Here is a 72,089-nt window from a genome sequence, read left to right as displayed (position 1 = left end):
TGGAACTTTAACATCATTTATATGAAATAAAATATCCATACAATGAGCCTACACAGTAGAACATCCAATTACAGTAGCTTTGAAAGGCTGAACTCAGAAAGCAGAATGTTGAAAACCAAAGTCATCTGTCCAGTGTCGCAGAAAAAGCCGGCTGCATCATAAGGACCACAATGTCTGTGTGTCTTACAGCGTCGGGAAGAAGCGGGTAAGCACAGAGGAAATCCATGCAGCCACAGTTGTTTCTCAGTACCTCCATCTGCCCACCTTATCTATTGTGCTAAACTTTGTACATTTTCGGAGACTTTTTGAAAATCCCACCTGGACACATTCCTCACATCTCAGTAATGACTACACTGGACACAGAAATGGCTTTAATATGTAATTGGTCTTTCGTCTGCATTTACCTAAAACTCTAGGCTGAGGCCTTCTAAATGTTCCTAAGACATGTATTTGTAAATACAGCTGGGCCTCTCAAGCTGAAAAAAAAATCTATGATTCCACAGTTTTTCCGTGTTGTAAACTGAAGATAAGAAAAGCTAAGAATCATCCAGGGAGAAAGTTCTGTGTGAATGGAAAGGGGGTAGGACTAAGGAGATCCCAGGCTGGGGAGGAGCCTCTGCTCACCCAGCAAGCTGCAGGCCTCCCCTCCTGGCCACCTGTGAGGTGGGGAGCATTTCCCAGGAAGCCCAGAGCCTGCGGGATCCGCCAGACAGGGCACTAAGTAAAACTAATGAAAGCAGGTGGGACCTGCTGAGAATGAGCAACACCCTTCAGGAAGTTTAAGTCATAGAGGAACTTCCTAGGTTTGCAGTGCCAACTTACCATCTTTCAACTTGTTTACTTTAGAAAATGGACCCTGTTTCTTACTCATTGTTAAAAATAAGACTTCATAAAAAATACTTTTCCAGTTGTATAACCTATATAATATACTGCTCCCTTCACTGCTGTAAAGGAACAGGAAGAAAGGGAATACATGTGCGGAGCTTCCACAGCCTTCAGCAGGTAAGATTTAGACAATGTCCTCGGATTCTGCTGTGGGACACCTGTGTTTTGGGGTTCTGTGTGTAGGAGGAATACCAGAGTAAGTGGTGACCTGCACCACATGACCTGCGGGGGCAGGGGCAGCGGAGGCTTGAATCGGGGACCGAGTTAAATGAATCTTCAGTTTGACTGGAATCCTACCGAGTTGAACTGGAAAAATGAGGACTTGCCAAAGACAGGGAGGCAGATCCAAAGCCTAGAAAATTATGCTCAGTTATAAAAATAAAGACTGATTTTTGTATCCCTATGTTTTATGGACTGCCGTAACTATAAAACAGCACAGCAGTCATACATACTTTGGTGTGAATTAATGTAAGCAGGGCATTTTTGTATTTTTTTTTCTATCTGGGAGATAGAAAAATATAAGAAGCTCTTGTAAGGAAGGAGGCAAAGAATGAAGGAAAATAATTAATATTTATTGTGTTCTATATGTGTAATGATGTCCATTTTACAGATTAATTTACCTGTAGTCACACAGACGTTACTCAACTACAACTCAAAAATAGTGTATGCCCTTTCCCTACAAAAAACACAGAAATGTCAAAGACAAATGCTGCTCAGTTAAGAATTTTGCTTAAGGCTAACTTCCTGCTTCTTAAGGGCCCAGATTTCTCACAAAGTTAAAGCCATTTCTTGCTTGCCCCAGTGCTTCTTTTTACAACTCCCACAAGGTGGCAGCATTTCTCCAAAAATACAGTTGTCAGCAACTAAAGTTAGAGGAATCGGACAATGGCACTAGAAACAGAAACCAGGGAACTGATACCAAACAGGTAAAAATGAAAAGTTCCAAAATGGTGATGGCGCCCAAACAAAATAAAGGGTTTCAAACCCAATCGTTACTTTCCAATGTAATAGCCTCCAGCCTCTCTGCTGCTTAGAAAAGTTCATTCCTATTGGGTGATTTTAGAGCTGTGCTTGTTTCCACCACATGGTGGCAATGTGACCCCTCAACTACCTAATACCCATTTTCTGTTCTGAAAGTTGGCCGTTCTGTCCCAGAAGTCCGGGGGCCCATGCCTTTATCCAGGGTTCCAGTTCCTCCTGCTTACGTTTCTGTGGGAAGGCTGCTCTGATCCTGCGTTAGACCCATGGCCTCTCTCTGAACTGTCGCTGGGAGCTAGTGTGGGGAACTCACAAACACGCTTTCTCTTTGGTTGGTCTAGTAACTTTCCATCTCTAATCCCCTCCACAATTAACCAAGCCTTCTCTGGTCCCTCCTGCAAATAGCTTGTGAATGACCATCTGCTTCCTGTTTGGCCTATCGCATCTATACCTGCAACACCCAATATCCTCAGTTGCCCAGCATTCCACTCCGAGCCTTGGACACTGACACTGTGAAATGCGGTTCCTCACTCACTGTATCTAGTGGTGCAAGCAGCCACCAGACAGCTCCTGGAAGCTGAGGCCATGTCCTGGGCGTTCTTTCTGAGGCCAGATTTAAGTTTTCAGCAAAGAACCTAGCACAGTGCACTCCATGTGGAGTTATTGAAAGAATAGGTAACTGTGAAATTGTGAGTTCCTTTGCTTCAGTGACACTGATGATAAATTTCTTGAGAAAGGGACACTTTCGGTACCTCTGCTTTGACATAAGCCTACTGCTGGCCTGGTGATCCACAAAAATGATGATAGCAAGGGGGATAGGAAAAGGGGAGAATTAGGGAGTGAGGGAGAATCCTGTGAGCACAGTGTGCTGACTCGATTCCACGACACAGCTCTTGGTGGCTTTTACAGCAGAGGTGATGGCCCACACTGAACCTTGCTCTCTCTAGGCTGCTGTGCCTCCAGGATCAGCAGTTGGCTTGAATGCCTGCTGTGGAAATTGTTTTCCTGAAATGAGTTCAATTATACATCACTTTGGCCTCCTTAGCGATAATTTCTTGGCTGAACATTGTTGGAAAGAAACAATGGAGAGGATTTAGGAAGGCCACTCAGGAAATGAAAAGGCAATAGGCTGGAATGTCTGAGGTGTTGATGGGGGAAGCTGAGGAGAAGGCTTCTGTCTGGCTCCTCAAGTTCTTAAAGTTTGCTGAAGAAAGAAATGAATGAATGAATGAATGAATGGACAGGAGTCATCCTCAGAAAAAGAAAGTGACCTTCATAAGATCATTTCAGTCTCTACACTTTCTTTCCCTCTAATCCAGGATGTACTGTTCCTTTCGCCTCTCGTGTGACTGCTCAGATTGTATCTCTGTGCCAAATGAAGCAACGGCGTCTTGGCACTCAGACCATCCACTCGGGGTGTCTGTAGACAGTTATCATATCATTAGTCATTGTTAGTTAGTTCGGCTTTCATGTTTCCACACAGATGGATCCCTCCCACTCCTCTGTCACGTCTGCCCTTACTCTCTGATCTCCTTCCAGCATTTTCATCTCCTTCTAGGCCCCAGAGCACCTCGCTGACAATTCACTGTCTCGGATACAATACCAGAGGTACCCAGATGAAAAATAGGGTGTGGGGACGTAGGGGAGAGTTAACCATTTTCATACAACTCCAAAATTGGAACCAAGGACAAAGAAACCTCATTATTGAACACCTTATTTGTATAAAATGTCCAAACTGTTTGGAAGGTCTCTTGAGAGTGAGCATCCCTTAAATTTGGTGTCCCTGATGCCTGACTAGCCTTGTCCTCACCCTGGCCCTGTGTGGTTGGTTACACAGCCATGGATGACTGGCACAAGTCTCTTCTTGATTTGGCTCCTGGAGAGATTATGCTGGACAATCACAGTACCTATACTGTGACCCGCCCCCCACACACACTCCTTGATCTCCTTGCTGCGTCTGATCACAGGTGTCCAGGTAGCTGTGTCCTATGTATGACCTATTGGCCTCTACTTCTATGCCACCCATGGGCACCAGGGTAAGTCACCTGCCCGAAGCTTTACAGCAAATTAAGAAGTGTCCTGACACAAAAAGTTCTGTTCAGACAAGGCTAGTGGTGTTAGCTAGACCAAGAGACTCTTAACCTTGGATTTTGAATCAGGAAATGTAGAGAAAATCTATCAGCGAACAAAAGTACTGACCCATCAGCTCCCACCTCCACACTCCCCAGAGCACCCTTGAATCCTGACTTGCCTTCCAGATTCAGCATCTGTGAAGCAGTTACATGAAGCACTGATGGAACATGGTTCTTAGATTTCCTCACGATTCCTGCCTCTGCTGAGCTAGCCTGGTAGAATTTGTCCCATTGGTACAACAAAAATCTACCACCCTAGTGGTGTTTTTTTTTTAGCCTTTTCCTCCTTATGTTCTACTCACCTTTTATGTATAGTGATACTGCATCTCTTCTTCTAAACATCATTTTTTATGCCTTTGCTCAGATAGTCCTTCTGTTAGAAGGCCCTCCTTTCCATGTCTGGAGAGGACCAGATCACCTTAACCATACATGATCCTTTCACCGCATCTCGCTTTCCTCCAGATTCTCCAGGCTCTGCTACTAAAGGCTCACACAAGCACCTCGGACCCTCAGAGAACTGCTCTGTAGGAATCCTGCCTATACCAGCTCTCCTGGCTGTTCCATCAGAGTAGCCCATAGCCAGTGACAGACTGGTGTGGAAGTACCAAAGTCCAGTTCTTTGCCTCAAGGGGGGCAAACTCTGAAGTGTGATTCATGCTCCCCAGCTCCCCATGGGATCAGAGATCTGCCTGAACCAGGGAGTTCACCTGAAATTATATTCTTATTTGGCTCTGTATCCTCCCACATAACTCATACCTGTGCTCCTGAGTTATGCTCCACCCTCCTTCTGTGAAGTGCCCCTGACCACCCAGGAGAGAGACGCAATCACTCCTTTCTCTGTGCCACTGCTGACTTTTAGAGCAACTTCAAGGGTTGCAGTTAAAAAGGTCAACATTTATAAGTCAGCCAACTGTCCATCTTAATGTCCGTGTGCACTTTGAAGGTAGGGGTATGCTAGGATACATTGGGCTATCTGTAACATTAGGGACACTGCATATGTGGATTAGGAAATTCTTTACATTGACTTGAAAACTACCCTCTTATAATTTTTACTTTTTGGCCCTAATTCTTCCCTTTTATACAATAGAGACAGCCCCCTAATGGTGGTTACATTCCACCACGTCTTCCCTTTAAGCTTAACAACTCTGGTGCAGTCAGAGTCTCACATGGCTTTGGTTCCCAAAGCTTCGCTACCCTCTTCTTGGTGCTCCTGAGTTTGTCAATATCCATCTTAATGCTAGTGCTCAGAACTAAAAAAACAAGATAGAAAAACAATGGAATAAAATAAAAATGTGGTTTAGCAGCCCAATTGACTATAGACTTCTAGTCCCTCTAAACACAGAAATTTTCTTAATGAGTTGAGATGGCTGCTAAAAACACCTACATGATGTCATGCTTGTGGTCCGATGGAGAGAAGAGGCAGTTAAAATCACTAGGGTCCTTTACATGAATTTCTGTAAGACCCATTTTCTTCCACCAAGAGTGAGTTTTGAACCTAACTTCAATCTGTCAAGTTTCATCTGCTTTGATTTAATTTATTATTTCAGCTAAAAAAAAATTTTGAATACTGATGTCACATTTGTTTTGTGAACTTCTCAGGCTTCATGCTGGACCATAATAAAGATAAGAGCAAGACAAGGACAGAATGAGAATGCTGTCACTCCATGATAAACCTGTATCCAGGCAGACACTGACTAACCCTCAGTCTGTGGGAACCAGTGCAAGCTCTGAGCTCTAAATTTCCTGTACTGTGATCCAGATGAATTTGTTTGCCAATAGGATGACATAAACACTTATTTTTAAGATGGCCAAAAATCAAGTTTTACATGTCTTTGGAATCTTCCTAATCCACAAAGTAAAATTACTTTTCGTCTGACACAGATAATCTGAGTTGTATTACCTACTAGTTCAAATCTCTATTCCATGGTTTCTCTGCCCCTTAAATAAAAATAATGGTTTTGTTTCATAGGATAGTTGTATGAGTGAATCTATTTCTATTAAGAGTTTAACAGCATATAGTAGTAACAAGTTCAATACATGTTATTACAAAATAATGGACATGTTGGGGAGGGGTGCTGATTTAAGGGGGATCAATCAGAGGCCTCACTGAGATCCAAGATGGCTGCCAACAGTACAGCAAGCTGCAAGATAGTGTGTGAGTGAAAGAACAAAAGGAGAGTGCGTGGATGTGCGGGGAGTGTCTATATTTGTGAGTGAGGGACAGTTATATTCCGAGGAATTGTTGGGGACGGCCGGACTGGGCTCCTCTAGCCGGGTAGCCTCTACTGCTGCTGAAATCTCTCCTGGAGTGGCTGGCTCTGCCGCAGAGAACGCGCCATCTTGAAGGGGAGAGTGGCGGTGATCTGAAGCCCAGCCTTACCTTCAACCTGGGACCTTGGATACCTCCCAGGACCCTACAACCACAACCCCCAGGGACAAGCTGCCTCAGGTGCGAACCCAGGAATACTAAGACTCCAGCCTCTCCGACCCGACCACAGGCGCCTAGAAATTCTGTCCAGAAGGAGACAAAGCAGCACGAATACACGGACGAGCCCTGCACCTTCTCACAGAGCAGAGAGAAGGAACAGCTGAATCGATTAATATCCACCCAGAATTGGCGAATTAAACACAGGTCAGATATCACCTAGGGAAAGGTGAGATCTGGGATCCAGGCTAGAGGGAGAAACACATGCAAAATGCGTGCAGTGGGAACTAAAGTCTCAGAGGAAGACTGCACCCCACAAAATCAGCTGCTGCTGGGGTCAGTGTAGCCCTCGAATGTGGAAGGGGGTCCACAGGGATGCTGGCAGAAAGGGACTATAGAAATTAACCCACAGCAGGGCTGGGCCCAGAAGTTCTACCAGTATACCGGCTGCGCAGTGCCAAGGAAAAAAGACACGAGTCTGTGCGCATCCTGTGGCTTTTTTTTTTCCTTCTTTTTCTTTTTAAATCCTTGCTTTTGATTGCTAAGTCCAGTACATAGGATCTTCCAATTAAAAAACACTCACCAAGACTGCAGGGGAAGGCTGTTTTTGTGGAACCTGGGGTTCAGAGTGGGGAGAGACTAGCAGAAAACCAGCTCTAGGGCAGTCTATCCCCCCAACCCAGTATTGCGTGCTGCAGGGAAAGCAATCTAAGCACTGGGTAGGAAAGGGGCCTTTTAGCACTGGATATCAATACAGAAACACTGCCACCCAGGGGTTGTATCAGAAATTAACTCTTACGTAAATATAACTAAAGGCAGGCTCAGAAACAAAGAGCTCCTGACTGCTTGAAAACAGGGTTGTGGCTTATGACACAGAGGAGTGGTGGAGTGCAGGGAACTTCAATACTGTGCTGTCTACTTGACAAGAAACAGACCTGCCAAGCAGAACAGTAGAGGAAGTGAATGACTTTCACTACTTCATATTATTATTTTTTATCTTTTACTTGAGAAACTAATTTTTTTCTCACTTAATTTTACCTTTTTTATTATATTTTTATTTTTAATTATCATTATTACTACTATTATTTTACCTTTTTTAAAGTTTTATTTTATTTTTTCTTTATTTTATTTTATTTTTGGATTGGTGTTCTACATTCTATTTTTATTTTTCCTTTAGCATTATTTTACTCAATCTCAATTTTTCCTTTATGCCAACTCTCTCTTCCTCACTTTCCCGTTTTCTCCTGTTTCTCTTACCCTGTTCCTGCTTTAGTTTTTCTCTATCCTTTCTTTTACTTCCTGTTAAAAATTGATCTTGCTCATATATCTAATTTCCACTCCTCTGCCCCAAATCCATACACACTTCTCGTATTTCTTCACTATCCAAATTTTCTTTTGCTTCCTTTGGTTGTGTTTTTTTTGTGTGTGTGTGTGTTTTGCCTTTTTCTTCCTATCTGTCTTGTTGTTGTTTGTTTGTTTGTTGATTAGTTTGGTTTTTATTCCTTATTTGTTTTTGTTCTTTTTGTTTTTTTGTTTTAACTTCTATTTTACCTCTCCTCGCTTGTTCTCTTCTCCTACTAATAGCTTAACAAATTCCAATCACAAACTCAGGCCTATCTACTCTCTATTCTTCTTTCCCAATAGTAAACGAATACATAGATAGATAGATTAAAGAAGGGGAAAAATTTTATATATATACTAGAGGCCCAGTGCATAAAATTCGTGCATGGGGGGTGTCCCTCAGCCCAGCCTGCACCCTCTCAAATCTGAGATCCCTCTCACAATCTAGGACTGCTGGCTCCCAACCACTCGCCTACCTGCCTGCCTGATTGCCCCTAACCGCTTCTACCTGCCAACCTGATCACCCCTAACCTCTCCCATGCCAGCATGATCGATGCCTAACTGCTCCCCTGCCAGCCTGATTGCCCTTAACTGCCCTCCCCTGCATGCCTGGTCACCCCTCACTGCCCTCACCTGCCAGCCTGGTCACCCCAAACTGTCCTCCCCTGCAGGCCTGTTGCCCCCAACAGCCCTCCCCTGCAGGCCTGGTCTCCCCCAACTGCCCTCCCTTGCAGGCCTGGTTCCCCCAACTGCCCTCCCCTGCAGGCCTGGTCCCCCCCAACTGCCCTCCCCTGCAGGCTTAGGTTGCCCCCATCTGCCCCCCACTATAGGGCCGGTCACCCCTAACTGCCCTCTCCTGCAGGCCTGATAGGCCCTAACCTTAACCTTACCTTTTGGAAATAAGCTCTGCCTCCTCAGATTCATTTGGGTGTTTATTGTTTGGGGGTTTGTAGTTTACATATTTTGGATTAGTTGTTGTTTGTAGTTTGCATTCATCTCTGGGTGTTTGTTGTTTGCATTTTTTGGATTAGTTGTTGTTTTATTGGAGTTTTTGCCCCATATTTCCCCCCTTCTTTTTTTCTTCTCTTTCTTTCCTCTCTTACATTTTTTACATTTTTTCAATATAATTCTTGAATTCTTTTCTACCCCTTAACTCTATTTTCTCAGGTTGTCACCTTTGTTTGGGGTTATTAGTATCATGAATACATTTGTGTTTGGTACCCTGTGCGTTATGTCTTATTGTGTTGTATTTTGTGCCTTTAAGTCAATGCAGGAGAGAGAGAGAGCTACATAACCAGACATCCAGAGAGGAGCGATCACGGGGAGACAAAGAAAGAGCCCACATACAAAAGAAAAGGAGGAATCACCAGAAAAGGAAGTAAACAAAATGGGGGCAAGCAATATGTCAGAGAAAGTATTCAGAGCAATGGTCATAAGGTCACTGAAAAAGATGGAAGACAAATTCAACAGCATCTGTAAGAACAAAGAGGAAATGAATAAGAACCAAGAAGAAATGAAAAATGACATCGCTGCTATAAAGAACTCAATAGAAAGCTTCAACAGTAGACTAGAAGAAGCAGAGGACCGCACCAGTGAGCTAAAAGACAAGGTAGAAAAAAAAAATACCCAAACAGAGCAGCATCTAGAAAAAAAAACTTAAAAAACAGGAGGAGAGCCTAAGGGAACTTTGGCACTCCATGAAACAAAACAACATCCACATATAGGGATGCCAGAAGGAGAGGAAACTGAGCAAGGAATAGAAAACTTGTTTGAAGAAACAATGACAGAAAACTTCCCTGATATAGGGAAGAAAAAACTCACACAAATCCAAGAAGCTCACAGAGTGCCAGACAAGATAAACCCCAAAAGACCGACACCAAGACACATTATAATTAAATTGGGAAACACCAACAACAAAGTAAGAATCTTAAAGGCTGCCAGAGAGAGACAGAAAGTTACCTACAAAGGATCCCCCATCAGACTAGCAACTGATTTCTCAACAGAAACACATCAAGCCAGAAGGGAATGGAATGAAATATACAAAGTCATGCAAAGGAAGGATCTGAATCCAAGAATACTATACCCAGCAAAGCTATCAATCAAAATTGAGGGTGAAATCAGGAGCTTCACAGACAAAAAAGGACTAAGGGAGTATATTACCACCAAATCAACAATGCAAAAAATGCTAAAGGGTCTGCTGTAAAAAGAAAAAATAGGAAGGAAAGAAGAAACACAGGCATAAAGAATAAAAATGGTGACAAACAAGTACCTATCAATAATAACTTTGTATGTAAATTGGTTAAATGCCCCAATCAAAAGACATAGGGTAGCTGAGTGAATAAGAAAACAAGACCCATATATCTGCTGTCTACAGGAAACCACCTCAGAAAAAAAGGACTCACACAGACTGATGGTGAAGAGATGGGAAAAGGTTTTTCAGGCAAATAGAAATGAAAAAAGAACTGGGGTAGCAATACTTATATCTAACAAATTAGACCTCAAAGTGAAGGCCATAATAAGAGATAAGAAAGGCCACTTCATAATACTAAAGGGAGCAATTCAACAAGATATAACTCTGGTAAACAAATATGCACCCAATACAGGAGCACCCAAATACATAAAAAAAAACTTCTGGAGGATATCAAGGGAGAGATTGGCAGCAAATACAATCATAGTAGGGAACTTTAATACTCCACTGGACAAATCCTCTAAACAAAAAATCAGCAAAGAAACATCAATCCTAAATGACTCACTAGATCAGATGGAATTAATTGACATCTACAGAACATTTCACCCCAAAGCTACAGAATATACATTCTTCGCATGTGCACCTGGGTCTTTTTCAAAAATAGACCACATATTGGGACACAGGCAAAGTGTCTTCAAATTCAAGAAGATAGAAATCATATCAAGCATCTTCTCAGATCACAATGGCATAAAACTAGAAATCAACTACAATAAAAACAATTAAGAAATCAAATACCTGGAGGCTAAATAGCATGCTACTAAACAACGATTGGGTTACCAAAGAGATCAAAGAAGAAATAGAAAGCATCATGGCAACAAATGACAATGAAAACACAACAATCCAAAATCTATGGGACATAGTGAAAGCAGTCTTGACAGGGAAGTTCATAGTTCTACAGGCCTATCTCAAAAAAAAAAAAAAAGAAACAATGGTAATAATTATCTAACCCTACAGCTCACAGAGTTAGAAAGAGAGCAACAAGAAAAGCCCAGCGTAAGCAGAAGGAAGGAAATAATAAAGATCAGAGTGGAGATAAACAACATAGAGACCAAAAAAACAATACAAAAGATCAACAAAACTAAGAGCTGGTTCTTTGAAAGGATAAACAAGATTGATGAACCTCTAGCCAGGCTCACCAAGAAGCAAAGAGGACCCAAATAAACAAAATCAGAAATGAAACCGATCCCACAGAAATACAAACGATTATGAAAAAATACTATGAACAACTATATTCAAACAAAATGGACAACCTAGATGAAATGGACAGATTCTTAGAAAAATATAAGCTCCCAAAACTCAATCAAGAAGAATCAAAAAACCTGAATAGGCCAATAACTACCAAAAAATTGAAGTAGAGTTCAAAAATCTTCCAGCAAACAAAAGCCCTGGTCTGGACAGCTTTACAGGGGTGTTCTACCAAGCATTCAAAGAAAAGCTAAAACCTATCCTCCTCAGACTATTCCAAAAAATTCAAGAGGAAGACACACTTCCAAGCTCTTTCTATGAAACCAGCATTACTCTATTCCCAAAACCAGATAAAGACACCTCAAAAAAAAGAGAACTACAGGCCAATATCCTTGATGAACATAGATGCTAAAACCCTCAACAAAATTCTAGCAAATCGGATTCAGCATTACATTAGAAAGATCATACGCCATGACCAAGTGGGATTTATTCCAGGGTACAATATCAGCAAATCAATAAATGTGATACATCACATAAACAAACTGAGAGACAAAAATCACATAATAATATCAATCTATGCAAAAAAAAGCATTTGACAAAATCCAACACCCTTTCTTGATAAAAACTCTCAGCAAAGTGGGAATAGAGGGATCATACCTCAACATAATAAAAGCCTTATATGAGAAACATACAGCCAACATCACACTCAATGGGCAAAAACTAAACTCGTTTCCCCTAAGAACAGGAACAAGACAGGGATGCCCACTATCACCACTCCTGATTGATATAGTACTGGAAGTGCTAGCCATAGCAATCAGACAAGAAGAAGAAATAAAAGGCATCCAAATTGGAAAAGAAGAAGTAAAACTCTTCTTGTTCACAGATGACATGATACTATACATAGAAAACCCTAAAGACTCCATCAAAATACTACTAGACCTAATAAAAAAATTTGGCAATGTAGCAGGATACAAAATTATTAGCCAGAAATCTATAGCCTTTTTATACAACAATAATGAACTCACAGAAAGAGAAATGAAAAAAAACAAATCCCATTTACCATTGCACCAAAAAAATTAAGATACTTAGAAATAAACTTAACTAAGGACGTAAAAGACCTGTACTCAGAAAACTTCAGGACATTGAAAAAAGAGAGATAGAGGAAGATATAAACAAATGGAAGAACATACCATGTTCATGGATATTGTAGACTCAACATCATTAAAATTTCTATACTACCCAAAGCAATCTACAGATTCAATGCAATCCCTTTAAAATACCAACAGTATGGGAGAACCCAAGATGGCAATGTAGATAAACAACTAAACTGCGGCCGTGCACAACAATTTCAAAACTACAACTTAAAGACAAAACGTCTATCACCCAAAGCCACAGGAGGGCTGGCTGAGTGGAAGTTCTACAATTAGACAGAAAGAGAAAAGAACATTCAGTGCAAAAATGCTGAAAAACTGAGGTACAGGGGTGCACGTGAGACAGGCTGGCGGCAGATCCCGGCTGGCAGCAGGTGTTGCTTTCTTCAACCCGAAGAGTAGATGCGCAGGACCCAAACTCCTACAGGGAGAAGCTGGACTGTCTGCCATCAGGTCGGAAAGTGAGGGTGGCTTGCTTGCAGAGCTGCGCGGAGGAATAATTGTTTGCTATGCTGGGGCGCGAGACAAGAGAGAATCTTACAAGCAGCAAGAGAAAAACAGTTAGTTACCTACAAGGGAGTACCCATACAACTGTCAGCTGATTTCTCAACAGAAACTATGCAGGCCAGACGGGAGTGGCAAGAAATATTCAAAGTGATGAACAGCAAGAACCTACAACCAAGATTACTCTACCCAGCAAAGCTATCATTCAGAATTGAAGGTCAGACGAAGAGCTTCACAGACAAGAAAAAGCTAAAGGAGTTCATCACCACCAAACCAGGATTACATGAAATGCTGAAGGGTATTCTTTAAGAAGAGGAAGAAAAAGAAAAAGGTAAAGATAAAAATTATGAACAACAAAAAGACATCAAATACATACCTACCAACAAGTGAATCTAAAAATCAAGTGAATAAAAAGTCTGAAGAACAGATTGGACTGGTGAATATAATGGAATCAGGGACATAGAAAGGGAGTGGACTGACAATTCTCAGGGGGAAGGGGGTCTGAGGGGTGTGGGAAGAGATTGGACAAAAGTCTTACACCTATGGATGAAGACAGTGGTGGGGGGTAAGGGCATGGGGTGGGGTGGGGAATCAGGTGGAGGGAAGCTATGGGGGGAAAATAAAAAGAGGAACACCTGTAATAATCTGAACAATAAAGATTTATTTTTAAAAATAAATAAATAAAATACCAATAGCATATTTCAAAGATCTAGAACAAACTCTCCAAAAATTCATCTGGAATAAGAAAAGACCCCAAATAGCCACAGCAATCCTGATAAAGAAGAACAAAGTTGGAGGTATCACAATACCAGATCTCAAGCTTTACCAAGCCATGGTTCTCAAAACTGCCTAGTACTGGCAAAGGAACAGACATATAGACCAATGGAACAGAAAAGAGAACCCAGAAATCAACCCAATCCATTATGCTCAATTAATATTTGACAAAAGAGGCAAGAGCATACAATGGAGTCAAACAGTCTCTTTAATAAAATGGTGCTGGGAAATTTGGACAGATACATGCAAAAAAATGAAACTAGACCACCAACTTACACCATACACAAAAACAAACTCAAAATGGCTAAAGGACTTGAATGGAAGATGGGAAACCATAAAAATCCTACAAGTCTCCATAGGCAGCAAAATAGCAGACATATGTCTCAGCAGTATCTTTACAGACACAGCTCCTAGGGCAATGGAGACTAAGGAGAAAATAAACAAATGGGACTACATCAAAATAAAAAGCTTCTGCACAGCAAAAGAAACCTTCAACAAAACAACAAGAAAACTCACTGCATGGGAGAACATATTTGCCAATGATATTTCTGATAAGGGTTTAATCTCTAAAATTTACAGAGAACTCATACAACTTAACAAAAGGAAGATAAACGAGCCAATCAAAAAATGGTCAAAGGATGTAAATAGACACTTTTCGAAAGATGACATACAGAAGGTCAAAAAACATATGAAAACATGCTCAAAGTCACTAATCATCCAAGACATGCAAATCAAAACAACAATGAGATACCATCTCACACCTGTCAGAATGGCTATCATCAACAAATCAACAAACGACAAGTGCTGGAGAGGATGTGGAAAGAAACCCTCCTGCACTGCTAGTGGGAATGTAGATTGGTGCAGCCACTGTGGAGAACAGTATGGAGATTCCAAAAAAAATTAAAAATGGAATCCCATTTGACCCAGTAATCCCACTCCTAGAACTATATCCCAAGAAACTAGAAACATCAATCAGAAAGAATATATGCACCCCTATGTTCACAGCAGCACAATTTACCATAGCTAATATTTGGAAACAGCCTAAGTGCCCATCAGCAGATGAGTAGATTAAAAATCTGTGGTACATCTACACAATGGAATACTAAGCCGCTATAAAAAAGAAGGAACTTTTAACATTTGCAACAACATGGATAGAACTGGAGAACATTATGCTAAGCGAAATAAGCCAGTCAGAGAAAGATAAATATCACATAATCTCACTCATATGTGGGATATAATGATCAATATAATTTGATGAACAAGAATAGATTGATCTAGAGACAAATGGTTGGAGTGGGGGTAGAGAGCAACCAAAGGGCTTGTATGCATGCATATTAGCATAACCAATGGACACAGACACTGGGGCGGTGGCGGCTTGCCTGGGGTGGGGATGGCTTGGGGTAGGGGGTCAATTGGGGGAAAAGGAGACATATGTAAAACCTTAGACAATTAAAAAAACACACACAAAAAAAAACAGAGGCCTCACTGAGAAGACATCTCAGCAGAGCTGATGAAGAAGAGGAAATGAGCCATGGGCTGTCTGGAGAAGAATTTTCCAGACCAAGGGATGGGTTAGGACAAGGCTTAGCATGTGCTCAGACTAGAGAGGAGGGTGGAACTGGATCTGATGAGCAAGGGGAGGTCAGTAGGAGAGGAGGCTGAATGGCCCCAGGGTCAGATCTTACAGAACCTCAGATTTCACTTGAGTGAGATGAGAAACCATTATCCTCTCTAATAAAAGAGTAATATGCAAATTAACCATCACTCTGCTATATAAGCCACACCCACCAGCCAATCAGGGCGAGTATGCAACTTAACCCCAACCAAGATGGCTACCAGAAGGGAGACTTGGGTTTCCCTGGCAACAGAGGAAGCCAAGCTTTCCACACACTCTGGCGGGCCCAGGCCTCCACTCAAGGATACAAAGTTTCAATTATAGAAGGTGAATTAACCCCAACAGAAATGGCCACCGGCCTCAGAGTGAGCAGGCGGCTTGGCTCTGGTCCAGGATACAAAGTTTCAATTGTAGAAGGTAAATAAATTCCAGATACCAGGGCCTCTGCTTGGGTCACCAGGAGCGTGGCTGGCCTGCAAACCACCACAGGCCCCTTGCCCAGGCCTCTCCACGCCCCAAGGGAACCCCACCCTGATCCAGGACACCCTTCAGGGCAAACCAGCTGGCCCCCACCCGTGCACCAGGCCTCTATCCTATCTAATAAACGAGTAATATGCAGATTGACCACCACTCCAACACACAAGATCAAGATAGCTGCCCCCATGTGGACACAAGATGGCCACCACAAGATGGCCAGCAGGGGAGGGCAGTTGGGAGGCACCAGGCCTGCAAGGGAGGGCAGTTGAGAGGGACCAGGCCTGCAAGGGAGGGCAGTTGGAGGCAATCAACCCTGCAGAGGAGGGCAGTTAGGGGTGACCAGGCCGGCAGAGGAGGGAAGTTGGGGGCAAACAGGCTGGCAGGGGAGCAGTTAGACAATAGTCAGGCTGGCAGGGGAGTGGTTAGGGGGTGATCAGGCTGGCAGGCAGAAGTGGTTAGGGGCAATCAGGAAGGTAGGCAGGCGAGCAGTTGGGAGCCAGCAGTCCTGGATTGTGAGAGGGATGCCCAACTGCCCATTTAGTGATCCCAATGGGATTGGGCCTAAACGGGCAGTCTGACATCCCTCGAGGGGTCCCAGATTGGAGAGGGTGCAGGCTGGGCTGAGGGACACCGCCCCCCCCCCCGTGCATTAATTTTGTGCACCAGACCTCTAGTATTAATATAAATAAGGGGATGAGCAACAATGTTCTAAATGACCACCTAGCAGATACGTGGCCACAGAAAGCAAGGGTTTGGGAGGCTATTGCAATAATCCTACCAAAGATGATGATGTCTTGATATGATGAAGATGGTGAGACCTAGTCAGTTTCTAGATATACAGGGTGTCCACCAAAAATGTACACACACTTCACAGCTGATAGCTCAATTTTGAAAATGGAATGTATTTTAATAAACATCACCTTTATAATTATTCAAAACATGTATATCCATTTTGGAGGGACACCCTATATTTGAGTAGTTGAGAGTACTATTAATGTGCAGTGAAAGAAAGAGGAATCAAGTGATTTGGCCTGAGCAGCCCAGAGGATTGAATTGGTGTTTATTGAGATAGGAAGATGGGAAGAGGCAGAGATTCTGGAAGTGTATCAGTCAGCATAGGCTACGTTATGCTGTTTGTGGTAACATCCGCCAAGTGTCACTGGCCTAATCCACAACAATATCTTTTTCACCCTTAGTACAAGTCGGTTGCCCGTTGGCAGGGAGCTCTGTTCATTCAGGGACCAGGGAGCTGAGACTTCAGCGTGACCCTCTTCCGCCATCACCAGGAGGACATTAGGTCACTTCCACTCACACTTCCTGGGACAAAGCAGTCACAGAGCTCTGCCTAACTTCAAAGGGGATGGTGGAAGTGCAGTCCCACCACATGCCTGGAAATGAGAGAGCTGTGGAGCGACTGGCCTCTGGTGGGAAAATCAGGAGGTTTTCGGTTTTTCTTTTTTGGACAATGCTGTCCAAGTGGAGGTGTAGCGTACAAGTCTGAAGCCCAGGGGATGACAGTAAAGAGTGGCTCCAGGCTTGTGGATCCAGAGTTTATATCATTTTAGGGGAAGGTTCTTTCAGATAAAGAACTCAATACAAAGTTAGATATAGCATCTTACACAGGGCTGTGGGAGTGAGAGGCCCTGGAGTGTAAGCTTTGTAAGCTTTAAGGTGACTCTACCTCCAGGCAAGAAGGCCTAGAGCTACAAGGGGGGAAGTCACCAGGTGGTAGAGGGTTTTAAAGTAATGAGACTGAATGAAGTAATCTATGAATGAATATCAATAAAGGAGTCCCTGAACCCCACTGCAATCCAGTGCTTTGAGACTGAGAGGCAATCGGCAAAGAGACTGAGAAGTAGCCAGTGAGATCATTTCAATAACAAAATAACTTCCTTTCTCTTCATTTACTCAGTGCTTGCTCTCCTGTATGCTGCTACTTATTTTTATTATATCCCTTTCCTTGGATGACTGCAGAATAGAAAGTCTCAGATCATTTGACTTTTAACACTTGCATTCTGAAACTGGGGGCAGCATTCTGATCCACTCAGTTCAAGGGAAAAAAATTTTTTTAATTTCTTTATTGATTAAGGTATCACATATTTGTCCTCATCCCCCCATTCCCATCCCAAACTCCTCCCCTCGCATGCCCCCACCCCCCTGTTGTCCGTGACCACTGGTTAGGCTAATATGCATGCATACAAGTCCTTTGGTTGATCTCTCCCCCTTACCCCCACCCTCCCCTACCTTCCCTCTGAGGTTTGACAGTCTGATCGATGCTTCCCTGTCTCTGGGTCTGTTTTTGTTCATCAGTTTATGTTGTTCATTATTTCCCCTAGATGAGTGAGATCATGTGATACTAGAAATACACTTATAAGAACCGCATTACCACCATTTGTCCACCATCCAGAACTGAAATATCATTGCTGACATGTACACATAAGGAACTGTTTGACATTAAAATTGGGACTCAAAAGAACTGTTGGCCCAGAAAGAAACTCACTACAGACTGATTCATTTGCCTCTCAGCATAACCATTATTGCTTGTCTCATTTTCGGTTCTTATAAGTTCAAACGGAAATTGAATTGCACCAGCAATATAAGGAGGAAGAGTTGACTCCTGGTCAAGAGATGAAATCTTAACATGTAGCCCTGTCACCACTTATTAAATCACAAGCTCAAGGGCACATCAATTCCCTGGCCCTTAGTGTTCGCATCTGTAAAATGAGGGCGTATATTTTTCCCCAGAGTTCTTTCTGACTCTACCTTTGGCCCACAGACTCCATCTCACCATGGGCGGCGCCTCGGACTGCATCACCTCGGCTTTCACCATCTGTATTTCACTGCATTCCCTGATTTGTGGAAACATGTCCAGTTCCCTATTCATTTGACATTGATTAGGGTATGATTGGAGGTAATAAATAAATGAAATGTGGAACATAAAGAGGATATTTGGCAATAAAATGGAATGCTTATGGAGTGGAGTCCAAGGTAAAGTATAGGAAGTATTATCTAATTCCTTTATAAACTCCTCTTTATTAGAAGGAGTTAATTAATGGCAGATTTCAACTAATAAATAAATTACTCATAAAAGGGAGAGACAGTTTTCTAGAATTGCCATAACAAGGGAACACAAACTGTGCAGCTTAAACAACAGAAATGTATCATCTCTGCGGTCTGGAGGCTGGAAGGCTGAGATGGAGGTGTCGGGGGCGGGGGGGGGCCGGGCTCCCTTTGAAGACACTAGGGAAGGGCCTTGCCCGGCCTCTCTCCTAACTCCTGGGAGTTCCTTGGCTTGTGGCCACACAACTCCAGCTCACAGGGCGTTTTCCCCGTGTCTGTCTGTCCCTGTTTCCACTCTCCCCCCTTTGTAAAGAATGCCAGTCGCATTGCTTAGATCCCATACTAATAACATCACTTTAACTTAGTTATCTCTGTAAAGACCTTCTCTCCAAATAAGGCTGCATTCTGAGGTGCTGGAGTCAGAACTCCCATATATCTTTTTGGGGGAATACAGTTCAGCCCATAACACAGACCTACTTAAAACTGTTACCCCCAGCCTCGGTTCCTTTTCATTCTCCAGGGTGTCCACACCGTCAGTCACCTCCACCCTGAGTTCTCATCTCTGTCTTCTTAACACTTGATAAATGTATGTCCTCCTCTCCATCCTCTGTTTTGGCTGAGGTCCTCCTGATCTATCACCTGGTCTAAGACAAGGATCTCCTACCCAGTTCCTCTAAGTGATCGTCAGGATCATCACCTCCCCACAAGCCACCCCCATGCCAATTCATCCTCTACTGAGCGGCCAGTGTGATCTTGCTAGAACGCACCCTGATCTTGGCACCTCACCATCAGTGGCTCCATAGACCCGTAGCATAAAGTGCTTTTTCTCAGCACAAAGCCCAAATCTCTTCCCCATCTGGATGCTGACTACCTCTCAAACCTCAGCTTAAACCTTAACTTGGCCATAAGAAACACGAGTGAGGGCTGGGTGGATTTCAGGCCCCAGCCATCTTCCTCCCCCAGAGCAGAATAACATGATACATCCACATATGGCTGCCTGGCCCTGTACCCACACGCATAGGAGTTCCCCAGGCAAACATTCATAACATCTCAGGTTTACATCTACCAGGAAAAGCTCTCTGATCTCCCAAGCTGATTAGCTAAGAATAGAGGACTTAATGGGAGCACCAAGGAAAGACCTACTGCCAACACCTGTTGCTGCATGAGGGTGATTTCCTCAGAAGGCAAGCTCCTTCATGTGGGTGCTGGGTCTTACTCACATCTCAGGAGCTTGGCATTCTGCATGGCGTGCAGCTATGTAGGTACTCAGTAAATCTCAAATGAGGGTTTGTTTTCTTTCTTCTTCTATTTTTTACAATTAGAGAATTAGTGAGTTCAAAAGTCCTGGAATGGCTGCAAACACCACCAATAACCAAGGGTATGAAACTGGGCAGAGTCCCAGGCAGGCTGGCCTATTTTGGAGGGAATCTGCTTGGCACAAGGGAACAGCCCTAGATTGTGGCTCTTGTCCCAGGCCAGACACCAACCAGCTTGATGGCTAAAGGAATCAATCACTTGGTTATACCTTTAAAGCTCTCATATTTTATGGCTTTACAAGGTCTCCTTCACCACATGTCTTCTCTTGCTGCCTAAAATTTTTAAATTTCACTATCTTCTATGCCCTAGAAAGCTAGCATGAAATAATTCTCAGTCAGTCATGTAATAGCACAAATTAATGAACAAATTTTAGCCTTTGACTTGCTAGCTAAGGTCAAGAGACCCTGAAGAAACGGATGTTTTGATTTGGAGAGAGAAGTGAGGGTACAGCACACGGTGAGGCGGTAGGATGGGAGCTAGGAACTTACCCCCATCGTGGGAACAGCACTGTCTGTTACTGCCAGAGCTGAGTTTCTGCTCTTCATCCCCCAATCTTCTGCAGGTGTGGGTGGGCCCGGTGACCACCCACCTCCCAGGACCCAGACCTGCTCCAAGCAAGGATAATTGATAGAACTCTTTGTTAAGCAAAGAAAAGAGAAGCCCTCTAGACACAATAGCACCTGGGAATTGTGTGGAAAGAAGTAGCCAATCTTAGCAGTACCAGAACTATCTTCCTTCATTCTTTCCATCTCCGCTAGAACCAATAAGTTAATGAAGGAGAAAGTGTCTAGGAATTAAAGGCCCAACAGCCTACACCTGGATAAGGACAGAGTAAAATTCCCTTCAGGGTTGTTCCATCTCGACAGAGTATGGACCGAAAAAATAACTCAAGAAAGAAAGACCAAAAACAGTTTGCACCATATTCTGAACTCTCTGAACACAGGAAATTCTATTAGTAAAAGTTTTTGGTAATAGCCCTGTACCCTCACCTCCTTTCTCTTTTGTTCCTGGTCATCACAGCAGGGCTGCATTTATTTCTAAGCCACGAGAATACCTTAAAGAAAAGAAAGCATTTTACAATTCTTGAGTCTTTTGGAGGGTACCTAAGAACCCTTTGGGTTATCCTTATTTTTTTGTCTAATTCTGAACTGACTGGCAGAGTGAGCACTCCAGCCAGCTCCTCAATGCCCTGCGCCATGGCCTTGTTTGTTTTGTTTTGATAGGTAGAGAGGGGCTAGTGATGCCTACTGTCCAGGGGTTTATATAATTTATTTTATGGAGTTAGTTCAGTAAGTTCCTGTCACTGAAAAGAATTCTCCTAGTTTTTTTAGTTTTATTCTCTTACCTCACTTACCTACTATCTATTTGTAATTTCCCAAGAGAGCATATTTTCTAGCTTCACTGTGGTCTTATTAGATTCAAAATGAGTTTGAGTATTTCAGAAGCTCTGACACTGCTAATGTCACACCTCTTCTGAAACTCTCCTGCTTGGCGAATGCTTTCTTTACACATCCCTCTACATTTTTCTTCTCTTCTGAGTTCCTTGGTCTTTTCCTTCCTTCGATCTTCTCTCATTTGCAGAGCTCTTCCTGGATCAGGGAGCATATGTGGTCCCTCCCCGGGATGGAGCATGCACTTTCAAGGCTTCCTCTAACAGGTGTGTCAAATAAAGTAGCTGGCCACTGTCTGGGCAGCCGTCCGAGGAGGTCTCTGCTCCAGTTCAAGGGATGAAAGTTGATAAAAGGCAGATGGGGATTCTGATCATCACTTATCTGAGTCTTGGTCTTTTAAGCCAAATATTGACTCATTTACCAATGAGTAGGTATGAACTGGCACTTTATATGTGATTTTATCTATGTAAACAAGAGTAATTACACACCAAAGTTATTTTTGTAGTCTTTGGAAACTATGCTTTCTTAATCTAGTACCTTTGAAATCATACAACTGGCCTTACACAAGAGGTGTTTTCTGGGTTTTGGTCTGGGTAGCAATCCTTGGTTGCTATAAAGATTGATCTCACTCATGATCTATCACTAACTATCACATGATCTCACTCATATGTGGAATCTAATGAAAAAAACAAACTGATGAACAAAATAGATACAAAGACATAGAAGCATGGAACAAACGGATGAATCTCAGAAGGAAGGTGGGGTGGGGGGGGTGAGGGTTGGGAAGAGATCAACCAAAAAACTTATATGCATATATGTATAACCCATGGACACAGACAATAGTGTGGTGAAGGCCTGAGGGTGGGAGGGCAGGTGTGTGGTGGAGGGGTCAATGGGGGGGAAAAGGAGATGTCTGTAATACTTTCAACAATAAGATAAATTAAACCACAAAAGTGAAATCATTGACCCTAGAATAACTGCAAAATAACATATATCACACTTCATATGTGTGCAGCATTTTATGCTTTACAGGAACATGTTCACTTGCATGACCTCACTGGATTGTTACAATATCTGTGGAAACTAAGCTTAGCTGTCTCCCATTTTACCAAAGAGAGAACTGAACTCCAGAGACATAAATGACTCACCAATGTCCATAAATTGAGACTAGTCTAGTGATATTGCTTTTCCACTACATTTTTTATTCCACAAATACATTATTTGCTCCTTTGTAGATCATTTTGTCTGCTTCATATAAAGTTGCAGGTAAAAATAGATTTTTGACTCTATAGAAATTCTGAGACAAAAGATTTTGCTAAAAGAACATAGGTGCCATCTCTATTTTTAATACTGTGTATATTTGCTTTTCAGTTGATGTTGCTTTTCTCTGTATATGATTATTCTGAATGAGTACTTCCATTTAGTGGTTCTAGATTAAAATCTTACTGAAAGGAGCTGGAGAATTATTGTCCAGTCAGATTCTTGACCCACCCATCCCAAGGTGATCCATCTCTAATCTGTCAAATCAATCTGTACTGGTTTTTATTTGTGCTGCTGAACAAGGTCATCTGCAGTATTCCACTCCAGAGGTCAATGAAAGTCACTGTTTCCTTCTCAAGATCAGCTTTAAGGAGCAAAAAAGTGGTTGGACTATTTTTATAGCCAAGAAATAATTTGTCTGCCAGAAATGCAATTCAGAGTTGAGCTATATGATTTCCAGCTATATTTTTTCAAAATTTTCTTTTAATCCCTAAAACATCTTGTAAATACCAACATAAACAGAATAAAATTGACAGTAACTTTTACCTGTTCCTTTGCCAAGGAAAAAGCAATGTTCATTGGCCTGCACATTGATAGGCATGAGTTCAGTGTCCATTCAAAATGAAACAAATGAAGCCTAGCCAGTGTAACTTAGTTGGTTGAGCATTGTCCCATGCACCAGGAGGTCACCAGTTCAATTCCCTGTCAGGGCACATGCTCAGTTTTCAGGCTCAATCCCCAGCAGGGGTCATGCAGGAGGCAGGTGATTGATGTTTCTCTCATCAATGTTTCTATTTCTCTCTCCCTCTCCCTCCCCCTCTCTGAAATCAATAAAAATCATATTTTAAACAAACAAAAAAAGAACTCTATCTTGTTATGTAGCATGAGGTGCAACTGGAGGGGTGAGTTATGAGCCTTTATCACTCCTTTGTCGCCTATCTCGTAGCAATTAGCCTCTTATCCCTTCCCTCTTCAAACACCATGAAATTAAACATAAAAGAGCCAGGCAGGAAGAAGAAAAGGTTGGAAGTACAAATACCGGATGCTGTATTTACTTGCTAATTCACCTTCCAGTCCCTCAAACTGAGAAAGTGCTTTCCCAAACCACAGACACTTTGACGGACATTCCACATCACTTAGTCCAGACCCATTACTTGCGGATGAGGACACAGGTGAAAAGGGTGGGGATGTGGCCCCAAAGCCTCAGAAATCTGGGGGGAGTGAGGTTTAGCCCTTAGTTCTCATTCCACATCTAGTAATCTCATAGGGTGAATGTCAGACTTATCCGATGACCTTAAACAATATTGGTCCCAGTTGTTGTTTTTTAAATGATGGATTTTTATATTATCTTAGAAGATAGATTTCTTGTCATGATTATCAGTACTAATAAACATGTAACTAAAAAGCACTAATACTAATAATTATTGGGAGTGTAACCAACCTAATTAATAACAATATAAAACCAGGGCCTCAGATTTCCTTTGCTGATCTGTGGGGATAGTGCCATCCATAATTTCCAAATACCAGATATCTTTGGGGGACATTTGATATTTATTCAATCTAAATAAACCAAAACCCTGTGTCTCCAATAACCAGACTGGTAACAGACTGGCTCATGGATTCAATATATACCTAGTGAGCCCACATTCACTCCCCGCACGGCTCACTTGCACTTAGAAGGATTCATAATTGCATTGTGACAAAGTTAACACTGCCCACGGGCCGCCACACTGGAGGTCTCAGCCAAATTGACAACACATTCTGCTGAACTTACTTTCCCACAATGATTCACCCAGAGAAAGATGATTTCACCATAACTTCAATTTTCTCCGGGCAGCGTAGGTGGGAGGAGGGAAAGAAAGCAAACTTTGTTTCACAGTAGAAAACCCACTGGTTTGGCACCCTTCAAGGAGTACCTGCTGGATTCTCTTGTTTATTCTGAGAAATATCAGTCCCTTCTTCCTCCTTAGTTCCCAACATTATGATCTCTACAAATCATTTTTTTTTAGAATTCCTAAAATGTTGGCTTATGTGCACATTGAACTTTAAGTATGTTAACAATATCCTATGACTGCTGCCTCATACTGTCCAACACTCACACACATTGGGATGTTTCCTCTCTTATTAGATGGACGCTTGGAGAAAGGAAGCAGGGTTTCAGGCTGGCAAAATGGGATTTAAGTCTGTGGAAGGCTGCCAGCAAACAGAAAGGAATTGGCTATTGGGAATTTCCTCACTGCATTAAGTAAAAAAAAGAAAAAGGAAAAGCATCATTTAAGAGTGGATTCTTATCACAGAATTAAGGCAGTGGTCTTTCATGCATGGAGCCAGCCTTATGTGCTAGTTTTCAATGATGGTCCTTAACCTATAAGGTTTGGATACATAAGTCACAAACCCCATCTTCTCTTTTGTTAGCATTGAACAGTCATGTGATCTTGATTTCATGAAGCAGGGACTTGAGGCAATTATCTGATCATTTGTAGTCAGAAAACAAGACTTTGGCTTGAATCATCAAGAAAGTACCCCCCGCCCTAGCTGGTTTGGCTTAGTGGATAGACCATCGGCCTGTGGGCTGAAGGGTCCTGGATTTGATTCTGGTCAAGGGCACATGCCCGGGTTGCGGGCTCCATCCCCAGTAGGGGTCGTGCAGGAGGCAGCCGATCAATGGTTCTCTATCATTGATGTTTCTATCTCTCTCTCCCTCTCCCTACCTCTCTGAAATCAATAAAAATATATTTTTTTAAAAAGCAAGTACCCCCTTAGAAAAGTGCTCATTTACTATTAAACCTCAAAAAGCCCAAGTTTGACAGAAGCCCTTCCTTTTAAAATGCCTTAGGGTAAGGCTAATAGCATTGCCATCAGAATATCTTCAAGATTTATACATTTGGTTAGTAGTTTCCAGGTCCCTAACCACATTTATCTTCCCTAGAAACCCAATCTAGGAATCTCTTTGAACCCTTAGCTCCAAAAGAAAGTTAGCCTCACCCTGCTTTCTATTCCAGTGTTCCTTCTCCTTCAGAATAGTAAGACGTGTTGGGAATCGAGGTAGGCACTGTCTTTGGCTGAGAGAGGCCACGGGGTCAACAAAATGCACCCGAGCAGAAGGTAGAGAATGTCAACAATCCACAGTTCAACACTCCTATATAGTTCAGCACCTCAGCTTCTGATGGGAGCTGTGCTTCCTTGAGATTCTAAGCACAGAGGCTTATGGACAGGGGTTTAAGATGTGAAAGTGAGCCAGCAGTACCAGAGAAGTGAGGACACGGACAGGGGTGCCAGCGCCAGCGCCAGGCCAGGTGGAGAGGCAAAGCTGAAAACCTTCAAAGACCCAGGCAAGACAACCCATCTCTGATGACTGTCTTTGTTCTTTGTTGGATGAATGGCCACCCCTGGGGTACCCGTGTCCTGCTAAACAAGGGACACTTCGAAGAGTGAAAGGTGCACTCTTACTTCTCTACTGAACCCAGCATGTTCTGAGGCGCCCTCAGGCCTCAGCCCAAAGCCTGCTGCTTAGCAATGCCTGGCGTGCCTGGACAGGACACATCCTGAATGGCAGTCTCCCGACTGACACTGCCTGCTGCCACTCATGCCGTGTTTACCCAGGCTTCCAGCCAGCTACATGAATTATAAATGCACCAGTTATCCGCTGGGAGTCCAAATCCTCACGCAGCACTAAGAGGAGAGTAAATGATTTCCACAGACAAGTTAATGCATGGTCTAAATCTCTGGCTTATACGGACATTAAAACAAGAGGCTTGCCTGGCTGGTGTGGCTCAGTGGTTGAATGGTGACCTATGAACCAGGAAGTCCAGGTTCAATTCATGGTCAGGGCACACACCCAGTTGTAGGCTTTATACCCATGGGGGGCATGTGGGACGTGGTTGATCAATTATTCTCTCTCATCATTGGTGTTTCTATCTCTCCTTTTCCCTTCCTCTCTGAAATCAATAAAAATTTAAAATAAAACGAACAAAAAAAAACCACACACACAAGAGGCTATGTGTGTGAATGGGAACTCTGTGAAACTCATTGATTAAATGGCCTCAGAATCACGTTTTAGGCCTAATAGTACTTTAGGAAATTTTTCCCATAGCCACATTTATATATCTAATGCTATAATAGAGACCTGATAGCATTTTTGCAGACTTATTGTAATGCTCAAAAGAACCACTTAGGTCAGGAGTCAGCAAACTTCCTTTAAAGGGTCAGAGAGTAAATATTTGAGGCTTTGCGGGCTGGCCATCCAGTCTCTGCTTCAGCTACAAGGCTCTGTAGCCGAGAGCAGCCACAAGAAAACACATAAACAAATGAGTGTGGCGGTGTTCCAATAAAACTTTATTTATGGACACTGAAATCTGAGCTTCATATAATTTTCATGTATTATGCAGTATTTTCTTTTTTTTTTTTTTTCAACCACTGTTACCTTGTAGGCTGTAGAAAAGGGGCATATTTGGCCAGTAGCCCACTGCTTGCTGATTCCTGACGTAGATGGTTGCAAGTTAAACATCACTGCTGTCCCAACAACAACTACAGGGCCACAAAGTTCAGGGACAAGCAATGCAGGGGGAAAGGAGGCAGCTTTCGGGGGTGTCTTGCTACTCTAAGCCGATTCCAGGACCGCAGCATCAGCACCCCCTGAACCTCACTCCAGACCTATAGAATCCAAATCTGCATGAAAAGAAGATCCACAGGTTATCTGCAAGTTTGAAAGTTATGTTGAGGTTTACGAAGGCTTGGCGGTGGGTGGAAAGCTTGGCTCTAGAATTAGAAGGCTTAGTTTAAATCACTGGTCTTCTCATTAGCTTGGTGGCCTTGAACAAATCATTATTAATATGCCTGTTTCCGCACCTACGAAGTGGGGATGATGATCTATGCTAAACACTTAGTGCCTCAGGCCTCAGCTCAAAGTAATGATTATTAAATGCTAACTATGATCCCTTTTCATCAATTCAGTGTCCACACACATACTCCCAAAGGCCACTTCCTAAGGACACACACATTTTTAGAGGGTCACTTGCGCTGCACTTCTGCAATGACAGCCCACCCTCACCCAACAGCCCACCCATAGAAGAAAAGACGCCACCAGTCCAGCTGCAGAGTGTGAACTATATTGATGATTCTACAGGGAGAACGTGGAGACAGGGCAGGGCAGGTCTGCTGAGATGGCGTGCAGCACACACACATGCTCTGTTTTCTGAAACCACGTCATTAAAATTTTCAAATACATCTCTGTTTCGAGCACGATGTTTTGTTTTGTTCATTAGCATGGTTTACTACTTATAGCTTCTCCTAGAGTAAATACGTACAATGCCTTTTTGCAGAGCAACTACAGACTTACTGAGATGTTTAACAAGGTGAACAATTTTCACAGTTAGGTTGACCTTTGAGTTAACAGCGAGATGTTTTTCATTTGCTTTGTGCACGGCTGTCGTGGGGGCAGGGTGGCATGGGGGTGGTAACCTTTCCAACTTATTCTTTGTTCACATGTTTAGTCACCGACAGCCTCCGAAAGGCAATGAAAAATAACGGTCTGTTAAAAAAAATTAAGTTGTAATTAGGCCTGGGTTTTTCCAAGACCCTTAAAGTCAGATAATTTAAATTTACAAGAGAAAAAAAAATGAGTCATGGAAAACTAAGTAACAAAAAAAAACTACTGAAAAATACATCTGTCCAACACAGTGGTCAGCTGTAAACAGCTCAGAGGGGTAAAGGAAACAAAAACTCCTTCTAGAACGTTAAGCCGTCCAATGACAAACTCTGCTTTTTCTTTTTTCTAGTGGCTATTTTCCTACCACAGTGTTGAGCTTCATTATTATATTAAATAACTTATGTGGGTAAAAAGGAGTTTGCTAACCAGCAGCCAACTCAAAACCTTGTCGGAAGAGGGAGGAGAGGAATTCACAACACAGCACACACTAAGGGAAACGAAGTCCACAGCCAGCTTTCAACCAGTCTTCCTCTCCTGGCCATTCACCGAGCTGAAGTTTGGGATCGAATGGGAGGGATGTTTCCTCTCCCTCCTCCATTTAAGTTAACAAAGAAACATGGGCTTCCTAAGAGCCAGCACTCAGCTGGACAAGTCCCATTAGCAGCAAATGTTCAACCAATAATAAAAACACACACAAAAGAAAGCTCCATCCAGGTGCAGAGCTGTGAGTCACATGGAAATTCCAGGAGATGAGTCATGTGCAGAGCTGGGATCCTCAGAGGATTCTTTCTCGAGTGTCTTCAGTGAACATTTCAGTCTCACGAGATCTGAGTCAGTCTGTCAGCTGTGGGGAACGAGTTCCCCGTCTGCTCTTGAGAGTTTGTTCTTCAAGGTCCCTTACAAATCAAGGCTGGCGGGGACTTCCTGACTGTTTGCAGTCCCAGGTGCCCGACAACGAAGGCCAACCCCTCAGTGACGGCGTGACGCAGCGGCAGCCAGCATCTCATGTTAAACTCTGCCTAAAAGGCTTGACCTGAGTAATAAAGAAGACAATGTAAGAACAAGTGTGTCAGGGTTATTTGAAATGGGATTTAAACGCCTTGCCTAACACTCGTTTCATTTTTCCTGTGTTTTAAGTTTGTGTGTGTGTGGTTTTTTTTTTTACAGATTTTAAAAAAGGAAGAAAAAAATATTAAGTGTTGTAGTCCTATTTTTTGGGGAGAACTGCTAGTCACTTAAAATAACTATATATTAATGGAGATGGCAAAAACTTTGTTTATAGATGAGTCTATATCTTGAGTGGCTTTATATTAAAACAAAGCTCAGCCAGTGTGGCTCACTGGTTGAGTGTCGACCTATGAACCAGGAGGTCACGGTTCGATTCACAGTGTGGGGTATGCAGGCGGCAGCCGATCAATGATTCTCTTTCATCATGGATGTTTCTATCTCTCTTTCCCTCTCCCTTCCTCTCTGAAATCAATAAAAATATATTAAACAACAACAACAACAAAAATGTCATTAATGATAAAAAGCTTTTAGATATGTACTGGTCTTATCACCGATGGGTTAATTTAGGAAACATAAACATCCTCACATTCCATGCCCATCAGGGCTTTTAAATGGCAAGTGACAAGAGAGGTGTTTGCCCTCAGAGGTGTTTTTGTCATTGTCACTGCTAAACTTAAGTGTCTGAGTGAATGGCTCTCGGGCCAGCAGGAAAAGTGTCTATTTAAAAATATCTTACTGCCTTCAAAGCCAATGTAAATACAAGTTTTCAGGTAGAGTAGTTCGTCTTAGTATCCACTTAACATACGTGGCTTTGCAAATGATCCCAACCTACTTTCTTTTCTTCATCCTCTCTGTGGGTGCTATGCCCCGGCCAACACCTGCAGGGACTGATCTCAGTCCTCAACACTGCAGGGGTGTGTCCAACCTCAGGGAAGACCCTGCGCTGCCCTTACGGGGCTTACTAAGTAGGAAAAAGAAGGACATGCACTGCAAAACAGCACGGGGTCTGGACAGGAGAGGAAGACAGCCTTAGCGTGCATGGGCTTAGGAGAGAGATGGGGCAGGGAGTGGGAGGCGTGACAGCGGGGCCTTAAAATTGGACAGGATGGGGAAGAGGCAGAGTTCATGCCTTAAACCCAGACACAAAGAAGCGTTGGTTCTTCAAGGTTCCTTACAAACCATTTTAACATGAAAACTAGTCTTTTATACCAATAATACAGCTCTACTGGGTTTATATACATATTCCCTCAGATGCCATTTATTCTATGTGTGCCACTTCTTTCAGAAGCATTACTGAGCACTTCTGAGCTGGGTACAATGGTGGATGAATGTACGCTAGTACAGTGCAACCTCTCGTTCACTTCACATTTCTAAATTCTCTACTAAATTTTAGAGTCACATGTCAACCAATCAAATGTTAACTGTTGTTCTGTACTGTGTGTAGAGTACATACAAATATGGGAAGAAATTACACAATTCAGTCTTTAGCTTCCACTATCAACCGTTTTACTGACAAACCTTACTGCCTTCAAAGCCAATATGAATACAAGTTTTCAGGTAGATTAATTAGTCTTAGTATCCACTTAACATATGTGGCTTTGCAAATGATCACGGTGAACTATACTCAATAAGAATATGGCATAAAAGAATAACAATCCAAGAGAATAACAACTAGACAAGTATGTGGTACGTTTGGATTATTTTAGTATGTTTGGATTTCATAGGTAATGCAGGTATCATTTATGTATAGTGAACTCAGATGCATAACAATTTTTTTTAAATCTGTAAGAAAAGTAACAATAACTAAGTTGTACTCAGGGGTTATACCAACTTAATGTTTTTAAAAAACAGAAAGGAGGATTAAAAAGAGAAATATGGAAGGCAAATTTTATCTAAAAAGAATAATTTAAAAAAGGAATTCCCAAATCTTTTATCCAGCTAGATGTGTACTCTGAAGATCATGTTTTTCACATGAATGATATTTAAGAGTGTAGGTAATATCATTTAATACCAGCACAAAGTAATAACTGATTTTCAGTAAATGTGCCATTAGCAGGCACAAAACTTCATAAAAGTAGAACCAGGCATCAGCCCAGCAAGCTGTACATTACCATGATTCTAGGTATTGGCCATACCGTCTTCATGTCTGTGTCTGGGGGAAAAAAGTATCCCCAGTCCTCTACCTTCACCCCAATTTGTTCTAAGTATAGTAAGTCCAGTGCCAATGTACCTCAGCCTTCTCATTGAGAAGTACAAGGAAGGCCTAAATTGTCCACTGAAACAAACAAAATTGCACAAACCAAATACATCTTAGATTTGTCCTGTTTCATGAAACCTAGTCCAACATCATTTAATGAAGGCTCCCAAATGACTGTAGGAAGAAAAAAGAATGTGCTTGTCAACCCTGGTATAAAAAGGTACACATTCCCAGAGTGTCTTAAAAGAAAAACAAATATTGCAACTTTGATTATATTATTACTAGAGGCCCGGTGCATGAATTTGTGCACCAGTGGGGTTCCTTGGCCTGGCCCATGGGATTCGGCTGAAACTGGCTCTCTGACATCCCCCGAGGGATCCCGGATTGTGAGAGGGTGCAGGCCAGGCTGAGGGACCCCACTGGTGCATGATCAGGGCCGGGGAGGGACGCGGGAGGTTGGCCAGCTGGGGAGGAACTACGGGAGGGCTCCAGGTGTGTCTGGCCAGTCTCTCTCAGTCCCAATCAGCCAGACCCCAGCAGCAAGCTAACCTACCAGTCAGAGCTTCGGCCCCTGGTGGTCAGTGCACATCATAGCAACTGGTTGACCGGTCGACTGTCTGCCTCCTGGTAGTCAGTGCATGTCATAGGGAGCGGTTGAACGGCCTTAGCATATCATTAGCATATTACGCTTTGATTGGTTGAATAGATGACCGGACACTTAGCATATTAGGCTTTTATTATATAGGATATCCTGGGATGCTATTGCCTATTATTGTTGTTGTTGTTGTTAATCCTCACCCAAGGATATTTTTTTCATTGATTTTTAGGGAGAGTGGAAAAGAGAGGGAAAGACAGAGAGAGAAACATCAATGTGAGAGAAACACATCGATTGGTTGCCTCCTGCACGAGCCTTGACCAGGGCCCAGCCCGGGGAGGAGCTTGCAACCAAGGTACGTGCCCCTGACCAGAATTGAGCCCGGGACCCTTTGGTCCACAGGCTGATGCTCTATCTGCTGAGTCAAACCAGCTAGGGAGCTATTGCCTATTAAAGTATCTCAAATGGTTAAAATATAAACTTACCTATCCTAGTTTTGTTCGAAACTACATTTATTAGAAAATACTAATAGATTAACACAATTTTTAAACTTGAAAAGATGTTGGATTATGTTTAAAATCCCAACTTTATCTCTCTCTCTCAAACCAAAGTGGGGACCAAGATCCAGTTGGTATGTGACCCACTCAAATTTACTGAACCAACTGGCATTTAGGTCTCTCTTATCTCAGGTCTAATAAAATAGTGTAAGAACTATTCAGAAAGATAGTCTGAACTTCTTATCTTTCCAATCTTTCAGACAAAGACAATGAGTCACTGTTCTTTTTACCACACCAAGGGGTAATTTCAGTTCCTCATTCCGTAAAATAATGGGAGATAGAAAGAAAAACAAAGACACCGTGCACATCTGCCAATATAAAAAAGAAAGACAATAAAACTGAATGAGGGCAATGAGGATTTTAAGCCACAAAAAATCAGTTAACAGGAAGCAATACACACAGCACTTGGAACACACAGGCAGGAACTTCCTGCAGAAAGCATGCGGCTTTCTTCAGGTCAGGCGACATCTCCTTTAACTATGTGCAGCAATAAGAAGCAATGAGACCCACCTTAAAGACTTCCATCTGTCTTTCTCTATATGATTTTCAGGTCCTTCACTCTCATAGGAAGCCAAGTACAGAGCTACAATCAATCAAAAGTAAGAACGCATTAACATTGGAGCCTTCTCCTAATAGATTATCCACCACCACCCATCCCCTGTTCAACCTGAGCCAAACGCTCTAGCAAACACATTCCTCAGCACACCAGTTGTGACTAAGAATGGTCATAGTTTTATTAAGAACACAGAACATCACTTTGCCTCGGACTGACCATCTCAACAAAAACTGAAGGGCCTCTGGGCCAAAGTGGAACTTAACTATGAGACAATTTATGAGGCCAAACAATAGGCTTACAAATACAAGCCATGTGTGCTATCATACACTCACATTTATGTTCTTTACAAAGGGGATGGGAGGAGGATCTACTCCTGGTAGCCTTCATCTTTTTAAAAAAACAGGTAATAAGCCTGATTTTCAAGGCTAATTTTCCATCCTCCTAATATATATTTTTTATTTTTAAATAAAAAAGCATCTTTAATCAAAGATTTAAAAGCTTGTTATCAATCTTATGTAGAGGTTTAAAATGATCAAGTCCCCTCTGGAGTGATAATATTCATTCAAAATGTTCTTCAGACATTATCATGAACACTATGCATCTACCATAGGATATTATCAGTAAATAGGTGCTATTGATTTCTGTAATATTAGGATCTAAAAAAATCAATAGAATAAATCCGCAAGTCTTTTATAAACCTTAGCTCTCTTTTGGCCAATTTTTTCTGTATATCTTCAATCACTTTATATCTGCCTCAAATTCCCTAAAGACTTTCCACTACTTTTTCAAACAGCAGGGGGTAGCAATGGATTATTTTTTTTTTTACTCAAATTAACTTAAATATTAATATATCACAAAACATATTTCTTCACTGAAGCAAGCCCAAACAAGGGAGGAAAAAATCCTTTGGAAACTCTCCATTGGTGCCCAAACCTCTGCAGATCTAATATTAGAAAGAAGTTTAAACCCAGAAACATACTCTTTATGGTTGAATATTAAGTGAGTGTGTGGAAAATATGTTAGGGATAATTCTATGGTTTTCTGTGCTTTTTTAAAGACTGAATACGTCAGAAGACAGGCCTCATACTATATGAAGATCCAGGCACCAGCATTTATACACTAATTTCCCAACAGTAGGATCTGGGGACATGGATGGCAGCTCAGCTGAATGGCTTACTCACAGTCTTCACTGAAGACTGGTACTGTGAGCAGATACTGCAAGATCTTCCGGTCCCTCTCAAACGGACATTCCACTTGTTTCCACGTCATGAATTCACTCACTTGTTTGGCCAGTTCCCAAAATTTCTAGAAAAGAATCAAAGAATTTAAAAGCAGTCATCACAAAGCATAAGCTCCGAAGAGCCAATTCCATTTAATGTTTTTCTCTGGCTTCTAATCTTCTGGACTACATCATTTTCTTAATTTAATAAAAATTAGGTCTAGGTATCTGCTAGGTATTCAGGGATGGGGAAACTTTTTTTCTGCCAAGGGTCATTTGGATATGTATAATATCATTCCTGGGCCATACAAAATTATCAACTTAAAAATCAGCCTGCCATATATGGTCAAACATTTAATTAACTCACCCCTAATGCCTTGGTAGGGCCAAACAAAATGATTTTTCAGGTCTTATAAGGCCTGAGGGCTGAATGTTTCCCTCCCCTGCTATAGGTTACCATTTATTCAATGTTTAGAACTTCAGAATCAGCTTCGGCTGCCTGGCTGGAGAAGTCTGCCCTCTCTCTGCTCAGATTTGTACACTTACTTCAAAGTTAACGTGGCCATTTGGAAGGCGGTTGGCACAGCCCTCGTTGAGGAAGTAAATATCTTTGATTAAAAGACTGAAGAATGGTATCACAATCTAAAGAAAACAAAAAGAGATTCTGGTTTGTTTTGGGCAAATAAACCTTTCGCCTCTCTTCAAACAATACAAGAAATTAATGAACATTAACTCTGGATTACGTAAAAGGCTGGGGTGAATTAAGATACAGTGTTTTGTCTACCTCCCATGACAGCAGTTTCCTTACTTACATAATTTTGCTGAAGACACAAATGCTCTTAATAACCAAACCACAGTAAAGACGAGTAGCACTGGAAAGCGGAAGGCTTCATGTTATTCCCCCCGTTTTCCTATTTTTCTCAATGCAATAGTATATAACAACATCTGACCATTCTAACTATAATCAAAGAAAAAAAGATCTAAAATAACTTGCTTTTCACTTAGCAAATTATTAATAGAATACCTGTCATTGCAGGTACCAAGATTTCAAGAGGTATGACCTATCTTCCTGCTAGAATCTTAACTGTTACATCATTTAGATTCTACATTTTAGATGGATTTTTTCAGATGAACACTTCATTTTACTCCAGAAGACATGGCTCAAGGTGATGTGAGCACTCCGGGTTTCAGGTATTAGTTAATACGAACTTCCTACTGAGTAAACCTGGCCATCGGATGACAGAACAAGTTCGCACCTGCTTTCCCGGGAAATCACCGAAGAAGTACTTTACACAGTATGTTGTGAGATGAGCCCAAGTGAAGGAGGAATATAAATGTGCACATTAAAATTAATGGTTACTTAAAAAACACCGAGCCTTCTTTAGTAAGGCTTGCCTGCCTCTCATGTTTAGTTTGATGAGTGGTATTTAATTAACGAACTTAAAGTAATAATTATCTCTAAGAGTGCCCTAAATCCTATTACGCCCCTAATGAAGGAAGAACAAAGCTCGGGCACAGTAACTTCCACTTTCCCTCAAATGCCAACATGATTTTAAAGATTCTAAAGTTGCTACGATGCAAACAGTGCTCCACACACCAATTGTGGGCCTACGTTGTTTACCCAAGAGCCAGTTTTTTAAGTTTCCCTAAGCTTATGACTCATGAGATACACCTATACTAAATAAATGGGAGGTCTGCGAAACATACATTTCGGCTCATACCCCAACATATTAAATATCCATTTCCACTTCTAGAGAGCAATTCAGATTTTCCCCTAAAGTCGTTACACAACTTTGATTATTTTTTGTTTCATTGATCTCTGAAAATTCACTGTTGCAAAGTGAATCTCGGTCCTGACAGCCTCTTTGAGTACACTTTTAATCATTTGCTATGGTCTGTGGTGGAAATCTCTTAAAGTGAATTATTAAAGATCCTCCTCTTCTTTCAAATGTTACTGTTTCTGTTAATTTTAGAATTCAGCAGGCGCAGTACCAATGATAAAAGCACAGCTGAACCTCATTTCTTGGAAAGACCACTTGTGACTAGCAAGCAATGGACTTGGGACTCTGCCAAACATCAGTTTAAAATCTGGCTCCACAATTTACTGGCAACATGAGGCAGGGGTCTGGCCACTGTGGCCCGTGGCCCGGCCCCAGCCCACCACCTGTTTGGGGATAGCCTAAGTGCCACATGGTTTACAGTTTTAAATGGCTGGAAAAACATCAAATGAATAATATTTCATGAGCATGAAAATGATACGAAATTCCAATTACAGTAGCCATAGAGCTTTACTGGAGAACAGCCACGCTCATTCATCCACACGTTTGTGCCTGCTTTTGTGCTACTATGTCAGAGTTGAGTAGCTGCCACAGAAAAGGTACAGCTCACAAAGCCTAAAATATTTATGATCTGCTCCTTAATGGAAAACGTTTGCCTAACATACTAAGAATGCCTAGTGTCCTCACCTTAAAATGAAAACAGCAGCAACTACCTCCTTGAGTTGTGGTGAGGATTAAATTAAATAATACAGGTTTGACTTAACTGAAGCAGTCCCAAAAACCAATGGGCCCCATACAAAGGGACAGGTACATTACTGATGCACTTAAAAGATAGTAAGAATACATCATCATAAGGCAGCTGTCGGGAAATGAAGCACTATTATAACTGAGGTGCAATACTTACATAGTGTAACGCTTTTGAGCAAGAACTCTATTTCTGTGCTCTATTCTGCAGTACTGGGCCGTGAGAGCCAGGGGGTGCTGATAATTTATGTCTCATAGTGATAGTTAAACTTTTCATAAGTTCATGTCATGTGCCTCTTGTTGGGTGGCCAAGACTATACCTTATGTAGTTTTTGCATTCATGGTGCCCGTATGATGCTCCACTACTGACTGAATCACTCTTCCAGAAAATCTATATAATAAAAGCCTAAACGACCAGAACGACCGGTCGCTATGATGCGCACTGACCACCAGGGGGCAGATGCTCAATGCAGGAGCTGCCCCCTGGTGGTCAGTGTGCTCCCACAGGGGGAGTGCTACTCAGCCAGAAGCCGGGCTCATGGCTGGCGAGCGCAGTGGCGGTGGCGGGAGCCTCTCCTGACTCTGCGGCAGCACTAAGGAGCAGTGAGCTGAGCGGTAAGGAGCAGCAAGCAGGCAGGCGGTAAGGAGCGAGGGCTCCCGGACTGAGAGGGTGCAGGCCAGGCTAAGGGACCTCCCCCACGCACATGAATTTCATGCATTGGGCCTCCAGTAGAAATATGAGTAATCTTCCTTAAGATACTTCCCTGCTCTGTTCCTTAGGCCCATCTGCAAGAAAAAGGCTTCTTCAACTTCTCATTCACTCATGGATAGTTCCCTTCAGCTCTCTCGTCCCTATCTAAATCCAACACAGGAAAAACCAGGAGAGTCCAAGGACGTTGAATTTCCCTGAGCTAAGGTGAATGCATGGGTTACTAACAGGAGTGAGCAAAAGTCTGCTTTCTAGGAGGTTTTGCCAATGATGTCTTTCATGGGAGAACGTCTCAAAAAATAATGTCTTCCAATTCCCTCTCAAAATGTGCTCCATTAAGAGATCCAGCCATTACACCTTAAAGGCATAATCAACTCCACACCTAGAAATGAAGGCTGATGAGCACGAACAAGTTCCCAGGAACACAAGGAGAATGACAAAAGGAGTTATAAACATGCAAGCAAATCAAGAATGGTTCAAAACATGGAGACACATGTTCCCATAGGAAAAACACAACAAAAACAAACCGGAAGGCCATTGAAGGCCCCTGTATAAAAGACAGATTTGATTTCTTCCATAATGCGGTGTTAGATATGCCTTTGGCCGCATAAACTCAAGATCTGAAAGAATACTAAAGATTCTAGTACTCTAATCATGTGGCCAGGAAGGTTTTAAAATGGCATAAGAGAGTTCACCCTCACTTCAAAAAAGAAAAAGAATCCCAAGTCTCTTGAATAAAAGATGGATTTTATCTAGAAATGTTTATATTCACAGCCTTTGAGACCAATTGTGCAAGAGAAACAGCGTGTTTGTTAATGGTGGTGATTTCATTTGTTTTATGAACTAGAGAATACAATTCACATGCTCACACAGAATTGGTTTTAAAAAAACAACAAAACTAAGCATTTATTAAATTATGTAAAAGGTAAATACTTTGGTGGAGGTGTTTTTTCCCTAGAAAAAGCTATTAGAGGCTCACAAGTATAATATTTAATGAAAATTATTCTGGCCACTACCACAGCTCCCTGCTAAGAGAGCTGATTCTGTGGCCGCCTCCCTGAGGTGGAGCCCACCAAGCCCTCGGTGAGGCCGTGCAGACACGCAGAAGCTCAGAGGAAAGTGAGAAGCTGTGGACAGCCTCCAACACATCCTCACGCTTCAGGATGCTGGGATATTCCCAGGCACGTGCTCATTTTCGAAAGCTTGAAAAGCTTCTGATTAGATCTCTTCTCAATCTAGTCACAGGAGTATGGGGATTTGGGCAGGTAAAACTGAAAAGCTGGTGAACTCCATGGGGCTAATTTAGAGAAAGTGAACTCTGCTTCATCCTTCCTCTGACCTGATTTATTTATTTAAAGAAAAGTTAATGCATTTATAAAACCTCTCCAACATGATCAGAACTGCTATTTCAGATTTTGTTGAGACTCAATTTAGCCTTCTTAAAATAGGGAGTTATTTTTGTATTTGTTTTTATTTTAGATCACAGAGGCTGAAGCTTTCTGGGGGAAAGCCCTGAACTATTTTTTACCTTTATTTTCTTCTATTAGTTGAAGATATAGTTTAAAGTAAGAGACAGACAGAATCTATACAGAAAATAACTTTTGTCAAGCAGCCTTCATCAGCCCTTTCCCACAAGCAGGTCTCTACTCCTCAGATAACATGATATCCAAATGTCCAACCAGCTTATCCTTCCCAGGAAAGGAGATACAACCCTGAAATGTGCCAAGGAAGGACCCTCAGAGTGAAGAGTCTGATGGACCCAGGATAGCAGCCCACTGTTTAAGGGCAGGGTAGATACAGTAACAATCATTAATTTCTCAAACATCATTCTGTACTTTTTCTGCCACCCACATATCCAATGAGTAATAGCAAGCCTAATGCTACAGCCACTAACCTACTTTCTGAAAATAAATGACTTAACCGTGGGAGGTAAGCCGACTCTTTTAAAAGGTTACAGTAAGTGAGCTACCTTGGGCAGAGCTTTAACATGTATTTCCCATTCAATCAAATTACTCTCTAACACTATAAATCATCTTAACATATGACTTAATGTATTGCTTGAAATGCAACTAAGACACATTATAAAATAATCATTTAAGTACGCAATAATAACACGGTGATATACATTTGCAAAGTTCTACACCAAGTTACTCTTTCCCTTTCCGCAGTCCAACTTTCCTTTAGCACTCCCCTTCCCTATGCGGCGAGCGATACAATTTCCACAGCGTATCAGCTTTCTTAGATTTGAACAGGTAAAAGCAGCCCAGCCTAACAGTTCACATTGCGTTTCAGTGCAATACATGGCAACTCTACCATGACCAGAATGCCTGTAAACACATACCTTCTCTCTGCTACTGTGAGCAGTTAAGGACCTTTGCGCTGCCCCACGAAGAGCCGTTCGATAATTATAGAAATTACTGGAAGGGTCCATCTGATGCTATGGACAAGAGAGAGAAGAGTGTGAGCTACTTACTTCTCACCTGCAGAAAATTTATGAGGTCATCCTTTCTAACTCTACACAAAAAAATCCAAAATAACTAGGGAACTCATTAAGAATGTCATTTTCCTCTCTTATACACACACATAGGCATGAAACACATAAGAACACAAAGGTTTTCTTTCCCGAGGTTTGGTGTATTTATACAAGCGCTACGTCAGCTTCGATAATGTTAAACCCAGACCAAATTCTTTCCAGGTGAACTGCTGAGATTAGACTTCAAACTGATAACAAAGAGTCAAACACCAACATGAGAAACCATTTCCCAGTTTCATTTGAAGGTTAATGTGTCAGTTGATGGTTAGCCATCATACAGTGACCCAACGCTTCAGCGTGAACTTGTGCTTTGTTGTAAGTAACAAACCATTCACAAATAATTGAGGCATACGACCTTTCAAGAAGGAAGTTTATTATACAATATGAATAAAGAAAATGTAACAAACCCAATGTTAATCCCCAAGTTGGGGGAAAAATACTTTATTAATGTCTACAAAAATAGTGCATGCAAAGCACCAATATGCCAAAGCAATAATGATATGAGTAAGTCTTACTATCCTGAGAACTATATGGAAAGGGCTTTTTCACAGGTTAGCTAAATTCGTTGGAAGGATGGAGAATGAATATTTCTGTGGGGATGGGGAACTCCTCCTTTGGGACACTGTGAATAAATTAAGTTAGCAGACACACTCTGAAGTAGAACTCCAGACTGTTTTGGATCCAAATTCCATCCTGGCATACAATGGGACGTGACTGACAGGTCACCATTTCTTCGGTCCTCTCTATGAAAGGTCTAGTCTACAAGCTGATTATCCCCCTCCTCCGATTCTACTTCCTTTCCTCCCCTTGGGTCTGTAAGGTGGGTTTTCTTCTGTGTAGAACTATCTGATCAAAAGGCAAGATCACACAGAGGAATTCCACTTTCCAGGTATAAAATGTTACTTAGGAGCGAAATACCAGCTACACATACCTCAAGAACGTCAAACTTCGCAGTCTTCACTTTGGCCCAAGTTTTCTTTAGTCGAGACACTGGGCTCATATTCATGCCGGCTTCGCATTTAAAATGGGGAGGGGGAGAGAAAGTAGAAAGAGAGACGTAAGAAAAGCCATTCTAACTTATACTCTGAAAAGGTGTTCACTACCAAGTATAAGTTAAACGTTATAAATTCCTGCCAAACAGTTTTTCAAAGTAGTAATACCATTTCACACTCCCACCAAGAATGTCTGAGAGTTCCATGAGTTCCACTTCCTCACCAATATTTGATGCAACCAATCTTTTGAACGTTAGTCATTCCAGTATGTGAAGTGGTACTTCACTGTGATTTTAATTTGTATTTCTCTGATGACGAATGATGTGGATGGAGCACCTTTTCATATACTTATTATCCACTAGTATGTCTTCTTTGTGAAGTGTCTGTTCAAATATTTTGCACTTTTTTTACTGGGTTATTTGTCTATTGATTTGTAGGGTTCTTTATAGATTCTAGACACAAGTTCTTTGCAACTATAAATATGATAAATATTTTCTCCCATGATATGGCTTGTCTTAACATTTTCCTAATGGTATAGGAGGAAAAATAAATACTGAACATATTCCATGAATTCTTATATACTTAAAATTAAGTCATCATCTATTACCTAGACCGTGGACCTATCAGTAGAGGCCCGATGCACGAAATTTGTGCAAGAGTAAGCCTTCCTTCCCCCAGCTCAAATATCTCACTTATAAGCTTTTATAGGTAAATATTCCGATGAGGATAAAGTGACTAAATGTATTCCATGAATTCTAGTGTACTTATTAAAGATTATTCATACTTGTATCAATTTGGATATTTAAAGCATTCTGAACACTCTGAAACAATTCAGTATTAGAGAGTACAGTTTTCATTAAACTGTATTATTTGCAAATTTTCAGTGGATACATTTCACAGGACCTATAAAAATAAAGAAGGTGGGAGAGGGCAATGGAGGGGGAAAAAGGGACATATGTAATACTTCCAAAAATAAAGATTTACAAAGAATTGAAAAAAGGACATGTATCTTCCAGAAAACACTCACAGATTATTGCCATTAAGGAATTAAAGTTGCCGATGTTAAAACACTCCCGAGCGACGTCAATGAAGTACTCAATCATCCTTGCCCGGTGCTTCTTCTTCACAGGCTGTATAGGAAAAGCAAAATGAGGCAAGTTATCCAACATGCAGGCCCCACAGATGTAAAATAATTATGGAAAAATAATACAGAGAGCCAGGAGACAGAGAAAATTCATTTTCTCACCATGCAGATTTCCGTTGCAACCAAGTAGCTGAGGCGATTAAACCATTCCACGTAAGCCTCCAAATTCCGTGTTTTCTTCCGTTCACTGTAGCAACTCTAAAGGAAAGAGAAATGAGCAGATGCATTGGAGTGGGGAAAAAAGAGGCACTAATTTTTGTCATATGTGAGACTTTATTCTCAGTTTATGGATTAGGAAAGCTTTATGGGAAAAGAGAGATAAAGAGATGGAGAAAGACAGACACTAACATTCTTGACTATCTTTATAGACATATCGGAATCTCAGTATATATAGTCCAGCGAAACCCCTAAGGTTAGAAATGTACGCGGATGCATTCTTTATGGTGCCCTTCCCTTCCAAGAAACCAAGTTACTCTGGGTGGGAGCTGTCCTCCAAAACACAAGTCAAAAGAAGGGTTTGGCTGTGTTCTAAGACCATCTTGCCTGATGCATGGGGTGTGAATATCAATTGCTACCAACACAGCCAGGAGAAGCTGAGAGTGCCAGAGACTAGCCAATTTTTTCTAAAACCTAAGTCTAGGACAAAATTTTGGAGCATGATGTAGCAAGAAACTGAGTATCTTTCGAGGTAGATAAATGGAAGGCTACACCATCATGGTCCTTAGGAGGGTGAGTAACAAACATAGTGTTCAAAAACCAAAGGAGGTAAGCTCATCTCGGAGTTCAAAGCCAAGCTTGTACAGGTTAATTACACCCCTCTGTCCTTCCTCCCAAAAGAAACAAATACCCAAAAAAGTCCACTAGCCTTCTATTGATTGCAAAACCTAATCTTCACTTCCTGTAATGCAGGAAACTATTCTAAGGCAGGAAAACAGCTGTTGCCCAGACTCCCAAAGGAGAGTGTCATTAGCTGGTGATCCAGACTTTGCCTAAAAATGTGAAATGTTTCTGGAGGTCACTGGGGAAAAACTCCTTATGTGTATACTGAGTTTACAGTCCATGCCCAGTGTGGTTTTCCTTACATGTGGGTTTCACTCAGGCAATAAACCATTCCTGAGGGATTCACCTTGAAGCAAGAGGCCAAGCAGTAAACACCCTTGCTCAGCAGCCTGGATGTGCATCCTGTCTTTCCTGCCCCTGCGATTGTTGATCATGAGCAGAGTATTTTCTTGTATTTTCTTTCTCACTTAATCCGCTAAAACCATTACTCTGGTTATCTCCTAACTTCATCACCACAAATGCATGCATCCACTTGCTTATTAAACTTCCCAACAAGGAGCAAGAAGAGGCTCAAAGTTGGTGATAGGGTAAGAATGCTGTAATGGCACTTGGACACCTGACTCAAGAAAACTGCAATGAATTAGACAAGGCTAACTAAGTAAAACTTTCGATTTTAAAACCTCAAACAAAATAGTTCCAATTTCTGTCTCCTCTACCCACTACCACAAGCTAAGGGATTCCATTTCCGATTTCAGGGCTGACCTCTGGGTGGACTGATTACCTTGTCATTGTCCAAAGGGTCCTTCTGCACAAATGCCTGAACAAATTCTTCTGGTCCGATGTAATTGAGCCTTTCCTGGAACACAAACCCAGCAGGTCAACAGGATTAAAAAAAAAATTAGAAGAAATGGACTTTCAACTATCTATTGACTTTTGGCACTACCCCCATTTTTTTATGCAGCTTGTAAAATGAGCCTTTAACCCTAAGCAAGAGGCCATTTTCTGCTTGAGTCAATGCTACACTAGATAGCAAAAGGCTGAACAAGTTACAGGAAAATTAATTAGAGGGGCAAGAGGAGGAAGGTCAATAAACTCTTTGCTCTTTCAGTCTTTACTGAGTATTTATTTTAAAGTGAATTCCCAGAATACCAGAAACATTCATATTCAAACGTCTAAACAAAACCCATTCCAGCTATTTCATAGTTTAGTTTCCATTTGGACCGTTCTAACCTCTCCTGTGACATCGCTGCTGACACACACACTGGTTGCCACAGCAAACCAAGCATGTGGCCACGGAGAGCAGGATGACAATAACCTTACCAGCTCTATGTGAGTCAGCTGCTGGGCCAGCGTGTAAGGGTCACTGCAGACGGTGATGATGTCCCTTTGTATGGACTGTGGCTTGGTCCTGATAACTGTGAGCCGGTCTGTAGATGTGGAGCTGATTTTTGCCAGGACTTCCTCGTACTGGCTGAGGGCAGCAAGCTTGCGGATTAGACATTGGATCATCTGCTGGACGTTCTTCCTATATGTCTGCCAAGGGAAGAAGCAACTGGTTACGTCCTCGCTCTGCACGTCTGTTTCACCACTATGCACACTCACAGACTATATACTGAAATGATTTCTTGGCCCAGAGCAGTTACGGGAGAATCCAGCCAAACTCTAACAGTTTAAAAGAGACAAATACATAAGGGCTATCTTTTCAGGCTGGTAAGATTTAGTTCTTTAATTGGGCTGCTCTTGAGAGGAGACTGGACCAAGGAAACACTACAGTGACGTTTGAGATTACCTATAGAAGAAATCCAGTGTACTAAGCGCCATGTATAACTAAATGTTCTCTGGGTTGCATAGGAATGTACTGGTTTAATTTTGGTGTGTTAAAATACTTGGATCAAGTCAGAGCATCCTTTTCCTAACACTTCTTATTTCAAGCCACCCCCGTGATTTCCCCACTCCTAACATTTCCAATCTCATTAGTCAAAGGCATGAACAGCTACTTGACAGAAATACACCAATACTTCCCACTCACCCCTCAACCACCTTCCTGGCTTCCACACATAACGTGGGTGACACTAAGAAGCAGTGGATATTCATATATCTACCTGACTTCCACTTGACTCATGTCCATTTCTTTTGTACTCAGGAGTCAGCGCTCAAGTTCACAACCTAACTCTTTCACATGGCAATGCTCCCCGTGATGCTACTACCATCTGCCACCTGTTCGCTACTGCATTTGCTACGGCCACAACACTTAAGAGAAACTGGTTTTTAAAGCAATGCATATAGAATCAATAAATGTCAATCTTCCTTTTCTAGCCCCAAATTGCCAAACAAACAATCATCCTTCCTGAGAAGTTATGAGGCTGTATCAGAGCACGGCACTCTGGCCAGTTCAATGCCAGCATGGTCCTTAGGCTGACAGCTCCAACAGGGGAGTCCCAGTGAACTGCCGGACAGAGAGGGCCTGTTTACATTCCACTGCCTAATCAGCTCCTTTCTAAAGGTTTGCCACAAAATCATTTCTTGAGATTAGTTATCTGAAAATTAAATGGCATCTTACCTACAAGTGTAAGAACCATATTATTTTACAGAGGTAATCTGGTTACCAGAGCATATTACAAAAACTCAAATGAATAGATATTTGCATACTAAAGCCAAGGAAAACCACATCTGGAAATGATCAGTTCTCACATAGTCAAGGCAAAAAGGCCTACACAGACCCCCCTTTTTTTCTTCTTCTCAACTTATCTGGTATATATTCCACTAAGTTCTTTAAACTGTCCATTAGATGACCCGTTTTTCTCTCAACATTCAAGACCACCCTAAAATCACTAATGAAATGCCTAAGTGTTTTAAAAAAATTGAACCTTTGAAAATCTATCTTCTCCACAGCATTAAGATGACCAGTTTTGAAGATGCCATCTATCTATCTGTCTGTCTATCTATCTACCTATCTATCTATCTATCATGCTTGTTACACACAGAAAACATTTTTCTTTGAAATTCAAAGCAGTTCAAGGCTGAGTTAAGAGCTATTTCAAATCTTGCATTGGGAGGCTGAGGGGTTAGGAAGGGAGCACAAAATGAGAGGAGGGTCAAAAGGTATCAACTTCCAGTTATAAAATAAATAAGTCCTGGGGATATAATGTATAGCATGGTGACTATAATTAATAATCTTGTTTCGCATATTTGAAAGTTGCTAAGAGAGTAGATCTTGGAAAGTTATCACACACAAAAAATGTTGTAACTATGTATGGTGATGATTCTGAATATTGGACAGACTTACTGTGGTGATCATTTCACAGTACAGACTAATATTAAATCATTATGTTGTATACCTGAAACTAATATAATGTTGTATGGCAATTACACCTCAATAAAAAATAAATAAATAAAACCCCTCTTCCCTATTCCCTTGCCTCTTCTTTCAAAATTGAGTTACAACAAAAGTTTATGAACTTAAAATGATTTCTTCAGTCTTCTGTTTCAAATGTCATAATACATGCTCCCTCGGTGATTCTGATATTCAGCAAAGTGTGGGAACCCATGCTCCACTAGAATACCTGGTGAAAGATTCTTACTCTACACTTTAGGGAATGCTTTCTTAGGGAAGAGGTAGTGGAATGTACAGCCAGGGATTCAGCTAATGAGCAAAAACAACAAAGCATAAGGGGAAAACATATACAATAGCGTATGGGAGAGAAAGCTATTTAAGTAACAAAGAACTAGTCTCTTTCTCTATGTGTGTGTGTGCATGTGTGAGTAGGAGAGAGATATTGAGAGACAGAAAGCACATATATATGTGCATGACCTTTTTAAAAGTTTCCTTTTGCCATTTGATTCCTTAAGAAACTAAGCTTTGTGTTGTTAAGCATGCTTCCTTACTGAGTCATGAATTGCTAAATATGTATTTATTCTTTTTTATAACTTCAAATGCCAGTTACAGTAATTACCTGGCAAATAAAGATAGAATAACGACCAGCTCCTTAAGAAAGAGAAAACTGCATTCTACCCACGATAGTCATTTGTCATGCAATTCACTCATTAGTTTCATTTCATGTTTCTTGCAGGCAAGTCTTAATAAACCACTTTATTTTGGGCAAACCCCCAAGGGGGAAACATATTAAGCCAAATTATGTGGAACTGTCCTAGCAGATTAAAAAAAAATCTGACTAAAGTATATATGGGGCACACCTGGATTCATTGACTGCCAAAAAAATCTGTAAAGTCCCAGGCAAGAAGCAACAAGTCCCAACCCCAGCCCACGCTCCTTCCAGTGGAGGGAAATAATTTTTCTGTGGAGGGAAATATTCTTTTCCTATTCCAGTAATTGAATAAGAAACAAGTCATTCATTTTGTTCATTCGTTCTGCTTGAAAAAAAACAATGAAAGCCAATAATGGGGGGAGGATGGTTGTGGTTGGGGGGCACACCTAACCACATCACAGGTAAGTGGCATGCCAAGCAAAGAACTGAGGAAAGAGCATCTATCCCAAAACTCTAGAGCTGAAAGGGATATTAACAGGACAGTCACCTCTATGATTTATAGAAATGAAGAAGGAGCAAGAAATTTATGGACTTGCCAAAGCACATGCAGCTGTCAAGTGTGGACCCGATTCTGAATACTGGACAGCAATAGAAGGAACAAATCTCACTATAAACCCAACCTGACCATCTCTCCACTCAACACCAAGGTTAATCAATTCTTTGTAGATTTGGCTTATGTTCTCATCTCTTTTCACACTCAAGAGTATCTGCAAATCTAAAGGTTTATCAAGGATTTGTTATTAACACAGAAATGCTGGTAAGAAGCCAGGTCAGAAGGCTGTTTGCCCTTTGCAGGTTCATCCAACCCCTAAGTGGCTTGATTTTGTTTAAAACAAGATCCACATGGCCAACACAGATAGAAACTACTTCCTTTTCTCCCATGACAAGAAGGACAAAAAGCCATCCATTTGGCATTTTCAAACCACTAACTTTCTTTAGTGTTGATTAGAAAACGGTGTTCCTTTTGGAAAGGACCAAGTCACCATTTCAGCCATATCAAGATACTGCCTTATCAAGAACTCAAAACACCACGTAACCGGGAGGAAGCACTGACAGACTCGGGGCTCAGCCTTCATACAAGAAAAAAGTTCCTATGAATTCACTAACCTTCTGAGCAGCTTGTCATCGTCAAGTCACTGAGCCTGCACCGATCCTGCCAAGCAACCCAACAGCCAAGCCTCTAGTAAAACATTCACTACAAAAGTGAACTGTGATGCTTAATGTGTGCGTTTGTGAGTGAGGGACTTACCAATTCATACTCGGCTCAAACCTGTCACACACACTGGCAAAATGCTTATAACAGACGTAACCTGCAAAATGACTCAGGAAACCCCTTATTCAGCCTTATGCAGACAGTGCTGTCTTCAGCACCAGAGTCAAGTCACAAGGAAACAGTAGAAGGGTTAATTCTGTTTTCAGGAGAACATAATGTGGGGAAGCAAGAGCAAATTTTTCAAGTGCTAATCTTATAAAATTTTATTCTGACTTTTTATAAGTCAGGGGAAATGGTATTAAAACGTGTTCACGAGAAATAGAAGAGATACAGTGCCTCGTGACATGATCTTTATAGCACGCCAGTGAAAGATTGAATTCTCAAGGAAGGTTACTGTAAATGGGAAATGCATTGTAAGATGAAAGAAACAAGACATCATTACAACAGCCAAGAGCTTCATCTATCTCTTTCTATGTGGAAATGTTGTATCTGTGCCTAAGTAACTTGTTCCCAGGAGCTCACCAGCAACAGAGAAACTACAAAGACATATTTGCCCAACAAGCCTCAACAACAGAATACCAACCCTCCAGGCCTGCTTCAAAGAGGATAACCTTGAATTTGTCACAGCTAGTTAGCTCTTATCAAAGGCTCACCTGAGGGAAGTGATATTTATGAAAGATTTTCTAAGAGGCTTACTTTCCATCTCCACCTATTGTAGGTGCTAGCCTTGAATCAACTTCCGGATGCCTTGGATCCTTCTCTTTCTCTTCTCCTCTCACAAAGAGTCACCTTTGCTAATTTACCCATTAATCATACGGTCTCCATTTTTATCAAGGAGCATTTGTTATCAACACTAAACACGGTGGTTTCCCTGACTTCATTCTATGGCCCCTGTACAAAGTCTCTCATACAAATGTTTTTTAAAATAGCATTTAACTCAATGCCCCGAAAAATTAGAATGCTTTCTCTTTTCCGACAGTGAAAATTACATAACCAACTGTATTTCCCTTTTCTCTGGAGCTTACACTCAAATCACAGGACACCTGTCCTAGTGGACTGGTCTCAACAATAGCCTATTTGTTTTCCCATTTCCATGGCACAAACTCTATTTCTATTTTATTAATATACTACTTCTATCTGTTATTATGTTAATATGTTATTTTCTATCTATTAGTGTTTATGTCTACCAATATGAAAACTAGTATCTATCTTAATATGTAAAATCTTTTTGGAGGAAAAAAGGCATATGTACAGTCAAATTAAAAACATCTGCAAAGGGAGGGGGAGGATGAAGAGGATAAAGGGGGTCAAATATAAGGTGACGGAAGGAGACTTAGACTTTGGTGGTGAGTGTGAAATGTACAGATGATGTATTACAAAGTTGTACCCCTGAAACTTATATAATGTTATTAACCAATGACATCCCAATAAATTAAATTTAAAAAGAAAATAAAAGAGACAAAAAACACCCACGCTTGCAACAGGAATCCTGTGCATGAATTGACATGAACATACCCCGAAATTAATCACATAAAGCTCTAGATCATACCCTTTGAAGTGGGATTGTATAATCATCCCCAATTAACACCCCAAACAGACCAATGTGCTATGGAGAGAACTTGCTCAAAGGTAAAAAAACAAACAGGAAGCCGTGGAGATTCCAATACCTCGTTCAGCATCGTTCCTCACCAAGGCTCTGCCCAGAGATGCAAGCAGTCATGCTAAAGTCAGGTTACCCACCTCCTCGCCACTGGCTATTCGGTGAGCCAGATCTTTTAAGTTTCTCATCATTCTTTCATCCCGAAAATCATAAGGAAAAGTTTCTGTCCATTCTGTCAGAAGTTGAAGGATTTTAGGTGCAATTTTTCTTATCTGGTTCTAGGGAGAAAAAGCAAAATCTAATTCAGTGATGTCTACCACCATGGACCACATCAAATAAATAATTACAAACAGTGTCCCTGATAAACTTCTAGTGCAAAGTCTTTGGGGTTGAAGAAGCTCTAGTTCCTCCTTCCCCCAGTCAATGCCAAGTGCCACCAACTTAAGGCAGGATCCGGAATGTTCCATGGCATTAGATGTGTATTGAGCTCGTTATGCCATTCCCAATCCCCTTTGCATGGCAACAATACCACTTATGCACCTCAGCCTAGGGATAAGCTAGGGTCACTTAAGGAAACCAATTTCACAAAATCTAAGCCACAGAGTTACCAAACCTAATAGAAAAAAAAAGTGTAAAGTTCAAACATATAATTACCTTATCGCTGTTTGGGTCATTTAGTCTCTGGTGCTCAACACATAAGTGGCAAACTTTGGCCATTAGCTCATATGGATGCATAAATAACCGAGAACTGAGTAGAAAGGTAAATATGTATGTTCTCTGTGGAAAGAGTGAAAAAAAAAATCACATGGTTACATTCCTTCTGAAACTAATATTTTTCCTCTATATTACACATCTTTTTTCATTACGTTCTCTCAATCAAAGTTAAATGCTGCAGTTTCAAAGGTGATGCTTACTAGTAGTGAAATACCACAAGATGAATTTCTCCTTTATCTTTTCCTTTAAACCATACTAAAAATAATAAAAGTGCAAGAGAAGTTTAGCTACTGAAATTATCCACAGCTCATTTTCACATCTATCCTGTGGGAGCCAGGACACCAGGGCATATAACTCATTCTAGAAAAAAAAGAAGGAAATTCAGCCCAGAGAGATAAATCTAACTAAAATATACCACCAATACAGAATCATGCTCTGTGTTCAAATATTAGGGTAACTCAATGGAAACCAAACAAACCGCCAATCACATCAGCTCAGGACTTCTCCAGAGTGCCCAGTGTAACACACTGCAGTGTTTGTGCACTCTGTCCAGCTTTAAGAGGCAGGCTTTCAAGTCATCTATTTACTTGCTCAAAGGCTAAGCAATTTGATAAAATACAAAATCACACTATATTCTTTTCTTTAACCACATTATCTCCCAAGAAGCCAGTAATGAAGTAGTGCTTATTTGTTATAATAGTTTCAGACTCCCAATGAAAAAAAAAAAAATCCCATGGGATTTTTTCCCCAACCTTGGGCGCCTCCAGTAGCTCATAAACACTTACAGGGCTGAACAAGGGACTCCTTTTACTTCTGATTACAATTTTCCCTGTGTGGCAACATATTTGAAAATGCTATGTAACAAATCACACATAGAGAGATAACTCAGTAAGAAACATTATGTTGAGTTATAGAGGCAAGCACACACTACCCTTTGCACACCAAGGTCATTATAATAATAAAAGCATAGCCCTAACCGGTTTGACTCAGTGGATAGAGCGCCGGCCTGCGGGTTCGATTCCGGTCAAGGGCATGTACCTTGGTTGCGGGCACATCCCCAGTAGGGGGTGTGCAGGAGGCAGCTGATCGATGTTTCTCTCTCATCCATGTTTCTAACTCTCTATCCCTCTCCCTTCCTCTCTGTAAAAAATCAATAAAATATATTTTAAAAAAATAAATAGTAAAAGCGTAATATGCAAATAGGCCAAATGGCCGAATAGCAGAATGACCGTCCTGATGACCACACTATGACATGCACTGGCACCAGGCCTGCCAAGGCAGGTGCAATGCAATTGGTCGGGGGGGTGGGGGGGGCGCATTACCCTATGATCGCCCCACAGAGAGGCCTAGGCCACAGGATGGTAGGGCGATCGGATGGGGGACTCCTCAATTGATCACCCCAAAGAGAGAGGCCCAGGCTACTTAGCCAGTGGTGCTATGGGGGGTGGGCAGGGCCTCCCTCTGAGGGGCAATTGATAGCGGAGCTCTGGCCAGGGAGAGGCTCAGGCTACCCGGCTGGCAGCACTGAGGCGGGTGGGTGGGGCCTCCCTCTGTGGGGCAATTGATCACGGACCCCGGCTGGGGGGGTGGGACCTACCTCTTTGGGGCGATCGATTGCGGAGCCCCGCAAACGATCGCCCCAAAGAGGGAGGCCCAGGCTACCTGGACAGCAGTGTTATGGCGGGTGGGTGGGATGTCCCTCTGCAGGGCAATCAATGGCAGGGCTCCCAGACTGTGAGAGGGTAAGGGCACAGACCGGGCTGAGGGACCCCCCACCCCCAGTGTACGAATTTCATGCACCAGGCCTCTAGTTATATTTATAAAAACATATGAATATGTGTCTACAGATTTTCCTGAAATTATTATCAACAACCGGCTGCTGGTTGGCAGGGGCAGCTGTAGCACCAAGAAAGGGGAGAATGTCACTTGCCCCATAATTAGAAAAGCCAGGTTTGATTGTTAATACCAGGAGTGAGACCATGTGCAAATTTTGAATTTGTTTTCTCTTCTCTAGCTTTTGGAATTGCTATAAAGATTGAGCAAATGTAAATGAATTGCCTAGATTAGGAAGTGTGATCTATAGAAATGTTAATTATCAAAGCAAAACATAAGCTATCATGTCATCTGATGTCCAATCACAAAGAATTGCATCTTGAATATAACCCTTGTTCTCTTTGCTATGAAATTTCTGACTTTACTTTTCCCAGCACAGTGATGCTCTTGGAAACGCAAAGGCATTCAATATTCGGAGAGCATCCAATATTCTCCGGCATGTCTATTTAAGGACCAAGGCACATGCCTGAATCAAACCTGGGATCTTACCCAGGCTCACTCTGACCTCAAAGCAGTTAATGATCATAAGCAATTTCTTATTAGAAAAACCTTTAACATCCCAGATATAATTCTGTAGTAGCTAAGGCCATGACTATTATATCATACTTTCTGCTGAAGTAGAAACCAAGGATGTATTCCAGAGGAACACGGATACCTACATCCGGATAGTAATCCACGTTAGGTACTAAATGCTGGATGAGTGCTTCCAGAGAGCCGGAGAGGAGGTTGTTGTCATGGTAATACAACCCCCCGCAGCTGTCCTCTGCAGACTGATAGAGGTTCCGGTTATAACCACTGCTGTCAAACATGGCTGAAAAGGGAGGCGTCTGAGGCATGCTTTCCTAAAGTAAACAAAAAAAGGAGAAAGTACATTGTCAGTAATATACAATCCAAAAGAAAAGTAAGTTTTAACAAGCTTTCACAGTAAGGCAGGAACAGGAAGTTTAAAAAACAGGTTAGGTTCTGACACAACATCAGAATCGATCAAGAAGCAAACGGCTCTTTGAGTTACCTGTATATGCATACTTTTGAGTACCGATCTCATTCAATCAAATACCATGAAATGCTTAGATCAAAGGACTGTATGGATTTAAATTCGAGTTTCTGGCTGCCATACTTAGATATCAGTCCTTCACATTTGGTCACTGCTTTATCCCCATGGGGCAAGGATTATCCTAAGGAGGAAATGTGCAAGCCTTCAAAGTGCATCAGGAAGTATGACCTAACACTTAAGAAATATCAGAGTAGCATTGGGCCTAGATTAGGAGGCAACTGAAGCAAAAGTTGAAAAAGTGAAACAGTAAAAGAGGCCTAGAATGAAAGTGCACAGTACAGCACACAGTGTGTGTGCTCACAGATGTGAGTGTGTGTCAAGAGCCTGAATGCTGACTCCTGAGCTTCCCTTGGAAGATGGGGATGCTGTTGATTTCCACCCCGTGGTGTTAAATTCCTGTGGGGATGAGGAGCTCTAGAGAGCCAGCGTTCTCAGTGAGCACACAGGCTGAGAAGGCGCCTGGTGTGGAGAACAGGAGCACGGCGCCAGGCCTCTCCACCCCTGTGTGTGCAGCTCACAGAGCCTTGTCAGAGGTGCTCAGCAGAGGCCAGAGGTTAGTAGGTTATTACTCGGATTCCTAAGGGCAGAGCTCCCGGCCTGAGAACAGACCCCTGTTCTGGGAGCGTATCTAGACAAAGGAGGCATTCAGGAGCTGCCCAGACTGAGGGTGTCAGAAATCACACAGTTGAGAGGAAGCCAAACTCCAGCCTTGGGCTGACAGGCTCAGGGTGTGTAGAGGCTGCAGGAGGATACAACCTGGGCTAATTCTTCTTTTCAAGATGCTGAAAGTCATCTGCACCCGGATGGGGCAGGGGTGTGGAGCCCTGCCTCAGAAGGCACACATCCCTCACTAGGGCATCTGTTCCAACTCCAGAGAATGGGCCACAGCATCACAATGTGTGCAGGTGCCTGGCAGGAGGCGGCCAAGGGTAGTGTTGGAAAAAAAAACAAAACACATCCATGATACAGCCGACCTGGCAGGTGAAAACTGCATTTAGGGAAAGTAGCATCCAAAAAGTCTTGCACCCCGCTGCCTTCGGTTTGTTAACATTAAGAATTAACCCATAAAACAGTCAGGTGTCACTCGGCACCAAAAGCCACCAAGGACTTGCACACGTTAGTTATGGGCTTCCATTAAGCAGATAAAGCCTCCCATCTAGACAAGGACTCCGATTTAGTGAAGTCCTAATCTGGTGCTTCACAGCCATGAACATTTTGGAAGGTCATTTGTCCTGCAAACCCCACCCCAGTAGGTCCTTCATCTGGAAAATTACTTCCAATGTTGTTTACCCCTTCTGAAATTCTAATAAAACTACCAATTCTCCTTATAGCAGAGTTCTTCTTAAAGCCTTATTAGAGCAATGGCAAAAGGCTATTTTAGTGTCCCCTGGAAATGTGTCCCACACAGAATGTGTCTGAAGAGGTACAAAATCTCAACACTTAGGAAACCCCCTCCAGCCAGGCGCCTAACAAAAATACTACAAGTAGCAACGGAAACCAAACCGAGCTTGGGCAAGTTAATTGGGGTTATAGCTTATTATACTTAAAAACCAATTTGAAGAAGAGAGTATGTCACAGGTCCTTCTCTGCCTTCCAATTAGCCCAAAGTTCTGTCGCTAATCAGCGGACTTGATTTTTCCCATGAGCCACCTTGATAGATGAACTTGCACAGAGCAACTACTGAGATTCAAGCCATTCCAAGAGATTCCAGCCCCTTCTTTATGCACAGTGGTCATATTTTCTACCTCGCCATGTATTCAAAAGAGCATCTTACAACTCCTTAGGCCTCCCCGCTTCCTCAGCTGTGCATTCCTCTACTATGGGATCCTGTGTGCAGGAAAAGGTCTCCAATCCCACTGTCCTTTACTTCTCCGATTCCCCCTCAAGGCCACTCACCTGAGAAGCATGGTGTGGAAGGCTTTGAGAATGTCCACAGCCTCCATCTGTGTAAAGTTCACCACCTACAGATGCCTTTTTGGATTCTACAACCCCCCTGTTTGGCAGGCATCCCCACTGTTTTGACGGCATGAGAAGCTAAGGTTCAGGAAACCTGTAATAACTCGCCTGGGGTTATACATCAGATAAGGGGCAGAAAGGGCAGGGCTTCAAACCTAGGTCTTCAGATGTCAAGTTCAAAATTTATTACACCACATCGTTCCACTGCAAGTGGTCTTCTTTGAACTTCTAACGTTTAACCATAAAAAGAAAAGCCTGTCATTTTGCCCCAAATTGTAGGCTATTAGAGAAATTTATATATTTTACATGTTCTACATAAATCCTGGCTCCAAAGATGTATTACGGCCATTACGTACTCTTCTTACAAAGCAACACTATCAACAAAAGAGTCTAAGCTACTGACCTTTGCAATCAAAACATAATCCCATCTAAATAAAGATTTCGGAGACCCTAATATACATTTCTTTATATTTTAGTGCCTTTGAAACTGGGTTGGACATAAATAGTCATGTGATAAGAAAACATGTTTAATTAAGTCTTTTTTTTAGTGATATATGAAATACAAGAGCATCTTACAATGGATGGCATCTTAGAGTCAATGAAATACAGAAATATTTGCTTGTGTGCACTCTCTAGATTTCCAGTAAAAAGATTTAATGAGACAAATGACCAAAACAAAGATCATGCATCACAGTATTCACCCCCCACTTCTGGATAATCTCCAACGAGTGGCCTGCCTGAACATTTTCTGGGAAGATCAGTTGCCTAGTGTACTAGTAATAGATGCCTTTGATAAACAAGGGGAAAGGTCAGCAGAATGGTACAGAAGGTGCTGTTTGTGAAGTGTATTTTTAAATACCTAAGAAGTAAACACACTACATTCTTTTTTCTCCCAAGTATCACCCACATCAAGAACTACTGTTGTTCAGTATTACTCGAATTTCACATCCAGGACTTTGAGTTCTACCTGCTTCGCTTCTGAAAGTGAAAAGATTTAGAAGATTAAATACTGTCTTCATTCTTGTTTAAGAAGACAGATATAAAGGCCAAGTACTGGACATGAGGATCCAGAGAACCACTTACCCCTGGGTACTATCAACTCTAGGAGTAATTTGCTAATGGCTTCCTAGTGGAAGGAGGGCTAAGTGTAAGGCTCCAATCTCACAGCTTCCTTTTCTTTTTTCCAATGTCACGGTAGTTCTGACTTCTTATCTGCGGCGAACTTCTTTACAGCTCTCACAATTAATATTTCCTGGTGTCCTGTGAACTCTCAATGTACTCCTCTGTACCCTTTCCAACATAATCTCAAAATCAACTTCTCCACGGCCTGTCATTCTTCTGTAGCAGAAATTTTGCCCAACCCAATATACCTATCTATGGGGACCTGCTAACCAAAATTCTTATTTAGGAAAAATAGACTCTGTCCCAAAATTACAATGTGTGACAGCATAAAGTTAAAAACCGGCATTAATTTAACCATTAAGTCAAACTTCAAAGTAGTTAATTCCTTTGGGGAAAAAAAAGAGAGATTTATGATTGACACTTGAACAAGCTGTTGGCTTTATTCAAATCACTGCCAATAAGATAAGGCAGAGGGCAGGTTAATCTCCCAAGTAATGCTCACCTTACTAAATTTCACTTGTAAACCAGCTCCTGGAAACTCAGAATATAGTCTATTTGGTCAGTGGCTCTTAACTTTTTTGGGGGAAATCATACAACTCTCCCCATAAGAAATGCATATACTTTCAGGGAGCTCAGACCCCAGGTTGGGAGACACATGTGTGGGCACATGTACAGAATCTAGTTATTTACTCTGGCTCAAAGGAGGAGAATGTGGTGGCTTGCAGGGAACCTTGGTCTATCACATTCCAGATTCCTCCTTCAAAATCAAGGAATACTGTATTTTTAGGCAGTACCAATCATATGGAGTTGGAGAGTATTATACAAAGAACATTGCTTTTGGATTGGGTAGAGATATTTAAATAGACTTTCCCCCCTCCTATACTGGAGCAGCCCTTTGGGATAGAGAGGACATAATGAGACAATGGAAAACAAATTTTGGTTTTTTTAAACAAGGAATCGGGCTAGAAGAAAGTTTAGCAACACCACAATTAGCATGCAGATTACAGGTCCTGCCAGGAGACTTCCCTGAGGGAAGTAAAAGATACATCCAATCCAGGTAGACAAGATGAATGTTCTTTTTAAAAATCAATTTGGTAAGCTGGAAAGTTGGTTGACAGACCAGGTATCTTACAGGGGCAGCTAATTCAGTCACAAAGATATATCATGTTCTCCCAAGGACCCTGAAAAAGTTCCGCCTGACATTGATCCAGCAGCAAGGAAGCCAGCTCGGGGTGATTTACGGGATGAATGGATTTGAAAGGCATGCCTAATGGTTTCAATCCAACTAAAGCACCAAATGAAAAGCTGACTTTTTCTCAACAGCAGACTGTGTTTGAATTAGCGGCTGCTTTTGCACAACGTTATTTATGATGAGGCAGGTGCACCAGGATAAGGTAGTTTCAGGTGACAATTCGGATTGGAAAAGAGCTCTAGGAAAAGATGGGTGTGGGAACTAAATCAAAAGCTATCCTTCAACATCTGCTATAGTTGCATTGTAAATCTCTCCCAAAAGGTCGAGTCAGCATTCCCTTCACCCTCAAGTGAATGAGATAGAAAAGGCAGGAGTCAAAGAAAAAGTATTGCTTTCCCCTCCCCCCCCCAAAGACTTAATAAATCCAATGCCTTTGCATTGATCACTATCTTTTAGCTTCTGTTCAAATGCTGAGCATATGTTCCAATTTAAAAAAAGAAAAAAACGAACACTGAGGTGGAGGAAGGCCTTCCTATCACAGCTGAACTCTGATAGCATGTTCATTTAGTGAGGAGTGGCGTAATTTAATGTCCTGGAATTACCATCTAGATCCTAAAGAAACTTTGCACTTGGGTGAGATATATCTTCTTCCTATTTACATTTGAGGTTCCAGAGATCTGAATGAGAAAGAGTTCCTATATTTCATCTTTAGTCCAGAGTGTATCTAACTACAGATTTGAACCAGGGTGAAAGTCAAAGTCAAGTTTTTGATACTCCCTAAAATACGGCTTATATGAGCTTGAAAATGTCTAAAAGATTATCTTCTCAGGTCTTTCCTCAGCCAGGGAAAATCTAAAAGCAGCGATCTGTAGCAACAGCCCTGAGAACTGTAGAAATCCTACACCTCTGCTCACTTCCTTGAAAAAAAAGAGATATTAGGTAGAGAGTACAAATATACAAAACCGACAACTCAGATCAACTCACTTCTCTGGCATCTGAACAAAAAGTAAGTAATTTCTAGACAAGTACACTCTTTGGAAAGGCACCCCAAATGCTGAGTAGATTTCAAAGTCAAGGGAGAAAAATCAGTATTTTTGAGGAAAGAAGATCCAATTTTCTCCATAATAATGAAATGGTGGTATTATTTTCTTACTTTTATATAGGTTTCTATACAAAAAGTATTTTGTATTTTTATTGATTTCTCCTAGATGTTACTTTTAAAAAAAGTCTTTATTAATTTCTAATTGATGAAAGGAGGGGATTCTGACTCAGATAACTATTATCTGGTTTCCCTGGAAGATAAACAAAGCTAAAACTTGTCATCTTTTGTCTTACGGATATCTTGCTAGTAGTTTATTAAAACACAAAATGACATTTCAGTACATGGAAACTCTAAATGGGCTTGGATAATCATTTAAAACTTCTCTATGAGATAAATCTTTGCAGTGTGGGAACTGATCACAGAACATGTTGACATTATGCATTGGTTTAATCTACAACTTTCCTGCAGTTCCTGCACTTAACAGCAGATGGCTCCACGTCCCTTGTCTTTGAAAGAGTTGGCGCTTTCCAGCAATAACAGCTGGTGCTGGATCAGAAAAGTAAAAAGGACAACTACAGTTTGGGGAAGAAATTTTGAGAAATAAGTGTTTGCAATCTTGGTATATCATTGATCTTAAGAAAGTGACATTGTTCATTCTGTACAGTTGAAAATATATACTGGCTGATAAAGCCAGTTTGTCTTATTTCCTATGTCTTAGGTGCCTAAGACAAGATTTAATTATTTTGTTTTCCCAGAGGAATAAAAGTGATCTTCTGGATAATCAAAATCATCACTAGCTAATTAAGTGCTGCCAAAAATAACTTTCTGGGATATTGGAAATGTTCCCCTTCAGCACTGTCCAATACTAGGCTGATAGCCACATGTGCCCATTGAGCACTTCAAATGTGGCTAGCACAACTGAGAAACTAAATTCTTTATTTTATTTAATTTAAACTTAAGTTGAAATACCCCCAGGTGGCTATTTGCTGTCATATTGAATGCCAAAGAAAGTAGCTGAATCATCATTTATACATAATGCATCCCAAGCCAAATTACAGAATATTATTTGGGGAGAATCCTTTACCAAAAGGATATATTTTTCTCAACCCAATTCATCTCAGCAGTTAAATGGCCTAATACTTAAGAGGACATTTAGTAAACAAGCAGAATTTTCTATTTGCATTGCACTATAAAACATGATTACTGAGATAATTTTATTTTTTGGCTGCAAGTTCTTAAAAAACTACCCTAACGTCTCCCCCTCCATTATTTTAGATAAATAGAAAGATACTAGTAGTCTAAAGTGTCTTTCTTTCTTACAAGGCTTATTTGTATTTTCCCTGTGTTCAACTAAAATTTTCATACCAGGGTTTCCTAATAAAATTTCTATCAATTGAATGATTTCCCAGATGTAGACATACCTTGAAGTAAAATAGTAAACATATAAACCTAAGAAAAAAATGACTGGTTAAAAATTTAGTAAATAGTAACACTGGCTTAATTCAAAAAAAATGTCCTGACTCAACCTCTTGATAATTAGTATTTTTTAAACATACTAACAAGAGGGAAAAAAAAACAGTTTAAGGAAATATTAAGTCTCTACATAGTTTTCATCAATAAAAATAAACTTCAGCCCGGCTGGTGTGGCTCAGTGGTTGAGCGTCAACCTATGAACCAGGAGATCACGGTTAGATTCGGGTCTGAGCATATGCCCAGGTTTCAGGCTCAATCCCCAGTAGGGGGCGTGCAGGAGGCAGCTGATCAATGATTTTCTCTCATCGTTGATGTTTCTATCTCTCCCTGTCCCTTCCTCACTGAAATAAATAAAAATATTTTTAAAAAAGAAAAAGAAAATTCTCCTATCCTCTCTCCCATGCACCACCCAGGAAGGAGGTGAACATCTGCCTGCAGATCACTTCAACCCTCATTCTTCCCCCGCTAATACAAGGTGCAAATGCATGAAGTGATGGCACAGCAAAACAAATAAGTTATCACAGAGCTGAAAGAGACCCGTAAATCATCGAGTTCAACATCCTGTCTAATTTTACAAATACTGCAGGTACAGGGAGAAAGTAAGTGACTTGTTAAGACACCAGGTCTGCCAGAACCTTAGTCTCTCTCTATTCAGAAACCTGTCCACAGCACTAGGCTACAGCATCTGTCATTTTAGGATAAGGGAGGGTTGCAGGAATATAGTTTTTGTAGATTTCACTGGAGGACCGAGAAAGGACAACTGTGGTTCTTGAAAAATGAAGAGGATGGGGAGGCAACTCCTGAATTCAACCACAACAGCACAATTTGTGTCTTTAAGCGCTCACAAAATGTTATAATGGTCTTTCCACTGATTATTTGTGGACATCAGACTCCAGAGTCTCAATCCCTGCTTCAGAGATTCCAGATTCTTCTCTCATTAGGAAGACTGCCCTCCTTTCCCCATGTCCTCTCCAAGGAGATCCTTTCTTTGGGGCTACCTATATGCTCATCCAAAGTCCCAATTCTTCCAGGTTCCCTTGGGAGATTGATACAGTTGATCCCATCACTTCTGTGCCATATTAGGTACCTTGCCTAGCATAGATAGTCACACAGCTTCTCCCTTTCAATTTTCTGACCCTTTCTCTTTTTCCTAGATAGGTGTTATTCAATGGATTTTATTTATTTGCTTATTGCAGTTTATTAGCCAGTAGCTAATTTTAGATTATAAGAAAGTAATGTTAGCAATAATATAAGAAATGTCTTATTATGAAATGATATTTTGAAATACATACCCATAAAAATAAAGTTAAATTAGATACTAACCTGGGAGGGGGGCGGGGGAGGCGGAGAGGATATACAATAAATGTAAATGTTTTCTGGGGATTTTCTATTCCAAAAGATAGTATGATCCCCAGGTATCAGGTGTGGTAGTAGCAGATTCACTGTCTAATGGGGCACATAAAACCAAGCAAGATTGAAAATACACACGGGAGGAATAAATTCTAAGAATTTAACACTCCATTAGACAACCAGAAAGTCCAAGGCCAGTGTGTTCAGTAGCCAGAAATGTTGCCACCTCTAGGAAAGCAAAGGGCTGACAGAGTGGAATGGAAGAATGCCAACAAGAAAGTTGCTAGTCAGTAGCTGATCTTCGCACCTTTGCCAGACACTCTGCTCGAAAGGCCTAACACAGCACTGCCTGTGAGCCCGGGGCCCTCCTCGGCTCAACCGCTGTCTCCCCCCAAAAATAAAGAGCCATTAATGGAAAAGGTCTCGCAAGCTGTCACTTTATTTTCTATGAAAATCTCAATAGGCAAGCATTTTCATTTTTTGTTATTTCTTTTTGGACATCAATTCTTACATTTGCTCCAACCCTCACCTGACCTGTCCAGATCCATATATGCTGTCTGGTTAATTCTGACCTCCCTGTTTCTTAGCCTAGGCGTATCACCATGGTCCCACTGTGTTTTCAATTGAGACACAGATACCACATGACAAGCCCTAGCGACTGTTTTCAGAGGAAAAAATAATTATTCACCCCATCTGAGTCTGACTGTACCAGACATGATTGAAGAGTGCACAAAACCTGCTCCCCGGACTCTTCCCCTTTTTTTATGTACCCTGTTCAGAGACCTTCCCTGGGCCATTAGAGATCACCCAGGACTAAATATAGATCTACGCACACCAGCAGTTCCTCCCCGAGGTCACATGGTGCTGCTTGGGAAAGATTCCTTGGTGATGTGTTCAGCCCAAAAAACACCTACGCACATTTCAGTGTATCCATCCATACACACTGCAGCCACCAAGTTAATAGGCGATGACAGACATAAATATCCACATTCACCAGAGAAAGTCGCTCCCTGGAGATCTCCCCCTGCTACGTACCACACGTGTGCCACCCTTCACACATTGCTTTGGCTTGAACTGTGCCAACGGGGTTGGGGTAAGGTGAGAAGCAACACTCCAGTGGTACACAGATGGGCACACACACACAGCCCCTGTGCGCCCCCTTCTCCCCCGCTCTGCTCTTTCCTCTTGCTCAGCACTGAAGGTGTCCCCACCGTTGCCCTAGAAAGAGGAGCCTTCCTCACGCTAGCTGCCCACAAAGCACCCAGGTACCCCCCAGTTCACAGGTTATTACTGTCCGGCCAGGTCACCCGCGGCGACTCACCTGAGCTCAGGCCAGAGGAAGGCGTCCCCAAGTTCGCCAGTTGAACCGGAGTGGGATAAAGGAATATCACCTCATTGGCGGCGAGCACAGGACTTGACGGTTCCCCTGTCCCTTCCTAAATCAGACCCTAGATTATCGGCTCCGGCATTAAAAATGAACAAGTTCCCCTCCACCCTCCACCACACAAACACACCCCCAAACTAGCCAATGAGTATAAGGGAGCAGCTTAGCTGTGCACAGAAAGAGGGGATGAAGAAAGGATGAACGCGACTAGCACTCGGACAAATCCTCAAAAAACTGTGCCAAGATTTCTCACCAGAAGGCCTGGCTGCGGGATCGGGGTGAGAGAAGCGAGGCAAAGCCCAAGCCCGTCCCCCCGCCCGCCCGGGCCCCAGGGGCTGGGCCCCGCACCTGTTGGCACTAGGTCCGCTCCCGGGGCAGCCCCCGGCGTCCACGGCGGCGGGACCCGGGGGTTCCCCGGTCCCTGGCTTTGGCGGGGCACTTTGAGCCGGCGAGAGCTCGCTTGCCCCAGGCTTTCTCACCACCCAAGGCGCACCAGGCAGCTCCGGGCGCAGGGGGAGAGCCGGGCCGGCTCGCGCGCAGCTCCCGGGGCGCCTGGAGGAGCGCAGCGCAGCGCAGCGCAGCCCGTCCTGCTTCCCGCCGCCCCGCTCCGTCCTTCCAGAAGAATAGCCTGGCCGGGGAACACCTACCTGCAGATGGACCCCAGGTCCGCGCCTTCCCGGCTGTTTGCCGCGCGCCCACAAATACTGCCAGAGGGACGGGGAGCAGAAGCGCGCGGGAAGTGGAGAAAAATCCCGCACAACCAGTCGGGCTCCTTGTTTATACTGAAACTACGGCCCGCCGCCGCGCACACCCCCTGGGCTCCGAGCGCCCGCCTTCCGCTGAAGCCCCGCCCATCCAGTAGACGCGGGCCAATCCCAGCGCAGCTCACCGCCCACTGCGCTGCCGCCTCGGGTGCCGGGACCTGCCCACGCGTCTCCGGGGACAGGACTCCAGTGGTGCGGTCACCCGGGTGCCCTCCCACGCTGCGGAGCCCGGCGGAGCCCACGCAGCGGTCTTTGCCCGCGCTGGGTCTGCCCGCTCCGAGCGTGAGCGATTCCTCCTGAGTGCACCTGCCCGGGGCTGTTTGTGCGTTCCTCTGTGTGTGTGTGTGTGTGTGTGTGTGTGTGTGTGCACTCATTTACCTGTGTACTACTGTAAATACCGGCCAGACTCGTCATACAGTATCTAGTAACATAATTATGAGCTAAGGCTTACTGTCCAGGTAACTTTCAGAAGGGAGCGGAGAGCAATTACAAGAACCTTCGCTCAGCAAGTATTTACTGAGCGCCTGGGTGCTAGGCATTGTGCAAAACGCGGGGGGCACACTTCAGGCAAAAGTAAGCTGGTCCCTGCCACTGTGAAGCTTACAGTCCAGCGGAGGGCAAGCCTCAAGTAAATGGTTACCCAAACAAAATGTAAAATTGTGGCTACTACAAGTTCGACGAAGGATGGGAACCTGTGTTGTGAAATAGTATTCTGGAGGCAAAAAGGGGAGGTCAGGCCTCAATAAAGGCTGTTGTCATGGTAACCATATACTCTCTCATTGTATACTCGATAACTATTTTTGAAAGGTCAATATCTCAGCACTTCACCTTGTATAAATAGAAGGAGGTTGGAGGGAAGAAACAATGGAAACAAATAGAGTGTAGAAAAAGACTCAAAGGAAGAAACACACACACGCACACACCCCGGGAGGCTATCTTGCCAGCTATGTGACCTTGAATAAGTGAAGTAGCTTTTGTGAACTTCAGTTTTCCCATATATAAAGCAACGCTATTCACACCTGTCTTTTAGGGCCATAATTAGTTTGTCCCTGCACCATCTTCTCCCCCTCCCTCCTCCTTCCTGGGGTGGAAACAGCCATCTTGCAGTTCACGTTGCCTCTTCGTAGCTGATGTCTACCTTCATTTTCCTCATCTGCACCTCCTCTCACTTCTCTTCCTCTAATTATACTCCCTCCTTCTCTTCTGCAAATGGGTGTCCCTGACTCAGTAATTCGCTCTCACTTATCCCAGCCTCTCTGCAGCTTAAAGGAGAGGCCGAAAAGCCAGGAGAGATTAGCTGGGGCCACTCACGCAGAGTAAAGCACAGGGACGTGGGCAGCCCAGCCCAACGGTTGTGGCTGGTTAGTCTTTCACGCTCAGTTTTCCATCCTGATTCTGTGACAAACAAGCCATAGGAAGTTAGACAAGTCATTTGCAATCTTGAGATTTCTGGTCCTATAGCAATAAATTAAGAGGGTTGGACTAAATCAGGACTTCTTAATGGAAAATATTTGACATATCCTTTGAAACCGCTGGATCCACCCACCAACCCAAAAGATTTTGCCCGGTTTTATTTTCTGAAGTTTTTTCCCATCAAACAAAAAAAATGTTTATTTTAGTTTCTCAAAGTATCAAATGGATACTATTATAATACTAGAGGCCCGGTGCATGAAATGCATGCACGGGAGGAGGGGGGGAGGGGAGGTCCCTCAGCCTGGCCTGTGTCCTCTCGCAACCTGGGACCCCTCAGGGGATGTCGGGCCTAAACCGGCAGTCGGACATCCCTCTTGCAATCAGGACGCTGCATGCACCACTGACCATTCTTTTCATACAGGTGAAAGGCATCTTGATGTTGTATGGGCAGCTACATTTCTTTGCCCTGATTATAAAAAGTAGTACATAACATGATCCTTCTGAGGCAGTAGTACCATTTTCTCCATCTTATGGGTGGAAAATCTGAAGCAGAGAGAAGTTAAGTAATTGGCTTTGTCACACAGTTATAAGTGTCAGAATCAGAGCTGACCACAAAATGTGCAAGCCAGAGTCCATGCATGTCATCGCTGCATCATCCCGTTTTTTCAGTGTTTGAGTAGCCTTGCCAGGTTTTAATTTTTAAATCTAAGAGACTGTTCCCAGTATATAGGGCAGGGTCCCTAGGCCTGGACAGCAATTGGGGCCATCTGTGGGGCAACGGGTGGGCGGGCGATCAGAGGGCCCTGGCTGGCACCCGCCTTGGCTGGCAGCCTGGCGCTGCCCACTGGCTGGCCCCACCCCCCAATCCCTGACACCCATTGTCGGTTGCCTCCCTCTGGGGGCGGGGGGGGGGGGCAGATGCTCCTGCTTTGAGCATCTTCCCCCTGGTGGTCAGTGCACGTCATAGCGACTGGTCATTCCGTCGTTCAGTCGATTTGTATATTAGGGTTTTATTATATAGGATGTGGCAATGCTTTATCAAACCACATTTCTGGTGGATCCCTAGGGCCCCTTCCAGCTCCCTATATGAGAGGTGATACATAGGGGGAAGCTCCAAAGCTAGACGGCCCAAACCCTAATCCCATCTCTAGCGCTTGGTCAGCCATCAAACCTTAGAAAAGGCACCGCAAGACTCTGGCCCCACTCTACTCATCTGAAGACAGCAATCGTGGTTTACACAGGTAACTTCTTCAACAGGGTGCTGATAAGAATAAGAGAGATACTACATGAAATGGGTTTGGAACCATGCCATTTAGAGAAGCCTTCTCTGACCCCCACTCCATAGCTTCTTTCCCTGTTTTGTTTCCTCCATAGGACTTACCACCATTAAACATACTTATATGGCACTTATTACTGCCCCTTCCCCTCACTAAGATATAAGCTTAATAACAGGCAGTTTGTTCTTGCCACTGTAGTTGTTTTTCTTCTGTATTTTCAATGTCTATAACAGTGTCTCACTCGTTATAAGCACTCAGTTAAATATATGTTGGCTGAATTCAGTAATGCCTAGCACATGGTAAGTGCTCAATAAATAACATGAGTATTCAATTATTCTCTCATGAAATCATATGAGTATGTATCGATTATTCTCTATCGTGAAAAGATACTCTTTACGTTCTCTACTTTTAATAGTTTCTGTCTGGTCTTTTGACTCCATTAACTCAATTCTTATCTTTGTAAAGGTTGGTAAGCTCAATAATACTAGTCAAGTTGATGCAAATAAAGGCCTGTTGAGTAGGACTTTACTCTAGTAATAAAAATAGCCTCCTATATTGAGCTTCTGCTAAATAGCAGGCTTTGTGCTAGACATTTTTTTGTTTTCCTCTTGAACCTCAGGTGCACACAATAACAGCAAGCATCAGGACTGATCCATTCCAACACTTCAGTTTATTCCAGTCTCCTTCCCATCGAGAGTCCCAGTTTTCACCATCCCAACGGTGCTTTCTCTCATACACAGTATCCAGTGTGTTTTTCAACCCACCTTTCATGAGCAATGATGGTATTGTTCTGTGTAAGTGCCCATGAGTGTATTTACGTAAATGTTACTGTGCAATCCATCTCATTCTGCCGCTCACTGGTTCCCCTCTAGCTTTTGATTTTGATCATCCATCCATGTTGACATTTTTTTTTTGTTGCTCACTTCTTTTACTCCCGGTTGAGTATTTCACCATATTTGTGTTATGCTTTTTTTACGTGTATTATCTGCTATATCATCAAACCCGTGAGATACAGGTACAATTCTCTCCATTTCTGAGAGGAAGGGATGAGGCTTAGGAAGGTAAGTAACTTGCCAAGGCCATTCAGCTGAAGAAGCCATGAATTAAACGCATATCTCTCTGATTCCAATGCTCCCGTCTTCCAACTCTATAAACTGGGTAAGGTTTATGAAATAATGCCTAAAAAAAATCCTCAACCATTAACTGGATTCAATTTACATGTCTAAGATATTGCTGTTAAAACTAGTAGATATGTGTGCAGCGGCACAACAGGGTATGCGTGGGAGCACTGGGTCAGACTGGTGGCAGGTGGGGAGCACCCGGGGGACCTGGGCAGAACAAGCAGCGGCCCTCAGGGTGGCAGCATCCATCAGGCTGCATCACCACGGTGCCCACTGTGCCACTGAGCATAATCATCTCACCACTGCCGTCTGTGCTGGACCCAGCCAAGGTTCAGAGCCTCAAGGACATGATCTGGAAGGACCCAGGCAGTGTGCCCCCATCAATGTCCATGCAACAATTCATACACTGGGCTTCTAGTTCTATATAAAGAAAAGAGCAATTGCAGTTGCATAGAGAATAGAGTTATAGGAAGAGGAAGAAAATATAACCATTCCACTCTCATCCTGCCCCCCCTTCACAGAGGGCAGACCATAGAGAAAACCCCTTACTTTCCCCTTGCTTTTGCACATGCTTTTCCTTGACTTCCCCTTCCTTACCATCTGAGAGCCTAGAGTGAAAGCGGGAAGGAGACTGCTTGGCATGTTCTGGTTTCATGCCCTCTTCCTGCTTCCAGCCTGAGTAAGAGGAATTCTGTTCCTGGGCCAACCTAGCTTACTAGGGGCCAGTTTGGAATTTCATAGTAATAAAAAGTGTATGTGTATTTGGCATTGCTCTGTACATGCACTTCCCTGGAACCTGAGAGAAGAATGATGAAGGACGGACACGAAGATTTAGATAGTCAAGGTCCTGCGTCCCTGCCCAGTCATATGAATCCCTTCAAACTATAAAATGAATCTGCCACTTAGAAGGAATTTTTTGTGTGTGTGTGTGTGATGAAATACAGTATCGGGTCAGCCTTGGAATGGTCATCTCAATAATAATTCCCAATATTTGTTATAGTTTACAGTGTTCTTTCACATCCATTATCTCGTAGGGAGAACATTGGGTCGGTGAAGATCAGTCAATTATAACAGTGGTCATTACAGAGGCATATCTTTTCCTTTCCTGGGATCACTAAAAATGTCATAGATAGTTATTCATTTAAATTTGCTAAGAAAATACTCCTAAATAGAAGGGTATTGATGATAAAAGATAACTTCAGGAAGTCTCTTCCACAGATCCCTCTGATCCCTAATCACTGTCACTTTTTATCTCCCAGACCTTAAAGTTGTACAGAAGAATGCAACGGCTGCCTGGAAACTTTGAAACCCACAGCAGATAGAGTGGGTTTCAAAGTCCCATAAGAAAATGTAAAAAGGACTATGATTTTATTATAGCAGACAAGAACTATTGAAAAGCAAATTTGTTATTTCCCCTGTATAAGCCTTATTATTTCACTAATTTGTCAATTCTTATATATTCTTACAAAGTAATTATTTGTAATATCCTCAAGAGGGATACTGATATTGAGAAATTAAATATAACTTGGCCTAACCATAGGGTCATGAGACAGTCTCATCATCTTCATCGATTATATAATGCACAGTGAATTATTATTTCTGCACTGACAAAATATATTTCATAACCTAAACTGTGCATCATTTTGATAAGATACATATATCATTGTTTTGAGTAGAAATTTAACTATGTTTAATGAGAGTATATTTAGAATGTTCTTCAATCTATAAAATATTTATAGTTAATAGTAAGTATAAATATATTTCTCTATTTCTAATGTCTCTTTCAAACAGTTTTTGTCTGGTTCTTATGAATAAATTGATTTTATAATGAATTATGAAAAGGTTTTTTTGTTTCAAATTCTTATAACCTTTAATATTAAGTCTGATTGTCTTGCTAGATCTCTTCAGTTTTGACTAATTACCAATCTATGTCCTAGAACATTGAGTGGGAAGGGAGAAGAAATAAAATGAATAATATAATAATAAAATTTTAGAGCTGGGAGAGATATTGATGATCATCTCTTTTCATCTTTCCCCACCCCTATGCCAAGACAGTTTTTTTAAAAGGCATTTTTGAGATGAGGAAATTGAATCCTAGGGAGATTAAATGATCTCTCTCCAAGGCCATCCAACAAGATAATAGCAAAGTTACAGGAGTCAAAGAGCCTTCATGATAAGCCCAAGACTTCAAACACTATATGATTTTACTTCCTAATTATTCCTGCAGCAAAGTCTATGGAGCTACTTTGACATTATAGAAGCACAATTTGTTTTCAAATATTGGTGACAAATATTCTCTATTAAACACTTCTTGATAAAATGATAAAGTATTCTCTAGATGTTGCTAAAGCCTTTTATTAGAATTTTCTAAATATTGTTAATACCATTTATCTTATGTAACATTTAAGATAGTAAATTAGTAAACTGTGTTGCTTTATCATTAAAGTAACATGGTCTGGACTATTAATCAGACTTCATAAAGTGTATTGAAGAAATTATGTTGATCAAAGAACTTATCCAGTAAGCATTTACTATTGTCATCATGAAAACATCCCTAAGGTACTTCCTCTCTTATATAAAAAATAATTTATTTTCATAAACGCTATCATTTAAAAAAAATATTAGAGCATTGTTGTGCTTTCTCGATAATTCTGGGAAGGTTAATTCTGTAAAATGTCCAAACATTCATTTTAACACATGGAAATCATTATTTCCATAGTAAAACCAGAATTTATGTAAAATATATTTAGCTAGATATTGCTATGTGAAAACATAATGCTAAATATACTTTCTGCACAAAAACAAATGGAGCAAATCATGTAGTTTAACTGTATTTCTCCAGCGAATTAGAGAAAATGGCAGTCTGGGAACGGTGGAAGGGAGACTGGGATGGAAGACAATGGGAACTTCAACTTTATGTGTGGTGTTTGATCTCTTCCATAAAGAAAGACATAAAGCAGATGTGACAAAATGTTCATTAGTACCATTTGTGCATGATGGGTACACGGGTGTTTTTACTTATATATTTTGTAAATTTCTTAAAAAAAAGAATTTTATAATCAAAATTGGATATTTTCATAGAGCCATACTGCTTAGTCTTAAACCATATTCAAAGCTTACATTTTAAGGCAATATATACGGCAAAGTTATTGTTTTACCTTTTTCTGCTCACTGATTAGTCACATTTATAAAATATAATTGTCAATCAAAAGAACAGAGAATTTTATTTGGTATCACTGTACAAAATGATAATATGTGAAAAGTTTATTGAAGAATATTATGCATCTCCCATAGTTTATTAAAATCAGGATCTCTTGCTTTTTGATGTGATTGTGTGTATCCCCTCTCAGACAGTGATGTGCATTGTGAATAAACACACAAAAGAGCTTTGATTCTTGACTGAAGCCTGCTTTAAAGTCAAATCTCCCACAGACCAGCACCACTAGCATATGATTAGTGTTTCTAGGGCCTGGAATTAACTGGTGATAATTTTAGAATCTACAATTATTCACATAATTGTCTCTAATTAGCTGTCTCTGAAGAGTGGTCAAGAACTAAAGGCAAATGGAGGTTGTATAGATGGATAAAATGTCCCCACTAGCCCTTTGCACTCGCTTGCTTTTTTCTCGATTCCTTTATTCTAATGCTAACCATGTCGAGTCACACTCGACATCCGACTGCAAAAGGCTAGAGGAATGGTCCATTTACTTTAGGTCTGTTGAGAGAGAGTCACGGTGTGTGTTTCAAGAAGTGTTTGGATGAGTGACTGTTGTGAAAGGATGTGGCTGTTGCTTATAGAAGTAGAGTTTGGAAGAGAAGAGAAATTTTCTGGCCCAGATTATTGGCTCAATTATTTAAAGAAATTTTTGCCCTAAGAAAATGTACATAAAGAAATAGGCCTAAGAAAAAACCAAGGTCTTTTCTACAGAGTTATGGATTTAACATCTCTCATGGAATGAAATTCACAACAAAGGGTAACATAAAATGTTTCCCTCTGGATAAAATTCCCCAGCTAAATAAAATACTCATCTTTAGGTTCTGTTTTTGGGTTTGTTTGTTTGTTGGTTTTTTTTTGTGTGTGTGTGTGTGCATGTGTTAATTGTTTTGTTTTTTGTTATTAAGAACTCATAAAAAAACTCTTCTTTAAATTTCTATGACCAACTATTACAAAAGGCAGTCATGAATTAAAACGTTCTAACTTCCAAAATACTAACAACAAGCTGTACACTTTCCCCAAAATAGTTATACTAGGACATATTGATTTGAAAATATCTCTAAATAGATGCAATTCTTGTTAGCCTTACCCCTGCTGTTACATTAAGGCTAATGGCAGGCATATACCATTTTTTGATTCAGAACATACAACAAAATGAAAATGAATGTGACTTTTGTTCTGTGTCTTTCTATCAGTGAGGAAAAAACATATCTATTTACAGAACCAATCTTTTAAAGTATATCACAATGACACAAACTCCAGGAACATATTACCTGACAAGTAAGGTGCCTATTAAGCTTCACAAATTTTTAAAAATTTTATGTTTTTTTCTTTCTT

At 41.8% G+C, this 72,089-nt stretch overlaps 1 protein-coding gene across 1 annotated transcript; it reads right to left on the bottom strand.

Moving 5' to 3' along the window:
- Positions 1 to 27,971: 27,971 nt before the first annotated feature.
- Positions 27,972 to 63,742, bottom strand: RASGEF1B (RasGEF domain family member 1B). Its single transcript, XM_079773582.1, has 14 exons — positions 63,610 to 63,742; positions 53,049 to 53,231; positions 50,497 to 50,619; positions 49,983 to 50,120; positions 44,304 to 44,516; positions 43,765 to 43,839; positions 42,306 to 42,401; positions 42,087 to 42,189; positions 40,999 to 41,078; positions 39,876 to 39,971; positions 34,850 to 34,945; positions 34,266 to 34,389; positions 33,039 to 33,111; positions 27,972 to 29,204 (listed from the first exon to the last, which is right to left on the bottom strand). The coding sequence occupies exons 2-14, from the start codon at positions 53,223 to 53,225 to the stop codon at positions 29,180 to 29,182; spliced, it is 1,419 nt and encodes a 472-aa protein (XP_079629708.1). The 5' UTR covers positions 53,226 to 53,231; positions 63,610 to 63,742; the 3' UTR covers positions 27,972 to 29,179.
- Between the last annotated feature and the right edge of the window lie 8,347 nt (positions 63,743 to 72,089).

Source organism: Cnephaeus nilssonii, assembly GCF_951640355.1.
Source record: "Cnephaeus nilssonii genome assembly, chromosome: 1".
NCBI classification, from domain to species: domain Eukaryota; kingdom Metazoa; phylum Chordata; class Mammalia; order Chiroptera; family Vespertilionidae; genus Cnephaeus; species Cnephaeus nilssonii.
This window is presented reverse-complemented; position numbering and strand designations above follow the sequence as displayed.

Coding starts and splice junctions, on each gene's coding strand:
- RASGEF1B (XM_079773582.1), bottom strand. CDS start 53,225: ATGCCTCAGACGCCTCCCTTTTCAGCCATGTTTGACAGCAGTGGTTAT. Junction 42,190..42,305: donor TTGCAACGGAAATCTGCATG/GTGAGAAAATGA, acceptor TTTCCTATACAG/CCTGTGAAGAAGAAGCACCG. Junction 29,205..33,038: donor GACAGATGGAAGTCTTTAAG/GTGGGTCTCATT, acceptor TTTATTACTCAG/GTCAAGCCTTTTAGGCAGAG.